The 72,089-nt window shown below is 38.7% G+C and overlaps 1 protein-coding gene and 2 pseudogenes across 3 annotated transcripts; 2 read left to right on the top strand and 1 right to left on the bottom strand.

The window, feature by feature from the left end:
- The first annotated feature begins 21,996 nt into the window (after window positions 1-21,996).
- Window positions 21,997-30,916, top strand: LOC145122074 (large ribosomal subunit protein uL10 pseudogene; annotated as a pseudogene).
- A 1,104-nt stretch (window positions 30,917-32,020) lies between these two features.
- LOC145119352 (AAA-ATPase ASD, mitochondrial pseudogene) lies at window positions 32,021-33,858 on the bottom strand (annotated as a pseudogene).
- Window positions 33,859-33,862: 4 nt separating this feature from the next.
- On the top strand, window positions 33,863-51,508 carry LOC145119353 (uncharacterized). 3 transcript variants are annotated; one of them, XM_079055003.1, is made up of 8 exons: window positions 33,863-34,448; window positions 34,828-35,379; window positions 35,453-35,606; window positions 35,748-35,885; window positions 35,968-36,616; window positions 36,697-36,982; window positions 51,031-51,192; window positions 51,269-51,508. In XM_079055003.1, the coding sequence occupies exons 6-8, from the start codon at window positions 36,911-36,913 to the stop codon at window positions 51,398-51,400; spliced, it is 366 nt and encodes a 121-aa protein (XP_078911129.1). In that variant the 5' UTR covers window positions 33,863-34,448; window positions 34,828-35,379; window positions 35,453-35,606; window positions 35,748-35,885; window positions 35,968-36,616; window positions 36,697-36,910; the 3' UTR covers window positions 51,401-51,508. The 3 variants fall into 3 exon arrangements, with proteins under 3 accessions (XP_078911129.1, XP_078911127.1, XP_078911128.1); XM_079055001.1 differs by having other exon boundaries at window positions 51,269-51,481; XM_079055002.1 differs by lacking the exons at window positions 51,031-51,192; window positions 51,269-51,508 and having other exon boundaries at window positions 36,697-37,139.
- The last annotated feature ends 20,581 nt before the right edge of the window (window positions 51,509-72,089 follow it).

Genomic DNA, 72,089 nt, shown 5'->3' with positions numbered 1-72,089 from the left:
CGGAAGCCATGGCAGGCCCTGAGGCTGCTAAATGGAAAGTGGCTACGAACAGCGAGATACAGTCCATGTATGACAATCAAGTTTGGAACTTGGTTGACAATGTACCAGGTCGTAAGACAGTCGGGTGCAAATGGATCTTCAAGAAGAAGACCGACATGGATGGTAATGTACACACTTATAAGGGGCGAATGGTTGCAACGGGTTTTTCTCAAACTCCGGGAGTTGATTATGATGAGACCTTTTCACCAGTAGCAAAGATTAAATCTATTAGGGTTATGTTAGCCATTGCTGCATTTCATGACTATGAAATATGGCAAATGGATGTCAAAATCGCTTTCCTTAATGGGAAATTGGCTGAGGATGTTTACATGAGTCAGCCAGAGGGTTTTGTCAGTACAGAGCACCCTAATAGAGTGTGTAAGCTTGAGAAATCCATTTATGGATTAAGACAAGCACCTCGCAGATGAAATCTTTTTTTCGATGAGAAAGTCAAAGAGTTTGGCTTTTCGAGAAGTGAAGATGAGTCCTGTGTATATGTCAGAGCTAGTGGGAGCATAGTTAGCTTCTTGGTGCTGTATGTGGATGACATACTACTCATTGGAAATGACATCCCAACTTTGCAGGAGGTGAAGTCCTGGCATGGGAAGTGTTTTGCTATGAAGGACATTGGAGAGGCTTCCTATATCCTAGGGATAAGGATATTAAGAGATAGGAGTAAAAGACTAATTGGACTTAGTCAGAGTACCTACTTGGATAAGGTGTTGAAAAGGTTCAACATGCAGAATTCCAAGAAAGGAGAATTACCGATCCAAAGCAATGCCAAACTGAGCAAGGCTCAGAGCCCGAGTACAGAGGCTGAAATAGCTAAGATGAGTCGATTACCATATGCATCCGCTGTTGGCTCGATCATGTATGTTATGACTTGTACTCGCCCTGATGTGGCCTTCGCTTTGAGCATGGTCAGCAGATATCAGGGGAACCCTGGAAAGGCTCACTGGACTGCGGTAAAGAATATTCTCAAGTACCTGCGGAGGACTAAGGACTGGATCCTTACCCTTGGTGGGAGTGATGACTTGAGAGTAATAGGGTATAGTGACTCTAGCTTTCAGACTGATAGGGATAACTTCCGCTCTCAGTCGGGCTGGGTCTTTATTCTAAATGGAGGGGCAATCACTTGGAAGAGTTCCAAGCAGGAGACGGTAGCTGATTCAACCTGTGAGTCAGAGTACATAGCAGCGAGTGAAGCGGCAAAGGAGGCGATATGACTGAAGAACTTCATCGGAGACCTTGGAGTTGTTCCAGCTATTAAGGAGCCTATGGAGATTTTATGTGACAACAATAGTACGGTTGCCTTAGCCAAGGAACCGAGAGATCATGGCAGATCCAGATACATTGACAGAAAATATCACTTCATAAGACATAAGATAGAAGAAGGACTCCTCGTGGCAAAGAGGGTATCATCAAAAGAGAATCATGCAGATCCCCTCACGAAGGGACTGACGAGGGTTAGGCATTTACCGCATGCGAGGCGCATCGGGCTGAAGGATGATATTAGTTTTACAGATTAGGTATCTATTTCTGAAACTTGTAAAATGTAATCGACATTTGATGATGAATAAAAAGGTGTGGTTATTTATGAGTAAGGTGTTACTGTCTTTTGTTAATTATTTACTATTGTTTCAGCTTTGCATGTTTTGACTTACAGAATAAGTTACTTTATTCAAACTTCCACAGTCAGTCATACGTCGGAAGTAGGTATGAATTAAGACTGTCATGAATTGGGCTTGTAGATGACTAAAGGTGTTTAGCCATAGCAATGGTTGCTACAACATTCATGAGTGCTCATAAGTTATAAGTATTGGAATAAACCCACGCTCACTTGCATCACTTCATGGAATTTATCTCGAGTGATCGTGATACGGTAATATCATATAAGTCTTCAAACCTAGAGATATGAGTTGTTGCCGATGAGTTGGTTATGCATTGATTGCACGAAAACGCATCAGTAACTTGATGTTATAAAACGTGCCTTTATGTATAATTCAACAAGTAGTAGAAACAAGTATATGAGTCGAAGTTTATCTGTTCCTTCTAGTCCTTGGAGGATTAGAAGCGATATCTGGGCCCCTCGATGATTTTGTTTTGACCTATGTACCGGGCCTGGTCAGAACCTAATTAATTTGGTGATCAAAAAGGTGACTAATTAAATATGGGCTCTAGTATTTATATAAGTGTGGGCTAATACTCATTTGGAATGGGCTTGGCATGCATGGGAGTCCATGGATAGTCCATGGAGATTTTAACCCATGGATCCTTGGAAAGGAAGAGTCATGGGTATTAGGGTTTACATGGATGTAACCCTAATTCCCCACACTATACAGGTAGTCATTCCCCCGTTCCTTTAGTCTTTTCAACGGTACTTGAATCTTAAGTCGCGGTCATAAAGGAGCCTATGATGCTTGAAATGGTGCTAGTTGTGTGTGAAAGAAAGGTGGCCGATTTCAAGAAGCAAACATACACTCTCATAGTTTTTCCAAGTTTGTGGTGATTTGTGATTTCCATTTGAGGCATCCACATTATTGGTGTTTGGCTCTCAGACTCCAAGGAATCAACTCACTATTGAAAAGGTATGTAATTCTTCTAGCTTTTATGTTTAAAGTACCCCATGCCATGCTAGATATGTTATGAACCTTGGAAAAACAAATTTGCATGTATTCATAGTAAAACATAGATCCAAGGTTTCTAGGGTTGCATGTACACCATAGGAGTGTTAGGATGCTCAAAACCCATCAAGGACACCACAACTTAATGGTCTGGCTGAGAAGCACAATAGAACCTTGCTAGACATGGTTCGTTCCATGATAAGTCGAGCTTCGTTACCTATCTCATTCTAGGGGTATGCCTTAGAGACTGCCGCCCATATCCTTAATCTAGTCCCTACCAAAAAGGTTTCCAAAACACCTCACGAGATGTGGACAGGAAAGTTCCCACATTAGACCACATCAAAGTTTGGGGTTGCAAGGCTTTTGTGAGAAAAGAAACTCACGAAAATCTCGAACCTCGGAGTGAGCGATGTATTTTCATCGGCCACCCATATAAATCTTTTGGATATCTCTTCTACAGACCGAGTGACAATGTTGTCTTCGTTGCGAGGAGAGGAGTCTTTCCTGAGAGAGAAATCATAGGCCAAGGAAATAGTGGGAGGCAAATTGACCTTGAAGAGCTTCACGAGTCAAGCGGTGAAGGAACCTCAAACACTAGCAATCAACCTGAGGAGGAATATCATGTTGATCCAATTGACGAGTCCTTACCTCTAAGGCGTTCCAGTAGAGTTAGAAATACACCTGAGTTTTATGGTTTCCATATTACTACAGAAGGTGATACATTTATCAGTGATAGCACACTGGTAAATTTGGATGAACCTAATAACTACAAGGAAGCCATGGCAGGCCCCGAGTTTGCAAAGTGGAAAGAGGCTATGGACAGCGAGATTCAGTCCATGTATGACAATCAAGTTTGAACTTGGTTGACAATGTATCGGGTCCTAAGACAGTCGGGTGCAAATGGATCTTCAAGAAGAAGACCGACATGGATGGGAAAGTACACACATATAAAGCGCGACTGGTTGCGAAGGGCTTTACTCAAACTCCGGGAGTTGACTATGATGAGACCTTCTCACCAGTAGCAAAGATTAAATCTATAAGGGTTATGCTAGCCATAGCTGCATTTCATGACGATGAAATATGGAAAATGGATGTCAAAACCGCTTTCCTTAATGGAAAGTTGGCTGAAGATGTTTACATGAGTCATCCAGAGGGTTTTGTCAATGCAAAGTACCCTAATAGAGTGTGTAAGCTTGAGAAATCCATTTATGGATTAAAACAAGCATCTCGCAGATGGAATCTTTGTTTTGATGAGAAAGTCAAAGAGTTTGGATTTTCGAGAAGCGAGGATGAGTCCTATGTATATGTCAAAGCTAGTGGGAGTATAGTGAGCTTTCTGGTATTGTATGTAGATGGCATACTGCTCATAGGAAACAACATCCCAACCTTGCAGGAGGTTAAGTTCTGGCTTGGGAAGTGTTTCGCTCCGAAGGACCTCGAAAAAGCTGCTAATATCCTAGGGATAAGGATATTGAGAGACAGGAGTAAAATGCTAATAGGACTTACTCAAACTACCTACTTGGACAAGGTGTTGAAACGTTTCAGCATGGAGGAGTCCAAGAAAGGTGACTTACCTATCCAAAGCAATACCAAACTGAGTAAGACTCAGAGTCCGAGTACAGAGGCTGAGATAGCAGAGATGAGTCGAATACCATATGTTTCCGCAGTTGGCTCGATCATGTATGCTATGACATGTACTCGCCCTAATGTGGCCTTTGCTTCGAGCATGGTCAGCAGATATCCTGGTAAAGCTTATTGGACTGTGGTTAAGAACATTCTTAAGTACCTACGGAGGATTAAGGACTGGGTCCTTACCCTCGGTGGGAGTGATGACCTGAGAGTGACAGGGTATAGTGACGACAACTTTCAAACAGATGATACCATTAAGTTGTGACAGAGATTTTCTGCGATAATGAGAGTGACAGAGATTTTCTGCGATAATGAAGGGGCGGTTGCCTTAACCAAGAAACTGATAGATCATGGTAGATCTAGACATATCGACAGGAAATACCACTTCATAAGACATCAAGTAGAAGAAGGGAACCTCGTGGTAAAGGGGGTATCGTTAGAGGACAACTAAGTAGATCCCCTTACAAAGGGACTGACTAGGGTTAAGCACTTGCAGCATGCAAGAGGCATTGGGCTAACAGACGATATTAGTTTTAGTAGTTAGATAAATAGAAACTTGTAATAGCTAAATTATAATTGACATTTGATGATTGAATAAAAGGAGTTTTATTTATAAGTAAAGTTACTGTCTTGTGTCAATTATTTACTATTGCTTCACTTTGCATGTTTTGACTTCTAGAATAATAATTATTATTATTATTCAAACTATCCACAGTCGATCATACATTGGAAGTAAGTATGAAAGAAGGATGTCATGAGTTGGCTTGTAGATTGTCTAAGGAGTTAGACATAGCAAAACCTATATGAGCCGTTATAACCATGCATGATAATGACTAGGTCGCCCGTCTTGGTATTTTTCCAAATGTCGGTCTTGCTAAGGATGTTGTCGCCCTAGACTGGCCTAGTCTAGTTGTAGCGAACAACTAAGGCGTGGGGGGGGGGGGGTCACCCCGTATAGATCTATACACAAACTCCCGCTTTCCTAACAGGAAACTCTGATTATAACTACAGACTACTATTGTACACTTAGAGGTGCCAACCGACATGTCTCACTAGATTCTCAACCCCTTTTTGTATTATGTTTAATGTTTACGTATAAGTGGTATGATTTTGTATTCGAAAGGTACATATATAGGTATACGACATTTAATGATTACACAAAGGATTAGTTACGGCATACTAACATGTGAAGTTTCCATTCCAAGCCCTATTAGCATGTAATTAGACCACAAAGGCCCAATAACATGAAAAAGGGTAATTTAGGCCCAATAGACATGTAAATGGGCCACAAAAGCCCAATAAACATGTAATCCATAACGTAGGCCCAAATTAACATGTAAGTGGGTCGCAAGACCCAATAAACATGTCATGGAAAACATTGGGCTCAATATACACTTAATTGGGCCCTAAGGGCCCAATGGCCAAGAAATGTGAATATTAGGCCCAATAAATAGTTATCGGCGTATTTCATTCGTTTGTTTTGTTCCGTTGTTTGTTTTAGCTCAATGTTTACTAGATGGATGATAAGAAGCTTTCTTTTGTAAAAACGATATTTTTGGCCAATAAACCTCCAATTTTTAATTAAGGCCCAAAGTTTTGTAAAAATGACACTTTAGTCCATAATTTATAAAAATTTGTCATTTTGTCCCAAATGTTTGGAATTTCACAGATTTAGCCCAAAAAGTTATATTTTCACATTTAGAACCCTGTTTTGCAGAAAAGTAAATTTTCAGCCCTTGGTTGTAAAAATTTACACTTTCGGCCCAATTTTGGAAAATTTTACATTTTTGTTCCAATTTGAAAATAAATGTTATTTTCACCCCTAAATTTGGTTTGTTTACATTTATGACTCAAACTTTGGCCAAATTACATTTTTAAACCTCAAAACTTCATTTTTTTCGCAAATTGGGCCCAAAGGCCCGGAGGCCCAAAAGTTTTCGCCCAATAAGCTTAAACTTGCATTTTTAGCCCTTTTTAAAGTATGTTTAACATAAAAATACCTTTTTATATATGTAGGACCGGTTTGGCCCTTATAAAAACATAAATGCCACTTTTTGCCCTTATCTTTTGTTTTCTTGACAATTTTGTCCTTTAACAAGGTTTTTGTTGAAATCTTTTGTATCTAAAACTTGTAATCACTTTTGGCATGATAATATGATGGGTATAATGTCATAGTTCATAGATCTTTGCTAATAATACTTAGAATTTTGAGATTTGTTAAGATCCAACACATTTTTACTAAATAAGTTAAGTATTCACACAAAACATGCATATAAAACATAGATCTACACATTTTACTTGCATTCTTCCCCAAAAATCATATGAAAACCGAAAACAAGGGGGTATGAACTCACCTTTGCTTGATGTTTCGGTTTTTGAAGAAGAAGTGGAAAGAGATGAAGTGATTTTCGGCCCTAGCAACTTTCTTGAGTGGATCTCGAACTTAAGAAGTTTTCTAGGAGTATGATCACCAAAAGCTTGTTTAGAAAGAGTGATCTAACATGAGAAAGAAGTTATGTAACTTGGAGATGCTCTAGATCTCGAAAATTAGAGAGGAAAGGAGGAGTGTTCTTCTGAATGTTGGAGAGAAATTTAAAATTGGAGTGTGTGTGTGTGTATCTTCGGCCGAGAGTAGAAGAAGAGAGGGGAGAGAGAGGTGAGGTGACTAGCATGGATATATGGTGGTCCTTGCATGGATACATGATGTATAAAATGGAGATGGCATCCCCAAGTCAACCCCCCCATTACACTTCTTTTCTCTTTTTTTTTGTTCTACACATGGGACGAGATTTTTTGGGCCAAGAAGAAAGGGTGGAGTAGTTTTGGGACCATTAACTTTAGTAAGTATATTTGGGTTCTAAACATAACGTTTTCGGCCCATTGGGCCTTTGGAAGCATTCACGGCCCAAATAGAATAAAAGAATAGGCTTATGGCTCACTAAGGTTAATTGGATTAGTTATGGCCCAATAAGACCCATTAGGGTTAGAATGAATCATTATAGGCCCAAATGGTCCAAAATGTTTTAGATTTGGGAGTTGGGTCCATTTAGAATCCAAATAGGGTTTCCAAGCCCAAAATTAGTTGAATTGAATACTTATCGGTCCATTAGGCCCAATAAGGAAATCCTAGTCCAATATAGACTTAAACCGGGATTCTTATGGCTTAAGACTCTTTGATGAACATAAATGGTGAATCTAAATGAGCATTGAGTGAGATTTACTTAGAGTATATGTTTTACAATAGTTGAATGGTTACACAGGAATAGAATTTCCTAGCTAAAATGCCAGTTGTGACATCATCCCCCCGTTAGAGGGAATTTCGTCCCGGAATTCTTTTGAAAACTAGGATCGTGAAGAAAGGAATAAGTGAGGGTACTTTTGCTTTATCTGGTCTTCACGTTCCCACGTGAATTCTGGTCCGTGTTTTGTGCTCCATCGAACCTTCATGATCGGGATGTGACTTTGCTTTGTACGCTTCACCTCCCTGTCCATAATCTCGACTGGTTCTTCGACGAACAGGAGATTCTCGTTTATCTCTATCTCTTCCAAAGGAATGACAAGGATTTTATCTGATAGACACTTTTTCAGATTCGAAACGTGGAACACTAGGTGCACGTTGCTGAGCTCGACGGGTAGCTGCAGGTTGTAAGCCACTGGACCAATCCGGGCAAGAATCTCGAACAGTCCAATGTACCGCGGGTTCAATTTTCATCTTTTACCAAATCAAATCATTCCTTTCCAAGGAGAGACCTTTAACAACACGTGATCCCCAACTTGAAATTCTAGTGGCTTTCGCCGCTTGTCAGCATTGCTCTTTTGTCGGTCTCGCGATGCTTGAAGTCGAGCTTTGATTTGGACTATCTTCTCGGTTGTTTCACGAATGATTTCGGATCCTGTAAGAGCACTGGCTGGCGATTTCCCTTTTTCTAGTTGAGTTTCACCCACTTCGGCCCAGCATAGGGGCGATCTACATTTACGACCATAGAGAGCCTCGAAGGGAGCAACCTTGATGCTCGTATGGTAACTGTTGTTATAAGAGAATTCGATCAGAGGCAAGTGGGCATCCCATGATTTGCCGAAGTCAATCACGCAAGCTCGGAGCATATCCTCGAGTGTCTGGATGGTACGCTCACTCTGACCATCCGTCTGAGGGTGGTAGGCGGTGCTCATATCTAGCTGTGTTCCCATTGCCGTCTGAAGAGATTGCCAGAATCTTGAAGTAAATTTGCTATCTCGATCCGAGATAATAGATACTGGCACTCCATGGAGTTTCACGACCTCCTTGATGTAGATTCGGGTCAGCTTTTCCATCTTGTAGGACTCTTTTATTGGCAGGAAATGAGCGGATTTTGTCAATCTATCGACAATTACCCAGATAGCATCCAATCCGTCTGCTGTCCTTGGTAATTTGGTCACGAAGTCCATAGTAATCCTTTCCCATTTCCACTCGGGTATCACTGGTTGTTGCAATAGTCCTGAGGGCTTTTGGTATTTCACTTTCACCTTGGCGCAAGTAAGACACTTGCCCACGAAAGTAGCTATCTCTGCCTTCATATTAGGCCACCAATATTGCTGCTTGATATCCAAATACATTTTATCTGACCCCGGATGAATAGAATATCGCGTCTTGTGGGCTTCATGCATGACTATCTCTCTGAATCCCCCAATTTTGGGAACTCAGATTCTATTCATGAAGTAGTGGGTTCCGTCGTCTTTAACTTCGAGCTCCTTCTCCATTCCTCGTAGCGATTCACTAGCGACATTCTCTGGATTCAGTGCGTCCAATTGAGCTTCCTTGATCTGTGAAGCTAGATGAGATTGGATGGTGATTGACAGAGTCTTCACACGATGATTTGAATACTCCTTTCTGCTCAGGGCATCGGCTACCAAGTTAGCGTTGTCGGGATGATATTTGATCTCACACTCATAATCGTTTAACAGCTCAACCCATCTTCGCTGCCTCATGTTTAGTTCCTTTTGATTTAGAATGTGCCGGAGGTTCTTGTGGTCTGTAAAGATGGTGCACTTGGTACCATAGAGGTAGTGCCTCCAAAATTTTAAGGCGAAGACCACCGCCCCCAGTTCAAGATCATGCGTAGTGTAATTTACTTCATGCGTTTTCAGTTGTCTGGATGCATAAGCAATTACTTTCTCTCGTTGCATGAGGACACAACCTAAACCCTGATTCGAAGCATCACAGTAAACTATGAAGTCTTCGGTTCCCTCCGGTAAGGATATCACTGGAGCACTACAGAGGGCTTGCTTCAAGGTTTGGAAGGCAAACTCTTGCTTTTCGGTCCATTGAAGGGTACGCCTTTTTGGGTTAACGTGGTGAGGGGTTTGGCTATCTTGGAAAAGTTTTAAATGAATCTTCGGTAGTAGCCTACAAGACCCAAGAATTGGCGAATTTCTGTTGGCGTTGACGGAATTGCCCAGTTCTCGATTGCTTTGATTTTGGGGGGGTCCACATGTATTCCTTCCTGACTGACTACATGGCCCAGGAAGTTCACACTGCGGAGCCAGAACTCGCACTTGGAGAGTTTCGCATACAACTTTTCACCCCATAGGGTTTCTAAAATCTGTCGAAGGTGTTGGGTATGATCTTCTTCACTTCGAGAGTACACGAGAATATCGTCGATGAATACGATCACGAATTTGTCAAGGAATGGGCGGCAAACTCGATTCATGAGGTCCATAAATGCAGCGGGGGCATTTGTTAGACCGAAGGGCATTTGGACGAATTCATAATGACTGTAACGAGTTCGGAAAGTCGTCTTAGGAATGTCCTCATCTCGGACTTTGAGTTGGTGATAACCGGATCTCAGATCTATCTTTGAAAAGTAACTAGCTCCTTGAAGCTAGTCAAATAGATCATCAATTCGTGGAAGTGGATACCGGTTTTTGATTGTGAGTTTGTTTAATTCCCTATAGTCGATGCACATCCTGAAGGATCCGTCTTTCTTTTTAAAGAAAAGAACCGGAGCTCCCCACGACGAGAAGCTGGGTCTGATGAATCCTTTCTCTAGGAGTTCGCCCAGTTGGCTTGATAATTCTTGCATTTCAGCAGGGGCCAACCTATAGGGTGATTTGGCTATTGGAGTGGCTCCAGGCACTAGGTCGATTCGGAATTCGATTTGTCGTTCTGGGGGTATTCCCGGAAGATCTTCTGGAAACACGTCCGGGAAGTCACACGCCACTGGGATGTTGTGAATGCTCGCTTCATCTTTGGTTTTATCCACCACATAATCAAGGAATGTGTAGTTCTTCTTTTGTAGACACTTTTGTGCCTTGATACATGAGATAAGGCGAAGGTTTGCCCCGGGTTTATCTCTGTAGATTATTAGGGTTTCGTGATTAGGAAGATGAAGGCGAACGACCTTCTCGTGACACATAATATCGGCATGATGGGGGCTTAACCAATCCATGTCGATGATCACATCAAAACTCCTAATATTTACAGGCATTAAGTTTATTTGGAAGGTGTAATTGTTTAGTGCTAACGTACATCCTATATAGATATATTCTATTGTTTCTGATTTCCCATTAGCCATTTCTACCGTAAGGGCTTCGTTGAGCTTCTGGGGTTGTTGATTTAGCAAGTGTTTGAATTTATTACTAACAAACTTCGTTCCGCCCCACTATCAAATAGGATGCATGCATACGAGTTGTTAAGTAGGAACGTACCGGTGACAACGGCTGGGTCCTGCGCTGCTTCACCCTGACACATTGTCAGCACTCTCCCTGCTACTCCTGCCCCTTGATTGTTCCTGTTGGGGCAGTTTCACCTGAAATTCCCGGTCTTCCCACATCCGTAACAGATATAGTTGGCTCCAGCATTGGTGTTGTTGTTATTGTTGTTGTTGTTGCTGTTGTTATTGTTGTTTGTCATCTGGTTCTGTGGGAGCTGAGTCCTACAATACTTTGTTGTATGGCCCTTCCGGTTGCACCTTGTGCAACTCATCTCTCTGCACTCTCCATGATGGTGGAAGTTGCATTTCTTACACTTGGGAAGAATTCCTGAATACTGCTTTGAAGCATTTGGCGTGGATGAGGCTGGAGCATGTGGTGTGGTAGTAGCTTGTGTTGCAGCATGGACAGACACCGTTTGTTGCTTCTTAGACGATTCCGAGTTTTGCTTTCCCTTTCTCTTGTTGTTTCTCCCCTTCTTGTTATCTTCTTCCTTCTTAACCTCCGCTTCCACTGTTTTGGCACCCTTCTTATTGTCATGATCATACAGTTTCTTGGCCAGTCTCTTGGCGCTATCAAACGTCTCAGGGTTTGCCGCAATGACATTCCCTTGGATAGGTGCAGTCAATCCCCAGATAAACCTCTCAATCTTTTTCCCTTCTGAGGTGATCATTCCGGGACACAGAAGAGATAGCTCTCTAAAGCGGGATATGTATGTATCGATATTGGAGTTTTGAACTGTGAGGTTCCACAACTCTTGTTCCATCTTCTGAATCTCACCTCTAGGACATTATTCTGCTAACAACATCTCCTTCAGCTCTTCCTAGGGCATCGCGTTCGCCACCGGAAGTGTCATCGCCTCTACGTGGCCATTCCACCAGGAGAGAGCTTGGTCAATGAACGTGCAGGCTGCGAACTTGACCTTACACTCATCCGGACATCCGCAGATTTCGAAGACGGATTCTACCTTCTCGATCCATCTCTTCAAGACTATTACGCCTCCTGTCCTATTAAAGGTCTGAGGTTTGGCGTTGGTAAAGTCCTTGTAGGTGCATGATCGTGCGGCTCCGTGGTTTGTCCCTTGATTGGTGCTTCCGGCTCCCTGCCCGTTGCCTTCTCTGTTGTTTCCATTGTGAATCTGCGCAAGTGCTGCAGTGACCGCAGCGGACACTGCTGCCTAGAATGCAACCGAGTTTATCTCAGGTGGGGTCGGTGTTGCGTTGTTTCCACGGTTGGGTCTTTGAGGCATCTTTCTGTCATGGAATGGAAAGATGTTGAGTGCCTATTGTTTTGCGTGTTTGTGATCCTATAGACTAGGGGTATAGCGTGTGTATTTAAGTAATTTCATGCATTAACATAAAACAAGGGAAATAAAACACATAGCAGATGACAACGTCATGATAAAGCATTTTCATTAATACTAATAGTTTTGATACATGAAAATTTTCCAGAAGGCATACAGTACATGAGGAAAATATAAAATCCGGCAGCATAACGACTCTATGAGTAGTGTGATCACTTATACATAGAGTCGATAGTACATAGCATAGTACGCCTAAGAGAAACCTAATACTAATAAGGTACACTAATCCTAAGAAATGTCTAAATGTAGTAGCGAAATCATATCCCAAAATGATGTGCCAATAACTGAGCCATCTCGGTCATTTCTCCGATGACCTCATCCCTCTCCTGCTCAGCTTGCACGGCTCGTGTCTCCGTAGCAAACAGCTGCTGCCGAAGTGTGGCGACCTCTTCCTCCGGAGAACGATCCTCACCAATGGGATCCGCTGGCGGAGTAGGGTGGTCCTGGTGTGCCTCATCGGTAGGTGGTTCGACAGGGGCCTCATCCGTGTCCCTATCTCCCTCCATGTCCTCGTCAGTCCCCTCAAACTTATAGTCGGTATCAGTGTACTCGTCGGGCCCAACGTCATGGGCTCCTCCTTGTTCTTCTTCGGGATCCTCCTCAAGCATCCCTTGAGCCACTAGCGCTTGGTAGAAATGTACTCCTTGCTGATCATCATCCATGATGACTGCATGGGAGTGCGGGAATAAGTCATGTTTTGATTATTCCTATAGTATATTTTAATTATTTAGTTTTGAGTTCCCTAGAGTTTTTGGAGAGTGAGGTAGGCTTTTGGATTCATTTCTCGCTATGATTACTCCCGAACACATATTGGTCGTATTCTAAATAAATATAGTTGATCAAGTTATATTTCTCCCTAATATGACTACATAACTGCCCAGGTTTAATCATAGTGTTCAATTTCCTCCAGAAGCTTTTATTAGATGTTGTTAGATTATTATCCTAGTATGCGCACATAAGTGTGAGATTTTTGTTTTGTTCAGAGTTATTTAGTCCCATTGTGTTTATAGTTGTATATCATGTATGGTTAGATATGCTAGTTCACTATAAACATTGCTCTCATACCAACCTGTCACACCCCCGAACCAGACGGCGGAAATGTCCGACGGCTCGTGTGACTAACAATTGAATAATCATCACAATGAATATACATGAATCATAACACGATCATCACCAACATTACATAATACAACTAGCACTGTTTACATCAAGTACTTTGTTAAAATACATAAGTTCAAATTGTTAAAAGTACGATAAGTGCTATTACATAAAACAAAACCCTACACACTTGCATATCTTCCAGCTTAACGATTACCCGAGAATACAAGATATTTTGAAAACGATCAACATATATAATGTTGGTGAGTTCATAAGTATCTTTGAGTAAAAGTCTTTGTATCTTTCATAAAAACCCAGAAAATCCGATATTTTCTGTAAAAATGTCTGAAAATGTTGTGAAAATCAAGTATAAATGCATGTGTGAATTTCATAGTTATAGCTTATAAAAGAGTAGTTTAGTTTCATTGTATTGTGAATAAATAATAAATGTATATGAATAATTTCCCCCAGGAAATCCGATATTTTCTGTTTTATAACAATGTCTAGGTTCTTGTATCGTTGAATAAGTTGTTTTGCATTGACACAATCGAAGAGTTTATCTTCGAAAGTTTACTTTTGGTATTGAATCCCTATATGAGCCGTTATAACCATGCATGATAATGACTAGGTCGCTCGTCTTGGTATTTTTCCAAATGTCGGTCTTGCTAAGGATGTTGTCGCCCTAGACTGGCCTAGTCTAGCTGTAGCGAACAGCTAAGGCGTAGGGGGTCACCCCGTATAGAGCTATACACAAACTCCTGCTTTCCTACCAGGAAACTCTGATTATAACTACATGCTACGATTGTACACTCAGAGGTGCCAACCGACATGTCTCACTAGATTCTCAACCCCTTTTTGTATTATGTTTAATGTTTACGTATAAGTGGTATGTTTTTGTATTCGAAAGGTACAGATATAGGTATACGACATTTAATGATTACACAAAGGATTAGTTACGACATACTAACATGTGAAGTTTTCATTCCAAGCCCTATTAGCATGTAATTAGACCACAAAGGACCAATAACATGAAAAAGGGTAATTTAGGCCCAATAGGCATGTAAATGGGCCACAAAAGCCCAATAAACATGTAATCCATAATTTAGGCCCAAATTAACATGTAAGTGGGTCGCAAGACCCAATAAACATGTCATGGAAAACATTGGGCTCAATATACACTTAATTGGGCCCTAAGGGCCCAATGGCCAAGAAATGTGAATATTAGGCCCAATAAATAGTTATCGGCGTATTTCGTTCGTTTGTTTTGTTCCGTTGTTTGTTTTAGCTCAAGGTTTACTAGATTGATGGTAAGAAGCTTTCTTTTGTAAAAACGACATTTTTGGCCAATAAACCTCCAATTTTTAATTAAGGCCCAAAGTTTTGTAAAAATGACACTTTAGTCCATAATTTATAAAAATTTGTAATTTTGTCCCAAATGTTTGGAATTTCACAGATTTAGCCCAAAAAGTTATATTTTCACATTTAGAACCCTGTTTTGCAGAAAAGTAAATTTTCAGCCCTTGGTTGTAAAAATTTACACTTTCGGCCCAATTTTGGAAAATTTTACATTTTTGGTCCAATTTGAAAATAAATGTTATTTTCACCCCTAAATTTGGTTTGTTTACATTTATGACTCAAACTTTGGCGAAATTACATTTTTAAACCTCAAAACTTCATTTTTTTCGCAAATTGGGCCCAAAGACCGTGAGGCTAAAACGTTTTGGCCCAATAAGCTTAAAATTGCATTTTTGGCCCTTTGTAAAGTATGTTTAACATAAAAATACCTTTTTATATATGTAGGACTGATTTGGCCCTTATAAAAACATAAATGCCACTTTTTGCCCTTATCTTTTGTTTTCTTGACAATTTTGTCCTTTAACAAGGTTTTTGTTGAAATCTTTTGTATCTAAAACTTGTAATCACTTCTGGCATGATAATATGATGGGTATAATGTCATAGTTCATAGATCTTTGCTAATAATACTTAGAACTTTGAGATTTGTTAAGATCCAACATATTTTTACTAAATAAGTTAAGTATTCACACAAAACATGCATATAACACATAGATCTACACATTTTACTTGCATTCTCCCCCAAAAATCATATGAAAACCGAAAACAAGGGGGTATGAACTCACCTTTGCTTGATGTTTCAGTTTTTGAAGAAGAAGTGGAAAGAGATGAAGTGATTTTCGGCCCTAGCAACTTTCTTGAGTGGATCTCGAACTTAAGAAGTTTTCTAGGAGTATGATCACCAAAAGCTTGTTTAGAAGGAGTGATCTAACATGAGAAAGAAGTTATGTAACTTGGATATGTAAAGACTTACCAAGAATGATGATTTTTGGTGGTGGAAAACTTCTTGAAGATGCTCTAGATCTCGAAAATTAGAGAGGAAAGGAGGAGTGTTCTTGTGAATGTTGGAGAGAAATTTGAAATTGGAGTGTGTGTGTGTGTGTGTATCTTCGGCCGAGAGTAGAAGAAGAGAGGGGAGAGAGAGAGGTGAGGTGACTAGCATGGATATATGGTGGTCCTTGCATGGATACATGATGTATAAAATGGAGGTGGCATCCCCAAGTCAACCCCCCCCCCCATTACACTTCTTTTCTCTCTCTCTCTTTTTTTTGTTCTACACATGGGCCGAGATTTTTTGGGCTAAGAAGAAAGGGTGGAGTAGTTTTGGGCCCATTAACTTTAGTTAGGATATTTGGGTTCTAAACATAACTTTTTCGGCCCATTAGGCCTTTGGAAGCATTCACGGCCCAAATAGAATAAAAGAATGGGCTTATGGCTCACTAATGTTAATTGGATTAGTGATGGCCCAATATGGCCCAAATGGTCCAAAATGTTTTAGATTTGGGAGTTGGGTCCATTTAGAATCCAAATAGGGTTTCCAAGCCCAAAATTAGTTGAATTGAATACTTGTTGGTCCATTAGGCCCAATAAGGAAATCCTAGTCCAATATAGACTTAAACCGGGATTCTTATGGCTTCAGACTCTTTGATGAACATGAATGGTGAATCTAAATGAGCATTGAGTGAGATTTACTTAGAGTATATGTTTTACGATAGTTGAATGGTTACACAGGAATAGAATTTCCTAGCTAAAATGTCAGTTGTGACAGCTAGTTAGGACAATGCTTTGGAAAATTGAAAATATGCATATATAATTAGAGAAAACATAGATCCAAAACATTTAGGCTTGCATGTGCACCGTAGGAGTGTTATAGTGCTCAAAACCCAACAAACATATCAATAACTAATCTGTCACAACTAGCAAATTAGGATTAAGATGTTGATCCTTGTACAAGACAATTTCCTCTATTTAACCTTGCAACATTACATATAGTGAAATACAAACTTCAATGCTATTAAGTTCCTACGTTCATACATTGTGATTCAAGCCGAAACAACCTCATGCAAGTCCAAAACTCGATCGAATAAGCTAAGTCCAACTCAATTTGGGCCCTAGCCCAAGAATTCTCGGCCCAAAACCCTTATTGGACCAAGACTTCTTTATTGGGCCCTATTGGGCCGATAACTTCTCCAATTGGTCTTGTTGGGCCGAAAACCCATCTTTGGGCCTTAATTGGCCGAAAAATTCTATTGGGCACTATGTTGGGCCGAAAACTTTTTATTGAGCCTTAGTGGGCCGAAAAACAACTATTGGGCCTCCTATTGGGTCGAGAGCACTTCAATGGGCCTTGTTAGGCCGCAAACCTCTATTGGACCGAAAACTCTTTGGGCAAAGCCAAAAATCGGAACCCTCCTTCTTGGGCCATTTTTTTGGGCCGAACCCCCCCCCCCCCCCTTGCTCGGTTATGGCCTTAAACAAAAAAAAAGGAAAAGGGATGGATAATAAGGGTGCCACCTCCTTATTACCCCCCATATATCCATGTTAATCTTGCATGTATCAAGGTATCTATCTTATCACCTCTCAATAAGTCAACACACTACTTCTCCCCCCCCCCCCCTCATTCTCTATTTTCGGCCGCAAAACCCCATCCCTCCCACACACTTCAAACATTTTCCTCTCTAAACTCTCAAAAAACATCCTCCTTATTCTCTCAAAATTTTCGAGCACCATCACCTTCAAATATCGATCCTAGGCTTTCTTGGTAAGTTCTATGCTAAACTCAAGTGTTTTGCTTCATGCTTATGTTAAGAACATCCCATTTACACACTTTTTTTGGGTATTAAACTCTTAGAAACACCACACTTTCGAGAATCTCACAAGAACACAAGCTAGGCTCGAAGTTCTTCTTCTACATCTCGAAAATTCCCAAGGTGAGCTTCATACCCCACTATTTTCATGTTTATCACTCTTTTTTTTTGGGGGGGGGGGGAATACAAGTCAAGTTTTGTTTGAATCTTTGAATCTTTGCATGCACTTGTATGTTTATGTGACTATGTGTGTTGAAATGTTGATTACTTCATGTTAACACTCCATAAACTCGATATTTTACAAATCTCATGTTGTTAGAATAAAGTTATCTTTGAATAAGTTCACATATTTTGGTATTATGTTGAAGAAGAAATAAGTTACTAAGTAAAAATGGTTTTTAGTGTGTGTTAAAAATCAAAGAAAAATGTCATAACATATTTGGTTGTAAAAGCTTGAAAGATGGTGAAAATATGAGAGTTAGACTCAAAATGATTAATTTTTGGTTATATATAGTTTTACCACTAATACTTGTACAAATAGTGAAACATGATAAATTTCATGGATTTATATGAGATTTTGTGAAATTTGTGACATATTATAGTCACAACAAAAACTGAATATTTTTGTTTACAAAGCTCTCAAATAAAATTTTGGGTATGTTAAAACACACTATAAAACTTGGTTATGTTTCTAAAAACTATGTTTACTAGTAAAATAGTCGTAATATGTTGTCATATTTTACTAGTTGAATACTTAAAGGATTATACCATTTACACAACATATATTACAATTAGACGAATTCATTAATGATTATTTATAAAAAGCGTTATAAATAATTGAACTAAAACAGTATACAAACCAAAAGTTTTACGACAGAAAATTTCATGTAAACCTGTTAAGGCACTTGTGAGACTCTCATTCGTCGTACCTACCTAGCGTACACCGTAAGTCCTGTAGTTATAACCAGAGTCTCCTGGAGGGAGAGCGAGGTAATTGTGTATAGATCTATACGGGGTTGACACCCCCACACCTTAGCTGTTCGCTATAGCTAGACTAGGCCAGTCTAGGGTGACAAATATCTTACCGAAACCGACGCCTGAAGAACGTCATGACAGGCATTTTAGTTATATCAAGCATGGTTGTAACGACTCACATAGGGATTAACAATGATGTTTTGGAATTACGAAGTTATACACTTAACTTGTTTTATAAAATATAAAACCATGCTTCACTATTGTACTTTACTATCACCACTCCAGTCTTAGGGTTTTAAGACTATGCTTTTTCAATAAAACAGGAAATATAGGATTTTATGTGAATACATACTCTTTTTACTTACAAACCAAAGAAAACAAAGGACTCAAATGCAATTATTCACAGTTTTAGAACGAGACTACAAACCATCTTTTTCACAGGAAATATCAGATTTTCTGGAGTTTTACAAATTAGTACAAATCAAAGATATTACAAAGTTTTTAAACAAATATGCTTATGAACTCACCAACTTTTTAGTTGACGCTTTTCAAAACGACTTGTATTCTCAGGGACTCAGTGAGCAGGTACTCGGGCTATGGATTTTGGATATTTACTACATTTTTGGGAACATTATATTTTTTGTCACTCTTGTGTAAAGTTGTAAACAAATACAATTATGTAAATAATGTATGTTGGTATCTTTAATGTATGATGTTGGTTGCTATGTTTTCAATTATATTCAATTGTGATGATACAATACAATGAAGTCATCCACCCCCGGACGTTTCCGTCGTCCTGGTTCGGGGGTGTGCCATTGTCACACCCCAAAACCGGAACGGCAGAAACGTTCTGGGGTGGAGGACGTCATGCGTAGTATCACAACAATTGTATCATACCAATCATAGTAAACACAACCAAACATTGAATACATGTGTGAAAAAGGTTTACATATGTTTTAGTCTTGTTCAAATACATCATAACTGAAAGTAATTATAAAAAACATGACTTCGTTGCTCCGACTTCTCTGACTCCAGGAGTACCTGTCTACTGATTTCCTGAGAATACAAACAGTTTTGAAAGAGTATCAGCATAAAGCTGGTGAGTTCATAAGCGCTGTTTGTATATTGAAAACCGGTTGTTAACTCTGAAAATGTTTGTATGACTCCAAGAAAATCCAATATTTTCTTTAGTAAAAGTGAGAGAATTTTAGTAAAATGTTGTATGATTGGACTACCACTAGATGTATTGTAAGATGAACGTTGTATGAAAACCGTTTGTATGAAATGTTCTGTTTGAAAACCCTAGTTACTACCAGTACGTATAGTAGTATTAGTTTTCCTTGAGAAACCATGTATTTGTCCGTACTTGTACTAACAAGTATTGTTCGTGTGTTATTATTACGTAAGTAAATCGATGTTATCTACATTGTGAGTGTCATGACCATACTTTGACTTGATATGGCGCGAATCGGGCACCAGTATCTTTTATGAATTTGTCACCCGTAGACCTGCCGATCCTACTGTAGCTAGCAGCAAGGTGCGGGATAGTCAGTCCCGTATAGATCTATACACAAAAATCACGCTCTCCCTCCAAGAGATTCTGATCACAAGTACTAGTCCTTCACTCAGTTAAGTTTGTGAGTGTTACCAAGGACGTGTCTCCAACTAGACTAACAAATTTACAAGTAATAATGCTGAAAACCCTTTTTGAAAATAACTAAAAGGTTTATAAAGTGTGAGTTTGTAAGCTGTGGTATGAATTCCCAAACTATAACTATTATAGTTTGTGTGTACGTATATGTATAACCTTGTGTGAATTCCCAAACTATACCTATTATAGTTTGTATGTTTGTAAGTGTAAATCATGTATTGTTCTAAAAACTATGTGGTTAAGTTCGTACGTTAAAAACGTCCCTTATGCTCAACATAATACAGAAGGGATAAAATATCTAAAATATTTTGTAAAACTGTGTGTTTGTACTGATTCCGTCCGTTTTAAGTTTACTGAAATCCGTTTTTGTAACTTTCATAAAATCAGTTATGTTTGGCTTGTATCCCCCCTGAAAACATTAAAAACTCGGAAAGTGTAGGGGTATGAACTCACCTTGAGTGAGTGGTTTGCACGAAAGACCGGTATGAGATGTCGAGTGTCAAGTGAAGCCTCGAACACAATTTGATCCTAATTAACATGTAATGACACATATAGGAGTCAAATGAAGGTATTTCACTACTAGATACGATAGAGAACCACTCTAGGGACTTGGAACCATTGGTACTAAGTGTTAGAACCTTGTAGGGTTGAGTAAGGGAGGTGTACGACCACCTTAAAGGTGTGTGCGGTCATGGGTGTGCGGCCCATGAGGTGTGCGGCCGTATACTCATGATGGAAGGTGTCTTTGAGGTGTTTTCAAGGTTCATACTGGCATCCACGAAGTGTTCTAGGTCCATGCTTAGTTTTAATGCAAGTTTGAGGTCAATAAAGGTCATAGAAATGGGTTTGCGGCCTTAAGGTGCGTGTGTGTGGTCGCACAAAGGAGTGTGCTGCCAAACATAGGTGTGTGCGGCCGTACATAGGGGTGTGCGGCCGTACACCCTTCATGTTTATGTCCAAAATGCCTACTTTAAGGTGCAACAAGGGTAGGGTAATGTCCAACTCGAAGATAGGGGTCAAACTCTCACTTTGGAGGGTCTTTTAGGAGTGTGCGACCATCTTATGGGAGTGTGCGGCCGCACTCTCTTCTAGACATGAAGAACATGACCGATATTGCAATCCCAAGGCCTAGATAGAGTGGTCTTTCATGGTTTGCAAGTTAGAGGATGAATTACTCACGTTTCTTGAAGCTTTGGAGGGTTCACGGTTGAAGAAGCTTGAGATAATGGTGTAGTGTGCGGCCAAGGAGTGAAAGGAATGAAAGGAAAGGGGTCTACCGTTTATATAAGAGTGGGTGTGCTGCCATGAGGTGGGTGTACGGCCACACACCCATGTGTACGTCCGTATACTCATCCTAAAGGAGTGTATGGCCCGGTTTTGTCACTATACGACTTGTTGACTCATTCCTAACCTCAACCTTGACTGTACCCAAGCTTAGAACACTTATATTAACCCTTAAACCGTGCTAGAAGTTAATAGAACAAGTTTAACATTGATTGAATCGACTAGATGTACAAGGAAGAAGTTCCGGGTTGTCACAGACATAATCAAACACATATCAATAAACACACATCACCAAAGAAGAATAAAATCATACCAAAAAAACCACTCAACATCTACAATTAACCTAACAAAGACAAAACCATAACAAAAGCTAGAAAGCTTACATGTTCTTCCTGCTGTGGTGCACGGGTTTAGGTGGTCGGATGTAGAGGGTGGTCCTCCGGTAATGGCTGGTGGTTACTAAGAAAAGCATGGAATTAGAAAAAAATGAAAAATCAAAAAACCTTATCGGCAACTCCTACTCTGGTGGCTGGAAATGGATGGTTACTGGAACTGGGTGTCGTCGTTGGTAGTCCTCCGGTAACTACTTGACCGGGAAACAAAGAAAAAATAGGAAAAAAAATGAAAATCTCAAAATCCAAGAAGAAAGTAATGAAATCAGAAAATGAGTGACATGGAAGTTACCTGAGGTTGGTGGTGAAGGGTAGTGGTCGGAGGTGTCATCGGTAGAGAATCACCATTAGAGAGATCGAGAGAGAAATTGGTGGTGCACACTCAAAATGAGGGTCAATCGAGCTGTTTCGTGAGATTAAACCCTATGTGGTAAATAAAAAAATAAAAAACATTTGTGATTATGACATGCCGTCATGATAGAGTACAGAAGGATCGCTAACCTTCTATGCCAACGACAAGTCATCAGGATAGCTTTCCACAAATGGCATAGTTTTTTGACAAAACTACAAAAATGATCCATATGGTATGCATTTTCCCGGGTTTAGGCCAAACCTCAACTTTTTGGATTCGTGGTCTGTTTGAGCTAGTTTCATTATGTATTTGGTCCCTCCGAATATTGAAATGACTATTATGCCCTTTTTGATATTTATTTTCCATTTTCTTAAAAGATTTAATACTTATTAAATAATTTTTATAATTAAAAATAAAAGAGCCCCCCCCCCCTCTCTATCTATCTCTCTCTATTCGCCTTGACACCTTACCCCATCTCATTTCTTTTCCCTATTTCCATTTTAGATCTGCATGTGGCCTTCTCTCTTAAGCCTCTCTGTTTCTGCTCCTTCTTCTAAACCTGCAACTGAAGGACAAACACACAAACACACCCACTGAAACTTTCACTTGAAGGATAAACACCTCATACACATTGGAGGCGACAAATATAAATTTACTAATCTCCATACTCAAAACACCATTCCGTAACCACCCATCATTGAAGGAAACAGAGAACAAAACACTCCACTACCATTACCGGTGGTGCTGGCCCAATAGCTAGTAGTCAGAAGACATGAACTAAAATCGTCACCTGGACATATGAAGTATAAATCCAACTCGCAAGAAAACAGGTTTCCATATCCCTTATTCTTCCCTTAATCATGATTATGTGTTCTTCCCCATATTCGAACCAAAACCCAAATGAAATTAGGAGTCACGACTGTATAGGCGTCTAAGTTTGTGACATAGAAGAAGAAATACGAAAGGAGGGTCGCTAGAGGTTATGTCAAACTGCACTCAATCAGAATGCATTCCAAAAAATTAGAAACAAGACTTACTTGAATATAATCCCTCTATTTGTTGGGAATGTCGGCCTGATCTTCACAAAGTGAGACTTGAAGGAAGTCAGTGAAGAAGTTGCCAAGTACAAGGTCGGAACTCCTATGCGTGTTGGACTTGTGGCTCTGGTGGATGCGGTTGTTCAACCCGACAACACTAGTCTCGATCCATCTCAGACCTCTTTCTTCCAGGTTCTCAACATTCCCACCAAGATTAACAAAGGTACTGTGGAAATTATAACCCCTGTTGAGTTCATCAAGAAGGGTGATAAGGTGGGATCTTTCTAAGTTGTACTTCTATCCAAACTTAGCATCATGCTATTCTCATATGGTCTTATTGTTCCTAGGGCAAATATCATATTAACCCAACGAACTTGTCACGTTTGTTTTAAAAGGTCACTTAATTATTTTTTTTGCTCATTAAGGGAACGAACTCCGAATTTACCTGCTAAACAGGTACCTTAACTTGTAATTACCGGTTTCCAGCTTTATTTCACTAAAAAATAAAAATAAAACCCACATCATATCATGTCACACCCCCGGACCAGACGGCGAAAACGTCCGGAGGCAAGTGACTTCATTGTGCAGTATCATAACAATTGGATATAAATGAAACAGAGCAATCCAAACATCATACATTGAGATAACAAACATACATTGTTTACATAATGTATTTGTCCTTCGAATTACACAAAAGAGACATAAGCAAAAAATTTCAAACTACAGCTAAATAGTCCTGCATCCGCGTCCCTTGTTACCTGCTTACTAGATCCCTGAGAATACAAGTCGTTTTGAAAAACGTCAACTAAAAATGTAATGCCCGTGTTTCAGGGCTAAGCATTTTAGATGATGTAACAGTCTAGGTCAACTATTATAACTCTTTTGATGTAATAAAGATGAAATATTTGAGTATTATGTGAATTATGTGAATTTATATGCTTATTATTTATTTATAAATGTATAATTAATAAAGAATAAAAATAAGCATCAAAATTAAAGTGTGAGATAAGCCCGATATCTTTACATAAAGTTGTAGTGGTCGAAACAAGGATTCCGGGGATATAAAGAACGCTGAAATCCGAGTTATAACGAAGAAGTTATGACCCGTCGAAGTTTCGCAATGGAACCGGCACGATACCGAGAAGCGTAAATAGTGAATTTACGATAGAGCGAGTTTTAGCCTTAGCAATCTAAACGAAAGTCGTAGAATACGTTAAACCGAGAGCGTCCATAAAAAAAACGCCCAAATCTGACTTCGTATGAGGAAGTTATGATTTTTCGAAGTTTCGGCTTAGCAGTGTACAGCCTGAAGTTCGAATAGTAGATCGAGCGGTTTTTAGCCGACACAACCTAAACGAGAATCGAAGATCTCATTAATAGTAGCGTAACGATAAAAAGAAATACGAAAACAGACGTCGGATGAAGAAGTTATGAATTTTTAACGGACCAATCCTGTCCCGGCCTGTTAAAAATATAACTTTTAAAATAAAGTCAAAATTAGCCGACAGAGTCTAAACGAAAATTGTAGAGTGCGTTCCCGCCTACGCGTGGATATAAAGAACGTCGAATACGGAGCTCGTATGCGAAAGTTAAGAATTTTAGAAGTCGGGATGTGAATCTGCGAGATAAGATGACGTGACATGATCCCAGCCTTCCCTTGCTCCCCACAGTCTCGCATCCGATAAACGCCACGTAGCCTCGCAATTACGCCCCGCGTCCGAAGCTGGGTACGCCCGGCGTACTTGGCCTTATCCACTTCCGAGAGTAGGCGCGTGCGAAGCCAGCTGGAAGCGAGCTGGTGATCTTATCTGAGCCTTACGCCCAGCGTAGCCAAGGACTACGCCCAGTGTACGTCCGAGGCCTCGCGGCTATAAATACCCTGCGAGGGCAGCCTCCATTTTCACACAAAATCCTTCTACTTTCTCTCTCTACTTTCTCTCACTGCCCATTTTAACCCCTTAAAACCCTAGGAAACCCCCCTAGCACCCAAAGGAAGCCCCGAGGCTCCCGAAGTCCTGAGAAAAAGGGTCTTTCGGTTCGGAAACGCTGCTCCGAGCAAAGCCCAGTTTTTAAGAAAACCCGATGTAAGTGAGCTACGCCTACGCAATTTTTAATATAGCTTTTAAATAATTATAGTAATGTTATTAGGTCCTTAAAATAATTATTTGGGCTATTATTATGAGTTATATTGAGTGTTATTTAACGCTTATATAATAATAATAATAGCTAGACTATTAATTAGTCGCGGTTAACGTTAAAACTAAACTCTAGTGGTATTGATACTAGGTTTTGGTCAAGGAAAAATTGTTTTGAGATAACGAAGTGTTGTTCGAGTACCGAGTCACCACCTAATCAGGTGAGTGCATAGTTACTTTCATCTTACACATAGATATGAAGTATTTTATATAAATTACGTGCTACGTGTGCATATTATCTGTATACTTGTTATCTATGCTGGATGAACGATTTTATACACGTTTTAAATGATTTAAATTGTATATGTATTTTATATCTACAAAATGTGTTGGGTAAAACATGGGTAGATGTAATAATTGTTGTGTGACAAAATAAAATAATGAGAGGCCTCGTTATAGATGTTATTGATGATCCAGTCATCTAGCGGAGTATAGATGACGACCACGGACTATTCTAGACAGTCCAATGGAACGCTAGCAGGCTCGCAACCTGTAGGTGTTTATTTGAACTGTGTGTTTACCAGCAGTACTCTATCCCCCACATGATTGCCTTATTTGACATGAATTGCTAAGGAACCCCCGAAGCACGTGTTGTCACCCCGATGAAAGTCCTTAGACTAGGTCTCTTGTGTTAGATGTTTTAGGGACGTAAAGTGAGGATAACGGGAACGGGTAATCGGGTTTGTTTGGTTTGATAAAGTTAATAAACTTATTTATTGTGGGTTGAAAACCCTATGTGCTCACCAGGCTCCCAAGCCTCAGTTTCTTGTATTACAGGTAGTGGCGCATGAGCATAGATGTTTGGATGAGAGATAAGGGATCATAGGCCTGTAAATACGAAATAATGTAGTAAGGCTTATGTTGTACTGTTTATGCTTTTGATCTGTATCGAACATGACATCCCGAGTCTTTTAATGAAATACATTTCTTTGGAAATGCTTTTGATAAATCTTTATCATATTTTGTTTTGGGACAAATTCCGCAACACTTTTATTTAAAATGTTACTCTGATTTTCAAACAAGCATAAACAAAATCGGTCTTTTCTGGCCGTGAAAATGGGGATGTCACAAAAAAGTTGGTGAGTTCATAAGCATTTTTGTATAAAATCGTTTTACACTTGTTTAGAATCGTTCTCATTGTACTTTCAGAAAATCCGGTATTTTCTATGGAATCGTTTGAAGCCTTGCTTTGAAAATCATGGATATGAGTGTGTGCACGTCGCTACTTTTGTTCATCCTGATAAGAAGTGATTATGAAAAGCAGTTTAATTTGTAAAGGCGAACTGTGTTCGAGAATAGTTCTTTTGTGTAGTAATAGTCAACTGTTTCCAGAAAATCCCCCATTTTCAAAAGAGAATATAGTTGTAAATCTTGTTTTTTTTATTGAGTAAAATCGAGTGTGCGTTCTACTTTATCGTTATCGAAATCGTATAAAATCGTTTTCTCCAGAAAATCCTATATTTTCTGCTATAAAATATTCGTAAGTTCTGTTTCCAACTGTGTAAACTTGCATATGTGTGTGTGTTAGTTTATCGTTTTCAAAAAAAAAATCGTTTACAAACATTTTCCATAAAGTCCTACGCTTTTTAATTTGTAAAATAGCAGTATTAAGACTCTATACTTGTTAGATGAAAGAATCAACATGGCGAATTGTGGACGTTCTACGCAATGAAAAAGGACAGTCAACGCAACAAATGCGGACCATCACTTATCAAGTATAGGACAGTCAACACAACGTGCCAAAATTTATTTATGAGGTTTTTCCTTGCATAAATTTCTAGATAACATAACATATTCTAGTGAGTCGTTATAACCATACTAATCTTGACGGAATGCATGTTTTGGCGTTTCCCAGGCGCCCTCGTTTTTATAAAGACATTTGTCACCCTAGACTGGCCGGTCTAGCTGTAGCGAACATCGAAGGTGCGGGGTGTCAACCCCGTATATATCTATACACAAATTCTCGCTCTCCCTCCAGGAGACTTTGGCTATAACTCCTTACAGGACTTTGGACGTACACTAATATTTTAATATTTAGGTACTTTTGAGATTTGTCTGACTAGAATATTAACAACCTTTTGAGAAATCGCTTGAGATCCATTATTCGTTAGATAAATAATGAATTTCGTACTCACTGAATATAAATATCGTTCTCGTTCCATATCGTTTATTGTGTTGGTTAACTGGGTGCTCGTGTTCGTTCCGTTTCGTTTATTGAAAAATAAGCCATTTTGAACGTTTAACAAAATGACCCAACATTATCGGAATTGACAAAATGGACTTTCCTTTCTATGAATTGTCGGCTCAGGCCCATGTTAGTCAAGAGAAAAGTGTCAAGTTATAATTTATGACTGCAGGTTATGACATGTAAATATTTTTATGATGAAAACTCTGTTTTCGTATACTTTTCTTGATAAAATTATTTATATTAAATAATTATAAATAATCACAAATAGTTTGTTAATCTGGTAAAAAGTCATGAGTATGACATAATATTCCAAGATAACCCTTCTATTTGTGTTTGGCCAAAAATGATCCAAAATATTATTATTTCCATACTTTAATCATTTTCAAAATATTTTGTCCAACAACTTGTTTAAGCAAATATTGAAGCAAATCCTTATAGTTGTTGCTATCAAAATTCATGACTTATACTTGGTAAGATACTAGTTCTTGTTTCCAAACGTGATTTGTGAGATATAATCCAAACTCTTGAGACTTAACCAAAATCTCGAGTTTTTGGACTATTTATAAGGGTTTTCATACTTAAGCACATGTAAGATGGCATGCATACACAAAAAGCAAATAGATCATGATTTACACAAGACTTTGACTTGTATTCTCCCCCAAAAATAATAGAAATCTCGAAAAAGTAGGGGTATGAAGCTCACCTTGAGTTAGTTTTGTGGGTGATTTGGAGAAGTGTTAAGGAGCTTCCAAGTTCCAACACTTGAAAAGTTTCTTTGAACTTTAGAATATCCTAAGAATAATTTTATGTGTAAATATATTGAAATCTTAGGAATAATGGGGAGAATCACTAGTCAAAGAAGATGAAACACTTACAAAAGAAATCTGGGAATTTTTCCTTGAAGGAATGAGGCTTGAAGCTTGAATGAGTTGAGAGTATTCTTAGGAGTTTACTGAATATGGATATGAGAAGTGAGAGAGTAGTTCACGTTTTCAATAAGGGAAGATAAGGAGTAATTTGACATTTGCTTGGAGTACTGGTGGGTAATGTCTATGACTAAGGGTTAATGCATAGATTACTGGGATTTGCATGGGAAATGTGGAATTTACATCAAGTCAAACTCCTTATCCTCTTAGAATCCATTCATAAAAACCTTGGGTATTATTTTATATAAATATATTTAAAATAATAAATTTTGGCATAAAATGGGGGTCTAAGGGGTCTAGGATATGAAAAATACGAGTTTGGAATGATTTCCAACGTCAAAATGCCTTAAAATGACGAAAAAGTCTGAAATGGACAAAAATCCGGAGTGGAGTCCGGAGCCTGCGAGGGTCCGAAATCAATTCCACAATTCCGGAGTCATTCTCGAAGTTCCGGAGTCAATAGGCGAGGTCCGAAGTGTTCTTCTCGGATCCAAGGTTCATGCGAAGTCCGGAGCGCAGCCATCAGTCCGGACCGAAGGTGCGAGGCTGACCAGGAGATTCCGAAGCAACTGAAGTGTCCGGATGAGAGGCTTATTCCAGAGTCAACTTTCTGAGGCATGCGAGATCCGAAGCAAGAAGGGTTCCGGAGATGCGACTCCTCTTGGTTCCTTAGAAGGCATTCCGGACCAAGAGGCTTCCGGCCAAGAGGTTCAGGACCAAGAGGGTTCCGGACCAAGAGGGTCCTTTTGGGTTTTCTCCTTCAGTTTTGAGCTGTTTTCGACTGAGGAAGGTACATAGAGAGATTTGAGATACGTGGAGAGATTTGGGAGAGATTTCACATACTTGGAGAGATTTGGGAGAGATTCGATTTACTTGGAGAGATTTCATATTCTTGGAGAGATTTGGGAGAGATTTCATATTCTTGGAGAGATTTCACATACCTGGAGAGATTTGGGAGAGATTCGATTTACTTGGAGAGATTTCATATTCTTGGAGAGATTTGGGAGAGATTTCATATTCTTGGAGAGATTTGGGAGATATTCGATATACTTGGAGAGATTTGCATTCTAACACTACATGACTCATTAGGAACTCATATTGTACACTTAAATGTGTTAGCACAAGTCTCACAATAGTTATTGCTTTCATGAGGACGGAATTTCCTAGCCAAAATGCTAGTTGTGACATATCATATCTCGTTTGTGATTCTTTAATCTTGGATCGATTGGATTATACTACATAATCAAATGTGATGTATCAGTGAAGGCGATTAACGCCATTTACATTTACCTGTTCTTCAAAAAGAATTCCGTCAAGGCCTGGTCGATTTAGCGGATGTTTGCCGATATAGGGCATTTCTATGTTCCGTCAATACAGATTGATTTCTCGTTTGTGGTTGCCACCATTGTGGCTATGATTGCTAGTCATTAGGCAATCTACATGTGGTGTCTTCATCATCGGATTACAGTAGGAAGATGCCTTAAATTTCCTTGAGAACATACGATGTAAAAGCGATTGAATCGAATTCATAATGAATCTTCCAAAAAAGCTTTTGATTTGTTTGTATGCGTCTTTATTTTGAAATCATACTTTGTCTTTATTTTGTAAATGTTTGTATGCGTCTTTACTTTGTGTTTCATAATGAATCTTCCAAAAAAGCATAATGAAGTCTGAAACGAACGTTTACAGAGAACCATACAAGCAGATAAGGATTTGATATCTTGTACCATGTTGAAGACATTTGGTAACAATTGAAAACATATAGAACTTGTTCTGAATTTTCTTCGAGACCCATTTTCCAATGAAGCTTCATTGGAAAATCGGAAACTGAGTCTATCAACATCACTCATCCAATCTTCTCAATCTCGTTTTCCTTTATTTTCTGAATTATGAAGAGAGGATGGATGCACATGCATTAATTTTTGGAAATTTACTAAACATGTTGGAAAAACAAAAAAAGAGGAGATAAGCAATGCATAGAAGGTGTTCGACAAAATGCTTGAAAGAATAATTTTGCCACCTCTTAAGTATTAATCCCATTTATCAAACATACATCATCACATTTGACCGGACTATCCGGTATCAAGTTAAATAAGGACCATTTAAAAAGGTAAATTCAGACTTCGTTCCCTTAATGTGCAAAAAAAAAAAAAATTAAGTGACCTTTTAAAACAAACGTGACAGGTTCGTTGTGTTAAAATGACATTTGCCCTTGTTCTTATTGTGTATGACAATTGATCTGTATTTAGCCCTGGGGTTCTTGATTTGACCAAAGAATACTTGATTGAAAAGTTTGCTCTTTGTGTTTTAGAGTGATAAATGGGAAATTAGATACACAATAAAGACTTAGAAAGCTCCATAGATTTAAGTTGCAGGTTCCGAGAGAGAGAGAGAGAGAGAGAGAGAGAGAGAGAGAGAGAGAGAGAGAGAGAGAGAGAGAGAGAGAGAGAGAGAGAGAGAGAGAGAGAGAGAGAGATGGGTCCTTTTATTTTTAATTACATAAACTATTTAATAAGTATTAAATCTTTTTAGAAAATGGGAAATAAATACAAGGGCATACCAATCATTTCAATATTCAGATGCTCTAATACGCAATGAAACTAGTTCAAAATAATCACCAGTTCAAAAAAGTTGGGGTTTGCACCAAAACCCGAAAAAATACATACAATAGGGATCATTTTTGCAATTTTGTCTACTTTTTTTTGCAACATGAATTATAAATAAATAGAAATTATATTTTGTTATCAATAGTGACGACATGTCGTCGGCATAAGTTTTCAGAAAACAACACAAACCCTTTTCGTTCCCGCCTAAGTTATGTCGTCAACAAGTTGTCGGCATAGATACACTAGTCAAAAAAAATTGGGCAACCCTATACCTGCAACATGTTGTTGGGATAGCTTAAGCTATAGCGACGACTGATGTCGTCGACATAGAAGTTGTCGGCACATGAGTCTTTTTTTTTGTAGTGAAGATTGCAAACTTGAATTTATACACATGTATATCAAACAACAAGTAAAGTTTTGTTTTTTTATATATAATTAACGAACGGAAGTGACAAATTTATATCGAAATGTTGATCATTGCAAATTTATATCAACACATAAATAAAAATAAATAAATAATTTTTTTATTTAGTTAACGAATAAAAATTGTTAAGAAAAATCAAATTATGTGTACTACGGGATATAAAAAAAATCTACAAAATAATAGAGGTGAGGATGATATTTTATGAAAAAAATAGACAGGTGATAAATAATATCAATACTTTAAAAATAAGAATAAAAAATATCATTTTGGGATTGCAATGTAGTCACTCCCATGCACATTACAAATTAATATATAGTTAATTAATACATTCACCGACACAATGCATGAAATCTAAATATAATAGTATATAGTTTAAATTTGATTCATGTCTTCAAACACCGACCACACTTGACTTTTGACTAATTTCAATTGAGTACTAGTAAGTGAAAACTACAAATGCAATAAAAGTTTCAACCAAACGAAAAGGATAGAGCAATGCAGAGATACAATTAACAAAGCTGACAGCTATCGTGGGCCATACTATACTATTCAGTCAAGACACCGTTCTCTTTTGCATCGGCAACTTGTACAATGTCAGTATCCTGGTCAGCCTTCTTTCCTTCTCCATCACCTAACTTTGCATCACTCTCTTGTACCTTCTCATCATTTTGTTCAATCTTTTTAGCCGCCTCTTCCTCAGCTTGGATCCTGGCATCCTCCACAGCTTTCAGCCTTGCTTCTTCTTTTGCATTCTCCAGAGATTGGATCAACTTGTTCAAGCAACTCTCAGCATTCTCTTCAAAAGACTTTGGCATCAAATTTTCGGCAACATCAGCTGGAGTCATCTTAGTCTCCTCCAACAGTCGACTGATGGTTGAAAACAGCTCGTGAGATTCAAGATCCAAATAGTTCTTTGCAAGCACCTTGAATGTTTCAAAACAACAATAGGAAAGCTCGATATGCTTATCCATCCTTCCTCTCCTAATCAGAGCAGGGTCAAGCTTTTCAACAAAGTTTGTTGTGAACACGATCAGTCTCTCACTCCCACAAGCCGACCATAGGCCATCAATGAAGTTCAAAAGCCCAGATAAAGTCACTTCACTTCCCTTATTCTTCTTATCCTTCTCCTCCTCGGCCTTGCGAACTGGATCCTTCTCCTCCTCTTTACTCTCTTCTTTTTTCTCCTTTCGCCGACCAGTTAAATCAAGTGAACAGTCGATGTCCTCAATCACAATTATAGACTTACTTGATGTGTCGATGAGTAGCTTCCTCAAGTCCGTGTTATCTTTCACGGAGGTTAATTCAAGATCATAGATGTCGTATTCCAGAAGGTTAGCCATGGCAGCAATCATGCTAGACTTTCCAGTTCCTGGTGGGCCATAAAGAAGATATCCTCGCTTCCATGACTTGCCCACCTTCTTGTAGTAGTCTTTCGACTTGCTGAACATCATAAGATCATCTAAAATCTCCTTCTTCTTTTTCGGGTCCATTGCAAGAGTGTCGAATGTGGAAGGGTGCTCGAATATGATGTGGCTCCACATATTCCTCCTGTAACCAGACCAGTTCTCACTCTTGTTGTTACTATAGAGCTTTCGTTGCCTTGTTCTCACTGCAATAGCCTTTCCTTCATCAAGTACATGCTGCAAGTAAACTTTAGTGATGATATCTCGGTGTTCTCTTTTACATGTGAGCCTAAAATACCGCTTCTCCTCATCACCTCGATAGGAAAAGAATGCCTGCTGTTTTGGGATGCTTTTACTCGACGTCCACCAGATCTTGATGCCTCTGAACTCGTCTGTGACCTCTTCGTAGTCGTCCATACTCAGGACGACGGATTCACAGTCTTTGACCACGTTTGCCTTTAGCCGTTTGGCTCTGTTGGAGGAGTTGGTGCTGAGGTAACGTTCAATGGAAACAAAGGCTTTGCTTCGCTCGAACCAGCTGTCTGCTTGGTATTCATGAAAAGTGATTTCGACATAAGGGTACACATAGCTAACCACTTTGTTAACGTATTTCATGACATCGCTTTGGAACTTTTCTGGAAACAGTTGCCCGAATATTGCCCAAACGAACATTACGGCAGCCATTAGAGACCCTAAATGAGTCATATCCCCCATCATCTCTTTCTTCTTGCTCACAGCACTCAAATCTGTTGGTAAAATGGTGATAATTAGACGAGGGGTGTATAGATCACGTCTCAGTTTATATAGCACCAAGTTAAATGGCATTTAGCAATTGTGAATGTAATAAGTCTTTCTTTTTTGTAATCTTTTGAAGAAACGTTTATGGCACGGTGTCGTGTAGAAACCGTTGTGGATATATGAAATTTCGAAAGGGTAAACGACATTGTTCTTTTCTACGTAATGGCATGAAAATGTAACTCAGCATGAAGCTTCCCATTAAATAGAGGGAAAATACCGCCGATAGACAAAAAAATGGGGGCAATTTTAAAATTTGGTCATAAAAAATGACTTTTCCGGCTATCGACATGAATTCCGCGGAAGGCCCTCCGCGGACCTCCGCGGATCGAAGTTTCCTCTGCGGAGAAGGGTATTTTTGTCATTTCACCATCTTCTTTTTGACAAAATTGAAGCCTCCTCTTTGGTCCCCCCAATGGTCCTCCGAATCCTCTTTGACAAAGTCAATCCTCCGCATCGACTTACCACCGACGATTCCGGCGACACCGACATCAAATCCGGCGACCACGACGTTATTTTCCGGCGACATCGATTACATACGACTTAAATTTCGAACTTAAATTCCGACAGTTATGGAGGGCAATTTCCCCGATATTTTGGCCCACGGATTTGGCTCCCGGGTATTTCTCACATTCCTTTCTTTGAATTAATGTAGTATATGTATGAAATTTGTCGAAACCGATTTGATTACATGGAATATATAGGTAAAATATACAGATTTAGATGAAATCGAGTTTGACAGGTTTCGGATTGGGTATGATCCATTCCGCAGAGGTGTATGTCACTCCGCGGAGGGTTACGTCAGTCCGCAGAGGACCCTCCGCGGAGTGATGCATTTTCTCCACGGAATGCTAAGATGGAATAAAATTGGGCCTCCGCGGAGGTATTGGTCAATCCGCAGAGGGTTCTCTGCGGAATGACCTGAAACTGATTTTTCTAATTTTTTTTTCTGCCGTTTTTTTTGCCCTTTTATATGAAATTAAATATTATGTTTTGCAGCACGAAGATCTCAATCAAAAAGCGGATTTAACTTTAAAAGGTGTGGTGGGTACTATCATTAAAGACTATTTTCCGCGCCTAACACAATCACAACGACAATTATTCGAAGCTTCGCCGTTCGGAGTATTCTTAGGAATGCATATCCCACATGGTGATCCGTTACTTGTGCATTTGATGATGTTGCACGGAGTAAGGTGTCAACAAGTATTTGAAATGTAGAGGTTTCTTTTTGATATACAATGGACGCATTTGGATTTTGGTGAAACTGAATATATTCTCATTTGTGGTTTAAAAGTTGGTCCTTATGTGGATTTACTCCACGACGAAAAAGGCCGGTCAGATTCAAATCTTCGTGCTCGGTTGTTCCCAGATATTTCTGATGCACGTTTGCGGCTGAAAGATTTAGAAGACTTGATTATGTCCCCGAATTATTTGGCACTACAAGATGAAGATGTTGTGATGCTTATCCAACTTGTTTTTATGTTGAAGGGTCTCCACGGACATTTCCGCAACAGTATACAAGCTTGCTGATAATAAAGATGATTGGAACAGGTATTACATTTAAAGATTGTGTATAAATGCAATGCAATAATAATAATTATAATAAATAAATTGAAAATTGCAGGTTTGCATAGGGTACGTATTTCTGGACCTATACTTTGCGTTTGATGCTTGGAATGTTTAAGAAAATAGAAGAGTTTAGACTATTGAAGCAGGCCAATCCCGAATCCAAGAAAGTACACAAGTATACCGTTCCCGATTTTATGCTTCCGTTTAAGGTTACTTTCTAATTCATTAAATAGTTATCAATGTTTAGTTTTTTATACTATAAAAACTTTGAACTTCGGTTTGTATTATATAATAAGTTTGTATTATGACTTTTATAGTATAATAGCATGATACTTACATTTTTTTCATAGATATGGATTTTGGAGACGTTCCCTGAGGCAACCCAGTTTTATATACGCACGCCGAAAGAATTGCCACGAATGAGGACGTGGAGAAGTAAAACATCGTTATCTTGGGTTCGATGTTGTCGAATAATCAATGTGTCTGTGGTATGCTTTTTATATTAACGATCATCTATAGTTACAAATTCCAATGTATTTTCATGTTAAACTAACAATCTGATTTCTGCAGCCTAACAACCAACCTATTAATGTCGTGGCAAACCCAGAGGAGCTGATGTTGCCGTTTTATGTTTGCTCTGTCAATTGGACTCTAAACCCTGTAGATTTTCCCCCACGGCAACATAGTCCGGTCCGAAATAGTCCACCTGTTGTTGCATCGCCGGCTCGAAGAAAGATGTACAAGTCCGAAATAGAAACATCTTCGACTGAATCTGGCACAAATGCTTTCCTCAAGGTTGGTAAAGAAGAAGAAGACGAGCACATCAAGGTTGGTAAAGAAGAAGAAGACGAGCACAAAGGCATTAGTGAAGCGTCTACTAGGCGTTGTGGCTGACTTAACTTCTAAAGTAGATCGTGTATTATAGAAAAAAGATGAACCAGACAGAAATGTTGAACAAGACAGAGGGTTTCGAGAGGAAGAGGAGGAGGAGGAGGAGGAGATGATAAATGAAGAGGAGGAAGAAAAATATTACCATGATACACATTTGCACTATGATGATATAGGTACTCATAGTTTGGAGGTGGAATTTGGGCCTACACCTATGCATGTTGAGCCGTCATCGGAAGTGGGTGAACATCACACAAAAGAAATGACTCCTATTGTTAGGCCGCAACGAAAGAGGGGTGTTCCATGGTATCAGCGGACTCCGTTCATAGTGGTACAAAACTCATATTTTAAATTTGGTATATTTTTAAAATATTAACGTATTGATAATTATTTAACATGTTAATTTTTTAGTTGCAATCCACACCAAAATTGAAGAAAATCACCAAAGCAAAGAAAAATAGTAGTGGAGAGTCCTGAAAAAGCAAATAAAGACATTGTGAATAAAGAGAGTAATGATGTTTCAAATCATCTCCTGCTCGACAGTCTTGAAGCTGCCAGTGCGTTGAGTTTTTGGAGAGAATGGAATACGATCTCTTCCAATCTAAACACTAAACATAGGCTGCAAATGCTCACACTGGATGCGGAGTTTTGGTCGAGGTTACTTGCAGTTACTCACGCTGGGTGGTTAATTTCTTCGGTAACATTCGTTAAATATAATTTTTAACTACATTTTTAGACGATAATTTATATAAAAAATTGTAACATTGTAAGGCCCTAAAACTAGGATCCGAACCAGTGATCAATCAAACAACAATCAAACAAGATTAGAATGGAGTAGAAGAAGGTTAAACCAAGCTTTGCACACGTTTATATATAGGGGAAAGGCTGGCCGTAAACAGGTTTACGGTCGTAAACCTGTTTACAGCCGTAAACAGACAACAGGTCGTAAACACATCCAAACAACATTATTACATGATAAAAGACCCACTAAGACCTATACATCAGATAGCCTAGCCCACACCATAAACTGGACCCTTCAATCTCCCCCTTGGTTTGAGGCTAGCATTGACTCAGTCTTTTTCAACGATAAGCACTTCGGACCCCCCCCCCCCAATCGCACCACGCCACATCTCTTTTGTGATGATCTCCACAACCATTGACATATATTCTTTAGCAGCACTCTTGAAGATCTCTTCAGCCACTTTGATCTGATGTTGTGCCAAATGATGAATATCCCACCTTCCGAATTGAAGTAGGTCTCTTTTGTCGAATAGGCGAAAGCAACCATCTTGAAACTTAATGATAGCAGTCTCAATGGTTTCATCATACACCCAGTAAAGCATGTTTGCAAGAGATCCATCACAGAAGTTCTGTGACATAGGAATCTGCCTTACTTGGTTGCTCGGTGGCCACATCATTGTGACACCAGTCAAATTTTGGTCAAAAATAAATTAATCAATAATTGTAATTGGGATGAACAAAGTGGTAGAGATTGTAACAAGGTTTCCAAAAATATAAAGAACATTGAAATCCGAGTTATAACGAAGAAGTTATGACCAATCGAAAATCCACAACAAACCGGCAAAACACTGTTCAGTGTAAAAAGTGAGTTTTCGATAAAAGGCTTTTTAGCCTTAACAATCTAAATGAAAGTTGTAGAATATGTTAAACCGAGAACGTTCATAAAAAGAACGTAAAAATCTGACTTCGTATGAGGAAGTTATGATTTTTCTAAGTTTCGGTTTAGCAGTAGACAGCTAAAAATTCGAAATATAAATCGATCGATATTTAGCAGACACAACTTAAACGAGAATCGAAGGTCTCAACAAAAGTAGTACAATGGTAAAAAGACAGACGAAAACGGACGTCGGATGAAGAAGTTATGAATTTTTAACGAATTTCCTATCCCGGTCTGTTAAATATAATAATATTAAAAATAAAGTCAAAATTAGCCGACGAAGTCTAAACGAAAGTCGTAGAGTATAACTTTACCTACGCGTGCATATAAAGAATGCCAAAAACGGAGCTCGTATGCGAAAGTTATGATTTTCGCAAGTTTTTGGCTCAAAAATCAAGAAATATTGAAAACCGGGCAATTTCGCATGGGTGATCTTCGGACACGTCACCCTTGCATGCGAGCCTGCACGTGTCATCTTCTGGTTGGACCGCAGTTGACCGTGTCGCATTTTGATTGGACCGCAGCCGAGGTCCACTAAGGAGCCGACACCCTCGCATGAGACACCCCCGGACACCCCTCGGACCTTCGTGGCGCCTTTCCATTGGACCGAAGTTGGGTCCAGTCCGAAGCCACCACCTGCGAGTCACCTATCCGAAGCAGCCTCCTCCCTTCGCCACCTGTCCCAACACGCGGCAGCCTCCCACAGCTTCGGATCCGAGGCTTCGGTGTATATAAGAGGTGCGAGACCCTCCGAATTTTTCACCTTTTTCACACCAATTTTCACACACTTCCACCCCTTTCACTTCCAAAACTTCACAAACAACTCCCAAGGCCCCGGTATCGTGTCTAAAACCCGAAGCAAGCCCCGGAGCCCCGGAATTCTCAAGAAGATAATCTCTTTCCAGTCGAAGTGTTGCCCGCATAAAGCCGGTTTTTACTCAAAAACTCGCGGTTTCTTCGAGAAAGATCATCTATAGAAACGAAACGCTGCCCGAATCACCACTCATCAAAGTGAGTTCATACCCCTATAATTTACCTTTTTAATGGTTTTTAAATGCTTTTTAGGGGGGGAATACAAGTTGAACACAATTTAAAATTGTGTTAATAATTGTATGTGATAATAATCACACAAAGGCTTTCCTTATGTTTTTAAGGATTACCAAATACTTCCAAAATGACTTAAAGCCATGTTAAATCTTTAAAGTCATGTAAACTCCGTTAAATTCTTTGAAAAATGTTTTATAAACTATTTCAAATTATAAATGCCAAAATCATGTTTATATATGTATAAATATATAAATAAGATTTGAAGGGCTTAGGACTAATAAATTATCTTATTTCCTTTTCCTTGTTTGGATGTGGAATTAAGGTTGTGTTATTTGTCCGAAGGTCGTTTCCTTCTTAGTTATATATATATATATATATATATATATATATATATATATATATATATATATATATATATATATTATACATATATGAGTATAAAAGGTTACTCCTTTCGGTATCATTACCTTTGTATCATGCTGGGCAAAGGTGTTCATCCATGAGAAATCATGCTAATCAGATAGAACATATAAATTATAATAGGTATAATTTATGATTCAGAACTAAATATACAAGTATGATTCACGATTGTATACTTTCCAAGGAAATTACCAAAATTCCTTTAACTATACCAGGATATGTATAATACCTTTAATATATGAACAACATATTAAAGAAGTAATAATACATCATATCGGGTTTGCATTAACAAAGGTACAATACAGAGTACCAGGGTTAGCAAACACGGGGTAATAATACATCATACCGGGTTTGCATTAACAAAGGTACAAATACAACGTACCAGGGTTAGCAATCACGGGGTAATAATACATCATACCGGGTTTGCATTAACAAAGGTACAAATACAACGTACCAGGGTTAGCAATCACGGGGTAATAATACATCATACCGAGTTTGCATTAATAAGGGTACGATACAGAGTACCAGGGTTAGCAATCACGGGGTAATAATACATCGTAAATCTCGTTGAAACAATAAATTTGTGAGACTCTTCATGGTGTACTTATCTAAGTACGACTTTAAGTCCTGACTTATTAACCAGAATCTCTTGTAGGGAGAGCGTGAGTTTTTGTATAGATCTATATGGGACTGACAATCCCGCACCTTTACTGTTCGCTATAGTTTGGCTGGCAGGACTAGGGTGTCAAATATCATATCATTTCCGACGCCTGAAGAACGTCGCAGCAGGCATATCAGTCATATTAGTATGGTTAATAGAACTCACATGGATAAAACAACGAGTAAATTACTAAGTAATATACTTCTCTTAAAACAGTAAGAAAAGATAATTACATCCCGACCAAATATACCTTCTGTTAGTACGTATCATGAAATCAAGTATGGTGAATATACTTGTACTTCTGGTTTTGGAACATTTAAAAACACAAGGCAGTATTATGGATAATATAATATTTTCCAGGATTAATGCTAAGGTTTTACTGTAAAACGGATATAACTAAGAATACTTTTACAAATGAAATGGTTTATGGGATTAAACCACTTTTACAAATGAAACGTTTTATGGAATTAAACTACTTTTACAAAGGAAACAGTTTATGGGATTAAAACACTTTTACAAAGGAAACGGTTTATGGGATTAAACCACTTTTACAAATGAAACGGTTTATGGGATTAAACCACTTTTACAAATGGGAACTTAGTCATTCACTTTCTGTAAACTAGTATAACATAAAGGACCTTTAGTGGTTAATTCTATAATTCCTTAGTTTTTACATTAGAGTTATACATAAGTAATATCCGATTGACAGTGAAATGTGTGACTTCCGCCTTACTTCCTGTTCCTTGTTTGGTTGTGGGCTTAGGGCAGATACACCCATTTAACTGTCCATTCGATATTGGGTTATATATAATTAGTATAAACTAAGTAATTACAGAGGGAAACTATTGAGGTTATCAATCTATCACCTCAGGAAATATAGGATTTTCTGGAGGAACCAGTGAACTTATCCAAAGAACTTAGGGTATACTTAACAGAACTAAAATACTTATGAACTCACCAGCTTAAATGCTGATCTACTCTTTCAAAATAACTTGTATTCTCAGGAATCCAGTAGACGGGTACACTCCCGAAGCTTTTGAGAAGACTACCTAGTACCGTACCGCGACTCTTGTCTTCTACTGTACCTACTTTAGTGTTTGAATATGTAATGTTTAAACACTTATGTAAAACTTATACTTATTAATGCAGTGGTTGTTTGTACTTTGATTACTATATTGCATGCGTTGTGATACTTACCTGAAGTCCTCCGCCCCCGAACGTTTCCGCCGTTCTGGTTTGGGGGTGTAACAGATTGGTATCAGAGCAGTGTTTATAGTGAACTCAGTATATCAGTCATGAAAGATATACAACTATAAACCCATTGGGATAAAAACACTCTGACCAAGAGTTATACTTTAAAAACATAACAATATTTTATAAAAGTATAAGTACATGCAGAATATATATACTAGAATGAGTATCACAAGAAGAACAAAACAAAAGTATTTGGATGTTGGACATTACAGTTAAACCTAGACAGTGACGTAATCATATATGTGATCAATATAGCCTGATCAACTATATTCATTCGAGATATGACCAACATGTGTTTGGGGAGTGATTGTAGTGTTGCAACAGTTCTAAAACTTACCTAAGTACCAGAAGAATTCTAGAACCAAACATAAAGATTAAAATACTATGGGAGTATTTTAGGATGCTATAACAAGAAAACTGAAAACTTGTCAAGTTCTTATATCTAGAAGTCCAAGAATCAAACTCATAACTAAAATAACATGGAGGTATTTTACATACCTTTGGGGAAATGTTAAAAAGATCTTTTCTGATAAGTCTATAATTACTAAGTGGATACGTTAAGGTTATATATAGCCGATATTTTATAGACTTAGAATATGTGATTTTCACTCTAGTTCCTTTTCCTTGTTTGGATGTGGTTTTAGAGTAGGATTACTTATTCAAAGGTCTATTTGATCTGGATTATATATAAGCGGTACACACCATGTGATTATAGAAGGACCAGAAAGAATCACCTTCGTAAAAATTTAAATTTTCTCATAGATTCTTTAGACATTCCCATTCTCGTGTAAACCCCTTAGATAAACGTAGTTACTCCAGAAATCAATAGAAGAGTCAAGGAGGATCCAACAAAATTTCATTAAGAGAATTCCGAGAAAGAAACAGATGATAAGTAAATAAACTATAGAAATCATTTACTGCACTTACCCTATTAAGGACACCAATGAGAGATTCGCATGAACTTCCAAAATTCAAAATCTTCATTACGACGTAATGGGGATCAGTGTCAGAATCGGAAGTAAGACAGCTCGGGAATTCAATATACCTATAGAGGAGAAGGACACCCTATAGATACCAGGAGGAAACAAATCATTACCACCCAGAATAGAACAGAGAACAAAAGAAAACCACGTGTGATTCATGTGAAGTGTTTGAGCGCCTTTTCATCTAAGTAATAACTAGTAAATCGATTCAACCTAATGAGTTAGTGATTTCATTACTCACATTAGGTTTTGAGCTTATCCTCTTTTCCTGTCACGGCTAATAACAATAAATCAGATCACGAAATCTTAATTGATAGTGATTACTTCTCAAATTCATAAGTCTATTTTATGTAGACACTGTTATGAATTGTTTTCGAATATTTTCGAATGTTGGAAAACAATATCCACCAATCGAAGGTAACTTAGTTCGGATGATACTCGGTTCATAACCATTCTAGAAACTTATTTATGTTCCTTACAAGGACTGCATCATGGGGATGCAGGTCGAATCATTGAGAACAATATAACGAAACGAAAGATTTATACATAGATACAAATGGTTAGAATACATTTAGAGACAACGATAGTCGCTCACGAGCTCATTTTCTTATCATGAAACATAATCATGCCTCCGAAGGAATGTAACCAACCCACCAGCAAAACACCAATCCTTCAAATAGATGCGGCTACGTTTCAAGCTGCGGTCACAGCAGTTGTAGCAGCTGTCATGGCACACCTTAATGCTAACAATGCAAATGTTAGTAGTAATGCTATCGGTAACCCCGATCGTGGTGATGGCCAAGTACAGCAACGAGCACCTACTTGTAAGGACACTTTGAACCTTAAGCCTAATATCATGAAACGAAAGTTCGAGAGCTAGAAAGGGAGTTGTTCAACTCAAGAACCTAACAGAAGGCAACGAACTGGGGCAGTCAATACCCCCATCAGCCCTGTTATTCTAGCACCAACCATGTCATACTTAGGAAACCTCCCATACTGCAGCAAGTGCAACTACCATCTTCATGGAGTTTGCCGAGAGCTGCATTGCAATAGATGCAACCTGAAGGGGCATACTGCCCGCATCTGTAGAACTCCGGTTGAGTTCATCACTTTAACTGCCAATGTTGGAACCATTCCCATATGTCACCTTTGTGGTGAAATAGGACATTACAAGAGGGACTGTCCAACAGAGAAGAACGACGGGGGAGCAGGAGGGGTTTGACCCCAATACATGGGAAAGTATCAAAGAACCCTGCTATATTTTGGTACGCTTCCAAACCCCGATAATTATCTATAATTATGATTACTCTTCCGTTCAAATTAAATCACAACAATTATATAAAATTTGAAACCCTAACAGGTAAGCTATGATGACTTAGTGTATACATAAGGGTCATTTATAATTAAGGTTTGTAGACTTAGAGTGAGTAATCCCGCCTCATTTCCTGTTCCTTGTTTGGTTATGGATTTAGGTCAGGGTTGCTCAGTCAAAGGTCTTACCAATCTTAATTATACATGACTTGTATACACCAAGCGATTATAGAGAGACCTATTAAGGATCGTTTCATAAAAGTTCATAATTTCAAATTATCAGAACCCTCGTATTGGTAGTACCCGCCAATTTCGAATCAAAAAGGGGTTCGTAGCGATAATAACATAATAAAACCAGAAGCACTGAAAACTTAGGTACATAGGATATCATCCTAGTAATCATTCCTCCCAGAACGACTTAATATCTATTTCGTCGAGAAAATTCCGACATCCTCATTCGACATGGTTTGGCCTGGCGCTTACAATGTGAAAATTCTTATGCTGTGTAAGAGAACTTTTCCTTAATCAGCAGTAAGATGAAATTCTTCCAATCCATAACGCAAACCCTTAGGTTGTTTCTCATTTCAAAACTTCAAAAGTACCCATGCGAAGGGTACCACGCCATTCTAGCCTACTCAGTAGACAGGAAACTTCAAACGAAAAACACCGAAGTAGTCTTAGAAGTCAGTAACTACCGAAGTAACCCAATAGATCTCATAGGAAAATCATTGTACCGCAGGTCAAGTTCAAGAATAGAGACTAAGAACTCATTAAGTTAATCTATCGCTGCTAAGTGTATACACGAGAGTGGTATATAATTTAGACTTAACAAGATTAAGGATGTGTGATTCCGCCCTATCTCCAGTTCCTTGTTTGGTTGTGGACCTGGGGCAGAGTCACTCATCCGAACTTTTTGTGAAATCTAAATTATATACGACTTGTATACACGAGGTGATGGTGGATGAGCCAAGTATGAGTCTGATCATGAACTTCGGAGCAAAAGCCTTCATCATATATTCTACCAGGAGGAATTCAACGTGAGACCATGACAATGGGTCAAGCTACTAAATGACTACGAATTCGAAATTCGTTATCATCTCGACAAAGCCAATATAGTAGCTGACACCCTAAGTCGGAAAGAGTACCCAGGTCGTAGAGCCAATCATTGACTATGATAACCCATTCAAATCTGTCCACACAAAGTAAGGAGGCGCAACAGGAAGCCTTGAAACCTGAAAATGTGGCAAGTAGAGTAGATAACTAGAACGTGTGAGTGCACGGTATTCTAATATCTGTTATCTCCACTGAGATAATAGAATCATCTCCCAGTTCAGGCAGTCACTCAAAAAAATCTCTGGGAACTAGAGTAGTCATGAGCCTATGTGATCAACTATGGTAAAGAATGGGATACCCATTTACCAATTAGTCGAGTCCTTTATCACGCTAGCATTCAAGTTGCTCCATTCGAAACCTTCTGTGGTCACAAGTGCAGATCCTATCTGAACTGGACTAAATTAGGTAATATGCAACTAGCTAGAGATCCAATTTCCACACAGCACCTTCGCTGATCTGGAATTCATCCGAGAAACTACCAAAAACAAAATACGAATCAGTAAGCGACATAAAGCTTCCAGAATTAATTAGAGAAGCTACGGCTTCGATAAAAGAAAACCCTTGGAATTCTAGGTTGATGACCTTGTCATATGAAGGTCTCACCCCGGAAGGACAAGATACGCTTGTGAAAGCGTGGAATACTAAATTCAAGGTACATAGGACCATTTGATATTCTTACCAAAATTGGTCTTGTACTTATAAACTTAGACTACCATAAAAACTTAATAACATTCATCCCACCTTTCACATATCTAATCTAAAGAGGTGTCTATCCGATGAAACACTTGTTATTTCACTCAATGAAATCAAGTTAAATAAAAGTCTACACTTTGTAACAAGGTTTCCAAAAATATAAAGAACACTGAAATCCGAGTTATAACGAAGAAGTTATGACCAATCGAAAATCCACGACAAACCGGCAAAACACTGTTCAGTGTAAAAAGTGAATTTTTGATAAAAGAATTTTTAGCCTTAACAATCTAAATGAAAGTTGTAGAATATATTAAACCGAGAACGTTCATAAAGAGAACGTAAAAATCTGACTTCGTATGAAGAAGTTATGATTTTTCTAATTTTCGGTTTAGCAGTAGACAGCTAAAATTTCGAAATATAAATCGATCGATATTTAGCCGACACAACTTAAACGAGAATCGAAGGCCTCATCAAAAGTAGTACAACGGTAAAAAGACAGACGAAAACGGACGTCGGATGAAGAAGTTATGAATTTTTAACGGATTTCCTGTCCCGGTCTGTTAAAAATAATAATATTAAAAATAAAGTCCAAATTAGCCGATGAAGTCTAAACGAAAGTCGTAGAGTATAATTTTACCTATGCGTGCATATAAAGAACGCCAAAAACGGAGCTCGTATGCGAAAGTTATGATTTTTGCAAGTTTTTGGCACAAAAATCAAGAAATATTGAAAACCGGGCAATTTCACATGGGTGACCTTCGGACACGTCACCCTCGCATGCGAGCCTCCACGTGTCATCTTCTGGTTGGACCGCAGTTCACCGTGTCGCATTCTGATTGGACCGCATCCGAGGTCCACTAAGCAGCCGACACCCTCACATGAGACACCCCCGGACACCCCTCGGACACCCCTCGGACCTTCGTGGAGCCTTCCCATTTGAACAATAATTGCTTTTTCTTGTCAGATGCTGCTAATTTGGCGGGTTTTAGTGCAGCAACGTTGGGTGCTTGAACCGGGTCCTTTTCAAAACGATCAACCATCCGAGTTCTTCTTTCAGTGGGCGGGTCAACAGGGGGATCTTGAGATGACTGGCTAGCATTGAATTCTGGAACGGATGATTTGAACTTGTCGCCAAGTTCCTCTGCCAGTTTGTTCTCCAAATCCAAGTAGCATGCAGTCAAGGTTCCCATGTGTGTTTGTAGATCAGAGATTTGCTTTGATTTCAGAGTCTTATCTGCTTCAAGATCTGCAACACGAATGATAAGCTGAGTTTTTTCTGCTTCAAGATCAGCTACACGAATATCAAGCTCGCTGTTTTTCTGGTTTAGCACGCCGATCTCCTTTCTATGTTCTTGCACGGTGGAATCGTCCTCTCCTGAGTGGCTTTCCTCTATAGAAATTCCTTTACCGCGAGAGGAAGGCACTGAGCTTTTTTGTTGGGCCAGATGCATAGCAAGCCTCTCAGAGGCAGCATCATGAAAAGGCCTAGGAGGAGATAGTTCCGGGGGAGCTGATGAACTACCAGCTACAAAAGTGGTGCTTGGTTCTTCGTGGGATGAAAAAGTAGTTGTTGGAGTAGTTGTTGGCTGAGTCTGATGGCCTTGAGATAGTTCTGGAATGAATACTCCCTGTCTCGGATCACGTCTTCTCCTTTTCAATGGAGACTGGGAGGTCAGAGTCGTCAACGGTTCACTCACAGGTGGCTCAGTGGTAGGAATAACATCCTCAAGGAGAGGAATCCCTGAAGTTGTCTCCATAGGAATTGTAGTGTCAGCCATTTGGTTGGAAGTAGGAGGCGTTGTTTCAAGAACATCTTCTGTATCCCTTATCTCCGTTGCTGGATGAGCAACATCATGGATACTGTCAAAAAACGAGTCAAGCTCTTCATTGGACAATAGGTTATCATTGCCTCCAAAATTCAAGGAAATGTCATCCTTGTCATAACCTGAAAGATCAAGATCATTAAACGAATCAACATCATCTCCTTCATTTTCAGTTGCATCCTCCATTGTTCCCTCATTGTAGTCACTTTCAACATGCACAGATTGCAAGTTGTGCTCTTCAGCCACTATAACAACAGGTGTAACTACATCATGTTCATGATCTGATACAGGAATAACATTTTCTTCGGAAATGACATCGTCTTCAGAAGATACGCGGACTGAAGACTCATGGGATTCAGATGTCTCGCTTGAATCGGCAAACATACCAAACTTCACTAGGTGATACTTTCCATAAAAAGTAACTTTTCCCCTTCGGTTTTGCTTGATTAGCCCGACAGTGTTTGGCCCAAGAGACTTCATGTCAAGAGTTTCTCCTTCTTTAACCATCGCAGGAAATTGCTCGTTGATGAACACTTGAATAAACCTTGGATACATCAAGAACTTGTCCCTTGTCTTTCCTTTGATGTTTATAGTCAGCTCGTCAAGAATGAACTTGGAGAAGTTGAAATCCAGTCCCACAGCAAGTGAAACAATGGCAACTATGTTCCTCAAAGAGATTTCATCCGCGCCAGATTTTCTTCCTGATATGCAGCTCACAAAGACATGAGCTAAGAACCTCCAGAACGGTGGGAGAAGCTTCTTCATTGTTGGAGGAAAAACGCTTTCATAGCCCATCTTGTTAAGAAGTTCATGAACTTGATCGGTTTCAATCTCAGTAGGGAAGGTAGATTGATCGTCGATTTTCAGAACATCCCTGATGAATTGTTCTGTTATGATGATTTTGCAACTCTTCACAATAGCTTCAACAAAAACAGATCCATCTTCTCCTTTCTTCACGTCAGCTGACCTCCAGAATTCTTTGATTATGCCTTGATAAATTGCTGGATTCACAGTAAGAGCAGTGGACAAGCAACATTCCCTTAATCCATGCATCATTGATTTGAACTCTCCATGAACAACAGGAGGATCAGCCAAAAGAATTGCCAAGTTGTGACTGTCAGCGAATTTTAGATCCGCCATCTCAACCTGCACAATCCAAGCCAAGTGAGAAAACAATGTATATAAACATTTAAAATTTGTGTTTTACTCATGAAACAGTTTAATTAGGCTTTTAAAGGAAACAAAAAAAATCAAATTTTGTTGACCAAAATTGAGTTTACGATCAAGGGAGATCACAGCCGTAAACAGGCTGGCCGTAAACAGTTCTGACAGTTCGTTTTTCGACGATTAAACCCTCAATATTGGTCGATTTGATGCGAGAAAGGTCTATTAAGGATCGAAAATAGCATACCTTTAGATTCAAATGATCAATTTCACGAGAAAACACGAAATTTTTTTAGAGAGAGAGAGAGAGAGAATTAGAGGGTTTACGGCCAAGATAGTTAAAATGAGGGGGTAAAAGGTTCTCGGCTGAACACACCCCCTTACATACCCGATCCATTTTTTAGAAAAGATCCATGGGCTACAATCCACAAAGCAAAAATAAAGCCCAAATAAAAATTTAAAGACTTTTAAAAAATAAAGCATTTTGAGGACAAAAAATAAAATAAAAAATATTAAAAATAAAAATAAAAATAAAATGAAACAAATTTTAAAAAACAAACTAAAATATTATTATTTGAAAAATAAAATAAAATAAAAATAAAAATAAAAATAAAAAATAAAAATAAAATTGAAATTGAAATGAATTAATACTAATTTCACCTCAACTAACGCTAATAATAATTTTGTGATATTGGGATCAAAGTTGTTAGACAACCTTAATCCCCTTATCGGTACTTCTACCTTCATGTCCATGTCTGGTCGATCGCCAGTATTGTGGTCCACTTAAGCACGAAAAATTATGACAAATTTTTGTACATGCTATAAGTGACAAGACAATTTGATTCTATGTTCCTAGAAAAACTTCCTAGGGACCATTCAGCTGACAGAGGAACTTGGCAACAAGTTCAAATCATCCGTTACAGAATTCAATGCTAGCCAGTCATCTCAAGATCCCCCTGTTGACCCGCCCACTGAAAGAAGAACTCGGATCGTTGATCGTTTTGAAAAGGAACCAATTCAAGCACCCAACGTTGCTGCACTAAAACGCGCCAAATTAGCAGCATCTGACAAGAAAAAGCAATTATTGTTCCAGAAGAGCTCAGATCAGAACGCTCCTGGAGATCAACCCACAGTCACCGTCACTGACCTTGAAAAGAAAAGATTTGGAGACAAGTACGGTGACAGATCAAGAATTGTCTCATGGGGCTTTCATGACAGGTTAAACATGTGGGTTGTGAAACGCAAAAGCTCAAACGTGGAATATTATAAAGACTTCCATGATTTCAGTTCATGGACAAGGGTTGAAATTTCAGAACAATCTAATGCTCCATTTGCAAATCCATCTGGTGATCCACGGGCAACTCATTTCAAGCTTTATTTGGAGAACCAAGTAAAGAAGGAATTTCCTAACATGAAGACTGTTGGGTCTATCATTGAAATATTCCCTGACATACTGGATTCCAAGACAAATAAGCCTTTCCAGACTGTGATGTGGCCACCGACCAACCAAGTAAGGCAGATTCCCGTGTCACAGAACTTCTGTGATGGATCTCTTGCGAACATGCTTTACTGGGTGTATGATGAAACCACTGCGACTGCTATCATTAAGTTTCAAGATGGTTGCTTTCGCATATTCGACAAAAGAGACCTACTTCAATTCGGAAGGTGGGATATTCATCATTTGGCACAACATCAGATCAAAGTGGCTGAAGAGATCTTCAAGAGTGCTACTAAAGAATATATGTCAATGGTTGTGGAGATCATCACAAAAGAGATGTGGCGTGGTGCGATTGGGGGGGGGGGGTCCGAAGTGCTTATCGTTGAAAAAGAATGAGTCAATGCTAGCCTCAAACCAAGGGGGAGATTGAAGGGTCCAATTTATGGTTTGGGCTAGGCTATCTGATGTATAGGTCTTAGTGGGTCTTTTATCATGTAATAATGTTGTTTGGATGTGTTTACGGCCTGTTGTCTGTTTACGGCCGTAAACAGGTTTACGACCGTAACCCTGTTTACGGCCAGCCTTTCCCCTATATATAGGGCTTGAATTGTAAGTCCCCAATCTGCTTGTGTATCAATTAGATCCGTTTGATGGTGCGGAATCCCAATCAAACGGATGATGCCAGATCTATCCAAAAACGCAAAAATCCTTCAAAAATACGATCAAATAATCTCCAGATCTGACAAAAATGATCAATACAATGCAAGCTCTGATACCAATTGTAACGCCCTAAAATCTAGGATCCGAACCAGTGATCAATCAAACAACAATCATACAAGATTAGAATGGAGTAGAAGAAGGTTAAACCAAGCTTTGCACACGTTTATATCAAAGAAACGTCAATTACAACTTGGACACACACACACTATGGACCGTAAACTCTGTGAACTAACAACAACTATTGACAGACTCTGACAAGCCCTATATACAGGGGAAAGGCTGGCCGTAAACAAGTTTACGGCCGTAAACAGACAACAGGTCGTAAACATATCCAAACAATATTATTACATGATAAAAGACCCACTAAGACCTATACATCAGATAGCCTAGCCCAAACCATAAATTGGACCCTTCAAACATTTTTATCTTAAAATGTACAGCATATTGCGATATGGAGTGCCTTGCTCATGGAAAGACGGCCGGCGAACGCAAGGTGGACGATATTCCCTCAAGAACTCAATTTGCAAAATGGAAAATCATTTTTTCTTAGGAATATAGCAAATGGTGTTGGAGGCCATCCTAAATGGAAGGATGTGGATATGGTTAGTTAAGCTTATTAATTATTTTTTTTATTTAGGAACTGAATTTATGACTATTTAAAATTTTTTTTATTTGCAGGTTCTATTCCCCATAAATGTTCCTCATACCCATTGGTTTTTGGAAGTGCTACATTTAGATATTTGGAAAGTACACATTTATGATTCAGCACGATCTATGAATTTCTTCACACAGTACTTGACTGGTGGTTAATTCAAAAGTTTTGGGGATAGTATTATCTCAGAGCTAGATGCCATTAACTATTGGAATGATTTCCCCGATGGACAAAAAGACAACGCAATTGTGGAGTTTATTGATATTGTAGACGCGCCACAACAGGAATATATTCTTAATAGAGGGGATTGTGGAGTATTCGTAAGCATGTATGTGGAAATGATTGTTTCGGGGGTACGGGTGAAGAGTGATAAGCCATGTAGAGATGCGGGATTTCTCTACAGAAATAGGATGACAAATATTATTTGGGATACTAAATAACTTGATGTTTGGAAGTTTGTATACATTATTATGAAATACTTGTTTTTAGTAGTTTTGTTTAATATAAATATGTGTTGTATCCTATATTTTTTGAAACATAATTCACCAACATATATTACGATACATTCAAACAAAATAAACATTAGAAATAACATAATAACATTACACAAAACATTACAAATAAAAGATGAACGACTAACAAACATGGCATAGAACATTACGAATAAAAGATGTACGACTAACAAACATTACATAAAACATTACGAATAATTCCATAAAAGAGTCGTCTACATGAAAAAGGGTTTATTTTTAACCAGATTCCAAACGTCTGTATACTCGAAATCAGTTTCATCAAACTGGCACAGGTAATATCCGTTCACGTATTCAAGAAGTTCTCCATCGTCAGCATCAGAGCATCGCATTTTCTCATAATTGTAGCATCGATTGAACCATGTGACTTTTGTCTTTAAATCCATCCATTTACTAACTGTAACGCCTACAGATCTGGGCTAGTCAATTTAGAGACGATGAGCATCAAAAATGAGTTTTTGATGGAAGATTATTTAGAAGGATTAATCTTAACCAATTTGTACTAAATGTTACAACGCTTCCGTACATATAAAGAACGTTGAAATCCGAGTTATAACGAAGAAGTTATGGCCCGTCGAAGTTTTACGACAAAACCGGCACGACACCGGGAGACGTAAATAGTGAATTTATGGTAGAAGACTTTTTATCCTTAGTGATCTAACTAATTTGTAGTATACTTTAAACCGAGAACATACAAAAAAAGAATGCCCAAATCTGACTTCGTATGAGGAAGTTATGAATTTTCTAAAATTTGGCATAGCAGTGCACGGCCCGAAACTCGAATTTTAGTTCGAGTGGTTTTTCGCCTACGCGACCTAAATGAGAGTTGAATATCTCATTAATAGGAACTCAACGGTAAAAATACAGACGAAAACGGAGTCCGTATGTAGAAGTTATGAATTTTACGCGGACATTTAACAGTATAATCTGCTCCTACTGTTAAATTTAAGATCGGTCGAGAATTAGCCGACGGAGTCTAAATGAAAGTTTTAGATCTTGTTTTTACCTACCCGTGGATATAAAGAATGTCGAGAGTAGAGCTCGTATGTTAAAGATATGGACGAAACTTGGTCCATACTCTTCGAGCGCGATAAACTCGATACAGTTTTGTAAATCTGAGATAGAATGAGAATTAGCTGACGCCGTCTAAATGAAAGTTGTAGTACTCATAAATACCAACGCGTGGATATAAAGAACGTCAAAAATGGAGTTCGTATGAACGAGTTACAAATTATAATAGCATATTTACGTATTTAAATAAAGTATAAATCATATATATGCGTACACATATATATACAAATGTATATATCATTAGAAAGGTATCGACGATGCGGTTATTATAAGACTAGTGTTGAGTACTTTCGACATTAGTTTAGTACAAATATCGTTAAATCTATTTAAAATAGTATTATGAATGGGTGTTTAGTCGTTTATATAACTATAAGGTCATTAAGTAATTATGGAGGGTAGTTTTTGTAAATTCAATTACTATAAATAAGAGGCTTGGGCTCTCATATTTCTTGCACCATTCTCTTGATTCAAGAGTCTTTCTCTTTTTATCCCCCTAGCATTTCAGTCCCTCGTGATTCGACTTCTCTTTTTGTAGTTTTAGTATAGTAAGGTGAGCGTTGAAGCGCTGCACGAATCTTTCTTAGAAATATTCAGCGACGAAGTTCTGCCCCTGCAGAGCCCGACTCCTAGCTAAAACTCCCTTGTAAGTAAGTTATGCTTACCTATTTTAATATAGCTTATATTTAAAATTAGTATTTTTATTATGACTTATATAAGTGTCGTTATAATATCTTTTTAACTACTCGCGGTACGGGGAATTTGGTTTAAAGGGCCGCATAGGGTTGTTGGATTTCAGAAGTGCTAGATGCCAAAATGGTCATGCCCTCCGGGGTTTTATGTCTGACCCTGTCTGTACATAGTGGTTGGAAAGTATTGTTTAAACGCTTATATAATAATAATAATAATAATAATAATAATAATAATAATAATAATATTAATAATAAGACTAATAATTAGTCACAGTAAATATTAGACTAAAATCTAGTGGTAATAATACTTGGTTTCGTCGAAGGAAATTATTTTAAAGTAAACGATGCGTTGTCCGAGTACCGAGTCATCGCTTTATCAAGTGAGTGCATAGTTACTTTCATCTTACACATAGATATGAAATATTTAATATAAATTACATGCTATGTGTGCATATTGTCTGTATACTTGCCGTCTATGCTGGGTGAAAGATTTTTATACATGTTTTAAATGATTTAAACTGTATATGTATTTTATATCTAAAAAATGTGTTGGGTAAAACATGGGTAGATGAAATAGTTGCTGTGTGACAAAAACAACATGAGGAGAGGTGATATAGACCATGAGATAAGGGTGAGAGGTGAACCATGAGAGAAGCCTTTTACCCAAGTGTTGTCCCCGTTATCTAGCAGAGTATGGATGACAACCACGGACTATTCTAGACAGTCCAGTGGAACACTAGCAGGCTCGCAACCTGTAGGTGTTATTTGAACTGTGTATTCACCAGATGTACTCTAAAAACCCATTGACATGTATTGCGAGTGGATTCTCGGAAACGATATTGTCGATAAACGAGATAAAAACTCATTGACATGTACTGCGAGTGGATTCTCGAAAACGATACTGTCAATAAACGAGATAACCCTGGCAGATGCGCCTAAAGGACTCTACCGGCAGAAACACCTAATAGAGAGCCTCATAACCCCGACAGATGCGTCTAAGGGACAATACCGGCAGATGCGCCTCATAAGGAATGTCACAATTCTGACAGTTGCGGCTAAGTGATAATATTAGTAGATGTGCTTAACAGATGTGTCATTAGCAACGATGGATTTCGTGCCTATTTCTTTGGATAATCCTTAGGAATGAATGAACGAGAAATAGTTGATTCTTAGGGTAGATCCTTAATAGTAAATAAGATAATGGGGATGGGTAATTGGGTTGATTGATTGTTTGATGATTAAACATAATAATTATATTATTGTGGGTTGAAAACCCTATGTACTCACCAGGTTTCCCAACCTGACCCACTCAATTTATTTATATCACAGGTGTTGATATGAAGTCACATTACACTGAGAGATTAAAGAGATATAAATCACTAGTGATAATGAATGTAAGTTCTGTTTATGCTTATGTTTCTGTATTGACGATGAAATCCCAAATGTTTTAAAAGGAATAAAAATACTTTTCTTCAGAAATGCCTTGATAACTTATTTATCATGTTTTACTGGGAACAAATTCCGCAACATTTTTATTAAAAGAGGTACTCTGATTTTTATAAAGCATAAACAAAATCGATCTTTTCTGGCCGTGAAAATGGGGATGTCACACTAACAATATTGGGTTTTAGTCGTTCTTGTCCTTGTCCTACCTCATAATTGAACAAAGCTACTAAGCGGGACCATTCATCACCAACAAGGCAATTAAGGGGAGTCATTACCGGTAGACCCTCGTAAATGATAATCCAAAATCGTGTTAGGACCAACACCTCTGTTGTCGTCCATGGAGATGTGCCATTTGTTGGAGCAGACGCATTAGACGGATTAGCTGCAATTGAAGAAGTCGGTACATTGGATGCCATTTTGTGAAATGACCCCTTACCTCTAATTCGGACGTATAGATACATGCTTTACTATATATAAAAAGATAGTTAACGCGGACTGACAAACAGCTCTGCGGACTGACAAACAGTTATGCAGACTGACAAACAGCTCTGCGGACTGACAAACAATTATGCGGACTGACAAACAGCTCTGCGGACTGACAAACAGTTCTGCGGACTGATTCCTATTAAATTGGACAAGCATTTTCATTTTTACAAGGTGTCGAAAGTTGTGAAAATGAGTTCAGTCAATCAGGTATTGAAAATGTTTCTCCAACTTACTGACTTTTTTCCATAATCTGCAAAGAACCAATCCTAACACCTTCACGTACATTACGAAAGATCAGTACAATCGTTTCCAAATTTGTTTTGTGGCATTGGGATGCGTGGTATGTAATCCCTAATAGTAAATAAATATTTACTTATTTGAAGTTGTTATATGGCTAATATTCTTATCTTGACTTGTAGATTCATACGTTTCTCACGTCTATGATACCAATCATATTCGTTGGTCAAGCACCTCTAATTGGGGCGTATGTAACATCCATGTACATTGCGGTTGCGTTAGCTGGAAATCATGAACCCCTTCTCATAGTGTTTGCTTTGGGAACCATAAACTATGACAATTCATGGTTATGGTTCATGAGGAGGCTTAAAGAATGTATAGGTGACAATACGGAAGTTGGTTTCATAAGCCATATGTTTGATTCCATAGACTTTGCAGTTCAAAGAGTCTACCCTGATTCATATCATGGATATTGTTGTAAAAATATAGCCGAGAAAATACGCACTTCCACCAGAAGCAATACAGTCGTAGAGTAGTTGTTCTGGAAGACTTGTAAAGCGTATAATATGTCTGATTTTTATGCATCTTTGAACAACTTACAAAATGAGGTTAATGGGAATGATCTTCATTGGCTTGACAATATTCCCATTGCAAAATGGGTACGGGCTTTTTTTCCTAGAGTATGTTTCAATGTTAAATCATTGACATTCCCGATGTTGTCAATTGGTTAAGAGCAAACAGGCATGAGTTTCCAATAACAACAATCATTGAAATGGTCCATGACTCGATGCAAGCAATGTATCTTCAACGTGCTGCATTTGGAGGTAATTATAAGTTATGAAATCACTCAAATGGTCAATTGATATGTTTTTATACGTTATGACATCACAATTTTTGTTTTTTCATTCAGTTCATTTCACAGGGGATTTTCATGGTCTTCTAACCCCTTATGCACTTAAAGTGATTCATAAAAGATTTATCCACTCGGATGGTTGTAGGATTAGGCATATTGTTGGCGACAGATATGAAGTGAGTAAGTATTCAACAACCGAATTTGTGCAATTACACCGTGGTATTTGTAGTTGCGGTAAATGGAAAAAATGTGGTATACCTTGTGAGCATGCTATAGCTTCACTACAAAGGCTTGAAATTGCAAAAATCCAGCAAATGGTAAATTTAAAGTTAAGTACCGCGGTGTATCGAAATGGTTATCAAACTGAGACGGTCAATCCTATTCTACGGACTGACAGACAGCTTTGCAGACTGACAAACATTATTGTGGACTGACAAACAGCTCTGAGGACTGACAAACAATTCTGCGGACTGACAAACAGCTCTGTGGACTGACAAAAAGTTCTGCGGACTGACAACAGCTCTGTGCGGAGTTGAAGGGACTATATATAGTCATGGATGGTCATTGGATTTTTGGTATAGAGTTATAAATTTTTTTTAAATTTAAAATGAGTTCATCTTCAAGTTTGTGTATTTGCTCGTGCAACGAAGTTGATTGTTTCTATTTTGATCTGATCGACCCTTTTCTTGCCCCATCACCAAATTTAAGAGAGTCGTATATGTCTGAGGATACTTTGCAACAACTACAATGGGCTGAAGAACAACAACAAAAAAAAGATAAAGAGTCATCTCGAGCTCTCACTGAACGTCGTGACCTCATTGCGGCGGAGTGCAAAGAGGTTGAGGAAAGGATGACGATTACTAAAAAAAATCAAAGATCATGAGGAATGGATAAAATAAACTAACACGAATATCAAACTGTCTGAAAAATGGCTTGCTGACAAGGATGCATAAATGATAGAACTTGGGAGGCAAAAGGACCGTATGGAAGATAAAATAAGAATTAGGGACGACTACATAACAATGGAGAAAGAAAAGTATCATTTGCAATTCCCTTAAGTTAATTAGTGTTGTTGTACGTTTACTATATGTTTCTGGTTTGTTGAATGTATTATCTTCGAGTTTTAGTTATTATTCTACTAGTAATGATTCACTAATATAATCATAATATTACCCATCATCTTTAAAATAAACACACCATTTCAAAGTAGACAAATTAATGTCCTCTAAAACAAAACATAATTAATTATAAATACAACATCAATCATTCAAATCAAACGTTGAACAATAGTCTTCTCTCTGCGTCCCACTCGTCTAACGCGTCTCTTGTGTCCCGTGCGTCTCTAGAGTCTCCGGAGTCCCTTGTGTCCATTTCCCTTTCCCTTTTATGTTACTACCTGATGCCGCACTATTTTTACTAGCCTTTTTTTGATTCATTGGGACCAATGTCGGACAAGTCGCTGCATTATGTGTTGTACTATCACATCTACTACACCTTCTTACTATAGGTTCCTCCCCTTGTGACGGGATACGATTTCTGTTTCTCGGTCTATCAGCTTGACGTGTATCCATTATCTGGGGTTTAACAACCATCATCTCAGCAGGAATCTCCCAATCAAACAGTTCTGGAAGTGGGTAAACCGGCTCCTCATACGTACTTCGGTACGTTTCCATTTTGTAAGCATCTATAGCCAGATGTCCAAAGTTAGTTTTATTCAAGTGCTTTAAGACCATTATGACATGACCACAAGGCAACCCAGTTCCTTCCCAATATTTGCATGTACAGGTCTCTTGCCTCAGATCAACTATGCCACCATGTTTGAAATCATGCACTTGATATATTGCATCTGAAACACCAGAAACGGACCATCCTGTCGTACGCTCTTCATTTTTACTAACTACTTTTTCAGCCCACTCGGTTAGCACTGTTGAACGTTTCCCTGTAAAGAATATATATATAATTAACTTATTATTCGAGATAATTAAAGTCCAAATTAAATTCATACCTCCATCGATGCGACACTTGTTACACCATTCCTGTGAAAGACGACGGAAGAACTCAAGAAGGGGTATTATAGGCATCTTCCTTGCATCTATAGATAAAGCGTTCATCGACTCTGCACTGTTCGAGGCCATGTAATCGTACCGTTTCGACGGGGAATATGCTCTAGTCCATTTAGCACGTGGAATTTCACTTAGATACGCCGCTACTTGCGGCCTAGTAGAACTAAATCTAGACCACAATTCTTCAAAAACATTTCTTTTGTAAGCTTTCACAAGCCTCCAAAACAACACTTTTGTTTTATCATTTTTCCCAAACCTGTGTACTATGTTTCCTAGTAAATGAAAAGCACACACGCCATGATGAGCATGAGGGAAAACATTTTCAATACTAACCCGAATTGCATCGGCCCTATCAGGACAATCAGGTATGGGAGGCATACCGTAAAATATGTCTGAAGCTTTTTTCCCGTGTTTGAACTCATCTTCTGACCAGCCTTCATTTGACTCTTCACCGTCTGACAAAATTTTGTCATCCAGTCTTCCAAGCTCATATAAATTTTCTTCTTCCATTGTATTCACTGCCACAGTTTCTTCTTGTGGACACTCTTCAACATTATCAGATACAATGTTTTCAACATTGTATGGTACAATCTTGTCAACCACTTCTGTCTGTTCGACCCATCCCTCAAACACCTCCAAATACAAATGCACAATCTCCTTCGTTTCAGAAATTAAATTTCTGAATTGATGAACATCTGCTTCGTCTACAATATTCATAACATACTCATGAACCGGGTGTTGAAATGACAATGATATATTACTATTGAACACATTAGCCTTACTTTTGACCAAATCAAACAATATTCGACGATCAAAATTTGGCGGAAGCAGTATACCTAAGTTGTTAAACTTAGGTCTAACGTAGGTGTTAACCCCATTACTTATCTGCCAAAACTCATAATTCTTTTGAAAAAAAATCAGTAACACTAAACAAGTTTGAACGCAAATGGAAATAAAAAAATGAAAACACAACTTTATATCAAAAAACCGTCGCAAATACGTTGCAATCACTCACTCCGCGGAGACATTAAACTCTCCGCGGAGCTCCTCGTCGCCTGCTCTGCGGAGGGATTTAAGCCTTGCCAACCAACTCACTCCGTGGAGGGGTTAATGTCTCCACAGAGGACCCCCGCGGAACAATTTTTTAAACAATAAAAAAAGACAATTTTGCAGAATCCGCGGACATGACATCACTACGCGGAGGTCCACAGAGGGTCCTCCGTGGAATGCATGTCTATAGCCGGAAAAGTCATTTTTTATGACTAAATTTTGAAATTGACCCCCATTTTTTTGTCTATTGGCGGTATTTTCCCTTAAATAGACTCATGATGAATGACGTCATGGTAATTGCATCATTCGATTAGACTACATGGTACTTTCGCTATCAGTTCCAAAAAAAATGGATCGATTTGGTCTATTCCACCCATAACGATGATGCCGATGACAATATCTTCGTGGCTATGATGAACCAATATTCTATAAACGTGTTACTATAACCAGAGCTAACTCCTTTATTAACCAAACCTGCGATGACAAATAGAAATCGCGTGCCAATAATTGTGTTTATCGGTCAAACGATTTCAAAAGAAGGTTTTATTTGCGAAAAAATATTTTGTACGGATAGCCAACGCCTTGAAAATCAAGTATTGTTTCTTTTAAAATTTGTAATTTATAAATGTAGCTTTTACATAAATTAAATGGAAATCTCCAATAAATTCTCAAAAGTTTGACCCAGATTACGTTTTATTCATAAATTATTTTTTTACACAAAAATCGTAAAAACCAGCAAAAGTTTGCATTTTGACCATTTTTGACCGGTTGGAATCGAAAACAAATTAATTTGGGACTATTTCGTAAACTTATCCAAAATATTGGGACTATTTCGTAAAGTGACGCAAAATATTTATACTTTTCTGCAAACAAAAATATTAAGACTTTTCAGCAAACAAAAACTTTATTATTATTATTATTATTATTATTATTATTATTAGTATTATTATTATTATTATTTAAAGTATAAATAAATATACTATTTTTTAAATTCGTTATTATTAATATTGTTAATAATACATATAAATACGTTTAAATAAAAAAAGAATATTAAAAAGATTATTTAAGGGTGAAGGTGGAAGTGATGGTGATACTTTAAGCATTAAAATCATGAATGTCTGTTTGTATATTCTCACTTTGAATATATAATTGTTTAAGGTAGAATGATTTCTTTTCAAATCCAACAGATCCATTACAAACATCTACATAGGTAGCCCATATCAAAATTCAAAAATATTAATTACAACATCTTGTTTAATAAAATGTAAAATTACATGTGTTGCTTTATCACACTACATATGTTTCCAAAAAACCAAATAAATAAAGTAATGAAAAAAGGCAACACAAATGTTGGTATTATAAATACTTACACACAAGACATACACATAGCACACACAAATACATGTGGTAGCATTTACAATCATAATCTTGATTTGATACCGGTTGCACACCCAAACTCGATTCAATAAAATATATATAAGAAATGTACGCTTACAAGTTGAGAATGATAAGCAAAAAATTTAGAATTTAATGTTAGTATTGATAGTCCATGACGCAAAATTACTATTTATAAACAATTTTAAAGATATGCAACTTCTTTTAAATTGTTAAGTGTTAATACATTGAATTGAAAACAATAATAACAAATGTAAAATGACCATATAAAAAGTTAGAATATACAAACAAACATTCATGATTCCATTGCTTAAAGCGTCACCATTCCCTCGAGCTTCACCATTAAAAAATGTTTTTAATATTTTTTTTTTCATTAAAACGTATTTATATGTATTATTAGCAATATTAATAATAACGAATTTAAAAAATAGTATACATAATTATATTTCAATAATAATAATAATAATAATAAGGTTTTTGTTTGTAGAAAAGCCGTAATATATATATATATATATATATATATATATATATATATATATATATATATATTTGCAGAAAATTCTTAATATTTTGGGTCAGTTTACAAAATAATCTCAAATTATTCTGTTATCATTTCCAATCGGTCAAAAAGGGTTAAAATACAAACTTTTGCCGGTTTTTAGGACTTTTTCGTAAAAACAAAATTAATTTAGGACTAAAACATAATCTTGAGCAAAATTTTGGGACTTTATTGGAGATTTCCCTAAATTAAATACATTTTTTACATATTAAATATACGTTTAGGTATGAATTTTTTCCAAATGAGATATAATGCTAGAAATAAGCGATGATTCACAAGGTTGTAGAAATGTGTTGCGACAATTAAGCTTATGCCTATGGGGGAGCCACCTGATTCTATTGACGATTATATGAGAATATCTGAGAGAACTGCAAGAGAAAGTTTGTATAGATTGACGAGAGGTGTTGTCGAAACTTTTGGTGACGTTTACTTGCGCAAACCTTTGTTGAATGATATACAACAACTATATACCACACATGAAGAAAGACATTGTTTTTCGGGTATGCTTGGAAGCATCGATTGTACACGCCGGAGCTGAAGAAATTGTCCTGTGGCGTAGAAAGACCAGTATGCAAGTGGTCATAATGGAATGCCTTTGTTGGTATTAGAGGTTGTTGTTTCCCAAGATTTATGGATTTGACATGTTTTTTTCAGGGTTGCAGGTTCCAACAACGACGTCAACGTTCTTAATTAGTCACAAAAATTCGACGATATTGTGTCAGGAAAGGCACCGAATGCTCATTTCACACTGAATGGAAACGAATATAAGTTTGGGTATTACCTTACAGATGGAATATATCCAGTATATTCCACATTCGTGAAAATAATTCGACACCTAAGAGACAAATTTTTCAAGAGGTAGAACCAAGAGACAATTTTCAAGAGAAGACAATAAGAAGCACGTAAGGATTTAGAATGTACTTTTGGAGTTCTAAAGTCGAAATGACACATTGTTCAACTTGCGGTACGACCATATCAGTTAGACATTCTACAAGATATTATGTATGCATGTATCATAATGCATAACATGGTGATAGAAGATAAATGACAAAATATTGTGGAGTATTTGGCTACGGAGCCCATATACATGCAACATCAACCAGTGACAACAAAATATTTACATAGAGTTGTTGATATTCATGACACGCGAAAATACAGACAATTTCGAGAAGACTTGGCTGATTATATGTACGATAGTAATGAAGATGAATAACTTATGGGCAAAAATATAATTTTTTTTGTTTTTAAATGTTATTTGTTTTTTGTTGTAATGTTCTCTTTTTTTTTTAATTTTAAATGTTATGTTTAATTAAAAAAAACTTAGGTTTTATTCAAATAACAAGTTTTATTAAATTAATTTTGTTTTTATAAATATTAAAAATTAAATCGAAAAAAAAATAAATAAAAAATATGATATTGAAATTAGTGAGTTTTATAACATGTTGCTCAGTTCTTCAATTGGTTTTAGAGTAAATTACACGAATGGTCCCTATAGTTTGGGGTAATTTGCACGCTTGGTCCCTAACTTATTTTTTTAACTCGGAAGGTTCCTACTGTTTGTTTTTGTTACACGCTTGGTCCCTACAATTTGTTTTTGTTGCGCGCTTGGTCCCTATCTTACCTAAAAAGACTATTATTTAAATAGGAAAAAATAGTGAGGTAGGTAAGGTGAGGTGAGGTGGTGGGGTTAGGAGTGTGTTTATTTAAATAAATTAAAAAATCAAGGGCAAAATAGTCTTTTTAGGTAAGACAGGGACCAAGCGCGTAACAAAAACAAACAGTATGGACCTTCCGAGTTAAAAAATTAAGTTAGAGACCAAACGTGCAAATTACCCTAAACCATAGGGACCATTCATGTAATTTACTCTTGGTTTTATAACACCATATATGACATAACCATATATGACATAACGTGTAAGGTGACATTTTATTGATATGATAACATATTTCTCAAAAACACTACCCATCGTGGGTATATAAAAGGATTTTTGTTAAGTGTCTTTCACTAATAATAAACAAACTTTTCTTTACAGCTCTAAACAAAAGTATTGGCAGTTATGCATAAGCTTCTTCAGCAATAGGAACTCTTCAAATAAAACCTGTTTTTTTTTAATGAGAGAATGATATTAATACGAGGAAGTGCAAGCTAACAAAAATGATAAATTACATATAGCAAACCAATAAAATTACAAATAGAAAACATACTAAGCCATAGTAATTTTGTTCTAAGAAAATTATATTAAAATTACAAATAGCAAACATACTTAAACCAATAAAATTTCAAATTAATATGGTTCAAAATAAATAATATATATTTTATTATATTAATTTAATTTTTTTAATTTATTAATTCTTACAACTTAACATAAAACTTTTTTCAATGACTTTATACTTATTATTATGATATGATTAGTATTAAATAATGAGTAATTGAATAGCTTTTATGAAAAAATGATTAAATAGCTAATAAAAGTTGAAATATAACTCTTAGTTAACTATTTTTATTTTTTATTATTATCTCATAGAATACTTTGATTAAATAAGTTTTTATATATGTTTATATTGTTGAAACTTCCATAACATTTAAAATATTTTTATTAGTGATTAAACCGTACATAATTTGAATAAAATAGTATATATAGACTTTAATGTCAATAATATTTTAATATAATAAGTGATTTTTATTTATATTTTATAAATATTTAATAATAATAAGTAGTTTTAACATTAATTAATAATAAAAATAATTAATTGCAACATAAAATTATAAATTATATAACGTTAACTATCAAAAGAAAAGAAAATTACATAAAAGTCACCCGTGTTGATCAGCTCATCAAGAAGGGTGATAAGGTGGGATCTTCCGAAGCTATACTTCTAGCCAAACTTGGCATCATGCTATTCTCATATGGTCTTATTGTTCTTACTGTGTATGACAAAATATCTGTATTTAACTTTGCGGTTCTTGATTTGACCGAAAAAGAAAGACTTAGAAAGCTCCATCGATTTTAGTTGCAGGTTTCCGAGAGAGAGAGAGAGAGAGAGAGAGAGAGAGAGAGAGAGAGAGAGAGAGAGAGAGAGAGCCCTTTTGTTTTTAATTATAAAAATTATTTAATAACTATTAAATCTTTTCAAAAAATGGGAAAACAATACAAGAAGGGCATAATAGTCATTTCAATATTCGAAGACACCAAATACGCAACGAAACTAGCTCAAAAATACCACCAATCCAAAAAAATCGAGGTTAGGATCCAAAACCAGGAAAAAAAAATGCATACCAAAGGGATTATTTTTGCAATTTTGTCTAGTTTTTTTTTTCTTAATTTTTCTGCAACATTAATTATAAATAAATAGAAATTATATTTTGTAAACAATAGCAATGACATGTCGTCCGCATAAGTTTTCATAAAACCGCACAAACCCTTTTCGTTCCCGCCTAAGTTATGGCGACGACAAGTCGTCGACATAAATACATTAGTCAAAAAAATTTAGGCAACCCTACAAACACGACATGTTGTTAGGATAGCTTAACTTGTAGCGACGATTGATGTCATCGACATAGAAGTTGTCGGCACATGAGTCTTTCTTTTGTAGTGAAGATCGAAAAATCGAATTTATATATATATATATATATATATATATATATATATATATATATATATATACACCTTAATAAGCATTTAGCCTCTAATGTTGAATTTTAAGAGGTACAACCCGTTGTACAGTATATACAATAACTTTATGCTATGCGGTCAACATAAATTTTATTGACTCGATCCCCCATCCCCTATCCAGTCTAACAAACTCCCCCGACCTTTCTTATCCAGTCAAACATGTGAATTAATCAAACTTAAACCATCGTTCCTCAATTTCAGCCAATTAAATTTGTCAAAATCGTTAATTGAATCAGTCATATTGACATCTCTTTCAAAGTGCAGATTCAATTGGCATCTCTGATTTTTCCATTCTCTTCCCCTGTTCATCCCTATCTCCCTTCCTGATGCATCGAAACAGTCACTCACCGTACCACTCACCACCACCGGACAATTCACCTCACATTAGCGCACCACTAGGACCTCACATATGATCCAACCACCGCATCGCACCTTTTCATGCCTCTTTGTCTTTCTCCTCGAACACCATAGCACCACCATAATTTATTTGATGACGAAGGCGATGAAGCAACAAATTACCTGAATCTCTGATCTCAATAGAAGTACACCGTCACCCCCGAACCCCATCAGTGGATCTGGACTCAACACATCCTTCTCTTCTCACTCATTTTTCTCTTCTCACTCACTGGATCGATGCTCTTGGACTTGAAAGTGTTTCCCTCACCTCCATCAACTACCACAAACCGTCACCATATATACGAAGAAGAAAACACACACACACACACACACACCACCTCTACATTTGAAGGTAAACCTCAAAAATTCCTAAAAACCAGTTTGTATTTTGTGTTTTGTGGTTTCTGTATATTGAACCCTATTCTATACTCTCGATTCTTGAATATGGGTTTTAGGCCGCCTTCCTCTCACCATCAGGTTATATTTTCCTCACTCTTGGACTTCAAAAAATCAGATTGAAAAATATCATGCCCCTGAATACATAAATTTGTAATATATGACGACCTTTGACTCTTTTTTATTGTCTCTCAACCTCTCTCTGTATCTATTTAAAAACCACCACTACAGTTCCTGAAACGGTTGTTGATTTAACATTTCATTGATTTTTGTGTTGGTGTAGCACCCGGTTCCTGGTACGTACTTTCATTCAAGTAATTATAACATTTTGGCCTGGGACTTGGCGAGTTGATGGTCCAACTCGTCGAGTAGAATCGACTTTGGACACGGGAGTTTAGTGACCTACTCGACGAGTCGGCAAACCGACTCGACGAGTAGGCGTTGTTCGGACAAAACCCTAATCTAAGGGATTGCACCCTATTTAAGCATCTCATTCAGCCTCCCTTCGTCCCTATTGCTCTCAGAACTCTCCATATCAAACCCTAATCGTTTGTGTAAAGATCTAAGGCCTTTGTGGTGGTTTTTGGTGATTTTGGAACATAAGAAGGAAGAGAAAGGCTTGAGGAATCATGAGGAGGCCAGAGGAGTTCAAGTTTGTGCACCCTCTACAGTTCTTTAGAGGTATAAAGTTGATACCTTGCTCTTTCATGTTTTAGATCCCTTTTGGGGTGATTTAGGGCTTTTAGGAGCCATTCTTGGTGACCAATCATGAGTGCAAGCATGATTGGGGGCTAAGACTTCAGATCCAAGGTCTTTAAGGGGTTACAAGGCAGAAAGGGACTGATTTTGGAGCCTTGGAGAGCCCTATGCATCTTAAGAGTCTCATTTAGGGCCATTTGAGCTCATAGTCCCATGCATGCACGTAAAGTTTGTAACTTTACGTGCTAGATCGATCTTAGAAGCCTAGATATATCTTTTGGTCAAGTGTTGTATGACAGAAATCGAGAAATGAGACTTGGTCATTCTCGACTCGGCGAGTCGTTCTTGGGACTCAGCGAGTCCATGACTTGACTCCCCTTTTCTGTTATGGTTCGAAGGAACCCAGTGAGTGTTAGAGTGGTCTTAGAGGGGTCCGTGGGAGTGACCCAACGCATTGGAATTAGCCATAGACCTGGAAATCATAGGACTCGCCGAGTGTATGAACAGACTCGGCGAGTCCAAGGCAATCTCCCAACTTTCAAAGATGAACTCGACGAGTTGTTCATACAACTCGGCGAGTCGGATGAAGGATCATTCGGGTTTGTTTTAGAAGGAGAACTCGTCGAGTCGTTGCCAAACTCGACGAGTAGAGGCGTGAAGAAGGACAGATGAAAGGATAGGGACTCAACGAGTTGGCGTCCCAACTCGGCAAGTCGGGTCAACTGGAAGTTGACTTTGACTTTGACTTGGTCAGGGGTAAAATAGTCATTTTTCCCAAAGAGTAGTTATCAGTGTCTGATTAAGTGTTTTATGGACTTATAGCCGCAGGATCACCGGAGCAGCAGTCAGACATCTGCCGATCAGCTTTTCAGCAGTCAGCCTTACGAGGTGAGTTACCTTCCAGTAGGGGTGGGTCTAAGGCCACAATGCCGACCCACCAACAGGGATATTTAGTAGATAATTGTCTTGTGATAATTATCTTGGTTTGGTTATGTGACTTGGTCATGAGATATGCTTGCGTAATATGAACGCTGTGTTAGTGGTAGTGACAGGGAATAGTCTTTCCCTGGCATAGGTCGTTAGGACCAATGGGTAGGTCAGTACCCCGATATGCCTGATTGTATGTTTATATCTTGCTATTGTATGCTAGTGGTAGGGGGTGAAATAGTCCCCAGTTACCGGTTGAAAGATACTGATGGTCGTTACCGGTTGAAAGATACCGATGGCGGATACCGGTTGAAAGATACCGATGATAGTTACCGGTTGAAATATACCGACGATATTATATGGTATGCGGTATGATGGGGGAACTCACTAAGCTTTGTGCTTACAGTTTTTGGTTGTGGTTTCAGGTACCTCTTCGTCGAAGGGGAAGGAGCCGGCGGTGTAGCAGCGCATCACACACATGATTTCCGCACGGAGTTTTCTGAGATTGTACTCTGATTTTTATTACTTTCGATGTTATGGTTTTCAGACACGCTGTTATGGTTTTAAAAAAATGATATGACATTGGCAATGTTTGGTAAACTATGTTATGAATTACTTATTTAAAAATGAAATTTTTGGCCTCGAAATTTGGGATGTTAAAAGTTGGTATCAGAGCCCTGGTTTGAGGGATTCGGACACACTCTCGGGGGTGTCTGGACTCAAACCGAGGGACTAAAAGATTTTTTAAAGGAAAACAGTTTCTAAAACTTTAAGTTAAGGAATTTTGAGAACAAACAAGGTGTGTGATGCGTGCGACCGGCCGAGCTCAAGTAAGTTTTCCCCAAGATACCCATACTTGTTATGTTATGTGTATGATTCTTGATTCTGAGAACTACATGCTAGATTAGGGCTAGGGATCTAGAAGGATGCCTTGTGTGCCTGATATATGATTCGGAGAACTGCATGCTAGAGCAGGGCTAAGGATCTAGAGGATGCCTTGATTGCCTGTTGTATGAGCTGTATGCTAGGACTGTTTAGTCAGCAGTAGGATAGCTTGATTACGTTATGTCAGATGTGGTTACTCGATGCACGAATGTTGCTTGCTTTGTGCTTAAGGGATCCTGGCTAACTTTAACTAACTAGTGAGCGGATATGTAACAGTATTCACAAGCTAGTTAGGTAAGGGAAGTAGGGACTCCTAGTGCAGTTGATGGCGGAGAGTAGGACGGGGAGTGCCCTAGGAAAGCCTAGGACGAGATTAGTAGGAAAGGGTATCGGTAAAGGGACTTGGTGAAGTTGAAGCAATCCTTGACGAAAGTACGGATTGATGTGGAAGGTAGTATGGGCCCGTACTACTGAAAGCAGAGGATCCGTACTCGAGTCAAGGAGGGCTGAGATGGAACCAGGAAACTTGGAGAGTGCGTGAGACCTCTTGGGGGTATGTATGATCCTGACGTTTATGTGTTTATTTTTAGTATGGCGATTACACGACATGGAGCAGGATCTAGGTCAGGATCAGGGTCAGGCTCGGGCGCGGGATCCGAGCAGGTTGATGACGGGTTACACGAGTTCATCGCGTCTGAGATCACTATGGGTATCCTTGAGTCGACCCCTATCATCTTCGGGTCGATCAAGGAGGGGATTATTGAGTTGATGGAGGATCGCCTCTAGGCATTCAGGAGGGATGCGGCGTCCAGTCAGTCGGGTACGCGCACGCTGTCCTTCAAGGACTTTAGAGGGAGTGGCGCGCCAGACTTTCATGGGGTGAAGGACCCCATTGCTGCCAGGAGATGGATCGCAGACATCGAGTCTGCGCAGTTGACGAGCTTTTGCCCGGAAGGGTCGAAGGTCCGTTTTGCTACAGGTTGTTTGAGGGATCGAGCCAGAGATTGGTGGGAGTTGGTTGGTGATTCGTTGGGAGCCCCAGCCGTCGAGGCTATGACTTGGTCAGATTTCGTGACCAGATTCAGGGCTGAGTTTGCACCAGCTGTGGAGCTTCAGCAGCTGGCCAGGGAGTTTTTGGATATGAGACAGATACGGAGACTGTGGCGGAGATCACCGTCAAGTTCCGAGAGAGAGCATTGTTGGTACCCCAGTATGCGGGTGATGAGGAGATGCGGAAGACCCGCTATCATGATATGTTGAGGGCTGATATCCGGGAGCATGTCATCTATTCAGCCTGCCCGACCCTGGAGTCCATGATTCCCAAGGCGCGGGAGAGGGAGATTGATCTAGAGCACCTCAGGAAGAGGAAGTCAGAGACTGCGCAGGTTGTAGGGGTTTCGGGGAAGAAACCCAAGGGATTCGACGCGAGGTCGAAGAGCCAACAGGGGCGGGACCGCTGTGGAAAGTGCGGTCGGTCACATGAGGGAGTTTGTCGCACTGGGTCGGGTTCTGGCTGCTATAAGTGCGGCAAGACTAGGCATTTTGGCAGGGATTGTACTGCCCCTGCTCCTGCGGTTCAGACGTCAGACCTGATTTGCTTTCATTGCAATCAGAGGGGCCATAAAAGGCCAACTGCCCCCAGATTGACGACAGCAGCAGCGGCGCCAGCAGTGGCGTCGACTCCGGCGACTACACGGGTTGCAGATGGCCGGAAGGTCAAGGTAGAGGCTCCGGTGGTGCGGAGCCGAGCATTTCAGTTGACAGCCGAGGAGGCACGCGCTCTACCCGATGTGGTGACGGGTATGATTTTTGTTCTCTTAGCTCTTTTATGTTATGTCACTGTGATTTTGATATGATATATGTATGCTATGTTTAGGATCGTTCCATGTGAACGGTATCCCAATTCAGGTGTTGTTTGATTCGGGTGTTACCCGATCATTTGTCTCTCTTGCGCTTAGCAAGAAGTTTCCTGAGTACTCGGACATGTTGGATTGCCCTCTAGAGGTCGAGATCGCGGACGACCGGTCAGTGCGAGCATCAGAGGTCTTCAGGGACTGTGTTCTGAGATTGTTCGAGGAGCGATACTTGGTAGACTTGGTTCCTATACCTTTGCGGGGGAACAAGGTTATTATCGGTATGGATTGGCTAAGCCCCAATGGGGCAGTGATCGACTGCGCGCAGCAGTTGGTGAGGATCAGGACCCCAAGTGGGGGAGAGCTGGTGATTCAGGGTGAGAGGCCACAGCGAGGACCAGCCTTATGTTCAGCAGCTAGAGCTAGGCGCTACCTTCAGCATGGTTACGCATGATTTGTCGCCTATGTTATGGATACCCGGGAGGCGGGTAAAGCGACGGTGGACGATGTGCCAGTGGTACGAGAGTTTGCGGATGTATTCCCCGAGGAGTTGCCTGGGATACCTCCAGAGAGGCAGGTAGAGTTCAGGATCGACCTAGTCCCTGGTGCGGCTCCGATAGCCAAGGCACCGTATCGGTTGGCTCCTCCTGAGATGCAGGAGTTGTCTACACAGCTGCAGGAGCTGTTAGACAAGGGATTCATTAGACCGAGCAGTTCACCCTGGGGAGCCCCGATTCTGTTCGTGAAAAAGAAGGACGGGTAGCATCGGATGTGTATAGACTATAGGGAGCTGAATAAGGTAACGGTGAAGAACCGTTACCCACTCCCGAGGATTGACGACCTCTTTGACCAGCTACAGGGAGCGTCTTGGTTCTCCAAGATTGATCTGCATTCAGGATATCATCAGATGAGGGTCAGAGAGGAGGATGTGCAGAAGACTGCGTTTCAGACTCGTTATGGTCACTATGAGTTCGTGGTGATGCCCTTCGGGCTCAGCAATGCTCATGCCGCGTTCATGGACCTCATGAACCGCGTATGCAGACCGATGTTGGATCGGTCCGTGATAGTTTTCATCGATGACATCTTGGTTTATTCCAAGACGCGAGAGCAACATGAGGAGCACTTGCGAGAGGTGTTGGATACGTTGAGGAGGGAGAGCTTGTATGCCAAGTTCTCCAAGTATGAGTTCTGGTTGCGCGAGGTGCAGTTTCTTGGGCACCTTGTCAACCAGGACGGGATTTCGGTTGATCCGGCCAAAGTGAAGGCCGTGATGAGGTGGGAGGTTCCGAGGTCCCCATCCGAGATTCGGAGCTTCCTGGGACTGGCAGCCAAATCTGAATATGAGGCAGCGTTGGTGGCTTGATGTGGTAAAGGATTATGATTGCGAAATCCTCTACCACCCGGGGAAGGCCAATGTCGTGGCCGATGCGCTTAGCCGCAAGGCAGCGCCGATCAGGGACATCTGTCTGAGGATGACAGTTGCGACTCCGTTATTGGAGCAGATTCGGGAGGCCCAGCAGGAGGCCATGAAAGAGGAACATCGGAAGAGTGAGAGAATTGTGGGTTAGGTTTCCTCCTTCGACTATGATAGCCGGGGATTGTTGACTCTGCACCGTAGGGTGTGGGTCCCGTATCATG

Source organism: Lactuca virosa, chromosome 6 (genome assembly GCF_052849685.1).
Source record: "Lactuca virosa cultivar CGN04683 chromosome 6, Lactuca_virosa_CGN04683_v6, whole genome shotgun sequence".
Lineage (NCBI taxonomy): Eukaryota > Viridiplantae > Streptophyta > Magnoliopsida > Asterales > Asteraceae > Lactuca > Lactuca virosa.
Note: the sequence above shows the minus strand (reverse complement) of the source record. Positions and strands in the feature narration are given on the sequence as shown.

Coding starts and splice junctions, on each gene's coding strand:
- LOC145119353 (XM_079055001.1), top strand. CDS start 35,496: ATGCTTGGAATGTTTAAGAAAATAGAAGAGTTTAGACTATTGAAGCAG. Junction 35,607..35,747: donor ATTTTATGCTTCCGTTTAAG/GTTACTTTCTAA, acceptor TTTTTTTCATAG/ATATGGATTTTGGAGACGTT. Junction 35,886..35,967: donor GAATAATCAATGTGTCTGTG/GTATGCTTTTTA, acceptor TGATTTCTGCAG/CCTAACAACCAACCTATTAA.